This window comes from Pipra filicauda, unplaced genomic scaffold, assembly GCF_003945595.2.
Source record: "Pipra filicauda isolate LSUMZ 115617 unplaced genomic scaffold, ASM394559v2 scaffold219_size1829416_pilon, whole genome shotgun sequence".
Taxonomy (NCBI): domain Eukaryota; kingdom Metazoa; phylum Chordata; class Aves; order Passeriformes; family Pipridae; genus Pipra; species Pipra filicauda.
The window spans coordinates 1,168,524-1,231,212 of NW_024104331.1; the positions used below are offsets into that span (position 1 = coordinate 1,168,524).

Below are 62,689 nucleotides of genomic sequence, written 5' to 3' on the forward strand. Positions count from 1 at the left end.
ACTGACACAGTGCCTGGAAAGGCTTATCCCCTACCCCGTTAACAGCAGGGCAGTTAACACTCAGTTAACACCGAGGATTTGGTTTTCAGCTCAAAGGGAGGAAAATATCTCATGGGTGTAGCTGATACTGAGGCTCCTTTTCCAAGGCATTCTGAGCGAGCAAAGCGAACGCCCCAGCGGAGCCAAGTCATCCCTGGAGGGCAACAGCAGCTCCGGAGCCTCCTGCCTGACTGAGGTTTCCACTAACAGCTGCTGATCTGAATTCCTAGACACAGCATCTGCCTCCTCAAAGCCTCGGGTTTGTCTGGGTGTCAGTGCCAAATTCCAGAGCTCTCCGGCGTCCCGGCGGATCCGCTTTGCCCTCCACAGACACGGCCCAGCATGTGACGGGAAGGGGCAAGGCCCCCCCAGAAGGGCAGTTGGAGCTGGTGGTGCCAGCGGGACTCCAGAGCGAGGAAATCAAAAGGAGCGTTGGTCAGAGCCTGGGGGAGAGAGAGCCAAGTCAGTGACACGGGCAGGGCTGAGCGAGTGGTTTGCAGGTCTGAGGCCTCTGGCCAGATGTGACAGGAGCTGCTCTGTGTCCTGAACCCACCCCACTGCTCTCCCTCGGGCCCAGCCTGTGTACCAGCACTGGCAGGTTCCCCCACAGCTGCCCAGCCAAAGTTGTTCCACCAAGATGTAACAACCCCCTTCGAAGGGCTTCGGAGCAGCTGCATCCACGGCACAACATCCAGTGCTCCAAGGGGCAGGTTTTCTCTCTCCCAGTGCCACTGCAGGTGGGAAGTGCGGGAACAAGCAGTGGGAAAACAGAGCCTCTGACGTGGAGCCCCAAGACCTTCTCTGAGTGCTGTGCCACGATGCCACCAGCCCTCTCACGTGGGTCACTGGACTTCTCGCCCTGCTCTCCTTCCTGCTCTGCTGCTACAAGGGGAGACTCGCTGGACTAGTGCTGTGGAGACATGAGGAAAAGTGTCCCATGAAAAGCCTGGCAGCCAATTTGATGCACTGTCTGCAGAGCCAAGTGTTTATTCCCAAGTGAACTCTGCACAGAATCACTCCCAGGCTGGGCAGGGATCAGCACCACAGCAAGGGTGTAAATAAAATTAGGAGTCCAACATTGATTCCAGTTTGCCCACTAACAGCGTTCCCATTCACTCAAGGAAACATTCCCAGGAATTGCTCCTATTTGCTGTCTGGCAATCCAGGCTGTGTTTTTCCCCTCTGTTGAACCAACACTCCTGATAAAGCCGGGAGCCTTCTGGCTACTCCCTCAGCGTCAGGATACAAAGAGCCCTCGCCTTTCATCGCCTGTTCCAACCACACAGCGTGGCCAACCCTGGAGAATCAGGACTCCCGGATTCCTTCCTGGCCCTTCTGCCCAGGGGGGCCCTGACATGTGTCCCCTCTGCACTGGGGTGGGTGCCTTTGTGAGCTCAGCTCGGGTGATAAGATCAGCCCTTGGGAGCAGCACAACTGAGCAGGGCGGTGTCACCCACACACAGCACCCAAAATACAGCTTCACCCCTTGGGCCGGGTCAGGGCCGGGGATCTCTGCCCCAGACACGCACTGGGTGACTCACAGGAGGGCACCCAGAGGCAGCTCCTGCTCTGGGTAACCCGGAGGGACCCCCAACGAAGCTGTGGAGCTCAGCTATTCCTGGGAACCAGTCACGGCTTGCCTGGGTTTCAAGGCCTTCTCTTATCTTGTGCAGCAGCTCGGGCTCATTGTGCAATCTCCCCACTGGAGACGTTACCAGCCAGGATTTATGGCTTCTGTAGTTTCCCTTTCATCGGCCCAGCTGGGGAGGCGCTGGCGGAGGATGAAAGCTGCTGCTCGGGGAGGGATGTCAGGAGAGCACTTCAAAGGCTCCCGGTGCTCTGAGTCGCGTTAGGATACCCGGGATCCTTCTCTTACAGCCATCCAGCACTTCCAGGAGCCTCTCCCTCCTTAAGCACAGGCTTAATCATTTGGACCCGGAGTGAAGCACCTGCAGCTCAGCTCTCCAGGGGCAGGATCTGCCCTCAGGAGCCCCCAGCAAGTTCCTCCTCACCCACAGCACGTTGCACAGCAGCACCTTCCTCCTGCCCCCAGCCCTCTCCAAATACTTCACTCCCAAAGAAAATGGAAGTGCCAGCTGGCTCAGACCAGCGCAGTGGCCACCACAAATCCAGTCTGGAGCAGGAAGTTTCATGGGAAAGCTGAGCAAGCTCTGCTGTAAGGAGTAACTGGCCATAAGGGAAGTCTGGGCTGGAGGGAAAGGCCAGAGGGAGCCTGAGAAGGGATTTGGAGACAGATCTTTGTGTCACGTTGCCCTGTGGGCAAAGTCACACTGTGAGAAAGTTTGCTCATGAGCATCTTTCACTGCCCACTGGGACAAAAGGATCTCAGACCAACTGAGCTGGTCTGTCACACTCCGGTGCCTGGAGGGACCCAGAGACAATCCCCACCCTGTGAGCTGCCTGCTGGTGTGCAAAATTTCCTTCCTCGAGGAATCTAACAGAGAACAATTCACCCAAAGGTCAGAGCAGCGTTATTTCACGCTCCTTGTGTGCTCATTCTGGTTCCAAGCCCACAAAAAGCTCAGAAATTAAAGCCCCTTGAAGAAATCCCACACTGAACCTTCAAACCCCCCCGGCCTGCAGTAAATGCTCCTGTGCTGTTGTGGACCTGAGTGCTGGGTGAGTGGGTGCAGCGAGATGAAGAGCCAACCACTGCCTTAAAACCCAGCAAAACACAGACTTGCAGGAACTCCCAGTCCCTATAAGAAACACTGCCTGGGGAAATTAAAACTCAGAAGTAGCTGAAGCAGCACATGCCTTGCCCACACACACGAGCAGGAGCTGCAAAAACTGCCAGCATTTCCCTCCCCTCTGTCCTTGCCTGGTGTCACAGGGGATGGCACCTGGAGGGCAAAGAGCAGTTTGAGTTGTCCAAGTGCCCCGAAGGACAGAAAGAACAGCACAAGCTCCATCGTTCGGTTGCGTTTCAAACCCAGCCCCGAGCAGGAGCCCACGGGGACGGATCAACCCACCCAGGGATGGATCAACCCACCCAGGGCAAACGAAAAAACTCAGCTACGAAGCCACAGGACGGGGCTGAGCCCTCGCAGGGCTTTGTGACGCTCCTGGAACGTCACTCCCAGTTGCCAACAAAGCTGATAAACCGGAGTCCCCGGGACCAGCAGAGCCAATAAAAGCCGATTTCCTCAGGGCACCTGCCCTTGTCCTCAAGCAAACCCCCTCCGGGGCAGCAGCCTCAGCTCCCCCCTTCACCCTGGGAGCTCCTGAGGTGCAGCAGGGCTGGGGCTTGTCTGGAGCTACACGTGTGTGTTTAGGCCCCAGTTCTGCTGCCACAGCAGGTTCATTGGCCAAGCTCTGCCCCCAAAAAGGGTCTTCGCTTAGATCTCAAAGGATTGCCCCTGATACTTCTAAGTCTCCTTGTTGGTATCTATGGATGGAAAGTACTACCAAAAATCTTCCAAAGGAAATCATTCCTTTGAATTTTTGAAATTATTTACATGGGAAAAAGAAAAGGGGGGAAATCATATGCCCTACATTTTAATTTACTCTACGTTTTCGCTACAAATGGAAACTGCCTGACACAGACAAGAAATGAATTGGAGGCCTCCAGAGTCAACTCCAGGGAACTGTTGCCCAGATCATCTTTTTTCCTCATTAGACTCTTCCCAACGAGAATTGCATCCCCAAAAACAACCTCCAACAACTGTGCAGCTCCAGAGCAGTAGCACAACGTGGCTGTTCACAGGGCCCAGCTTTGTGTCTAAAAGCAGCAAAGTCTCTAATGAGGCTCAAGCCTCAGGCAGTAAATTGTTCAGGAAGACAACCAGGGTCTCTGTCTTTTTCCCACCATCCCACAACAACTGCAGGAGCATCCAGGAGCTGGAGTTCTCCCGGGAGAGCTGTGTGCACACAGCAGGACCTCCCAGAGCAGCTGGGAAAAGGCGGCTCAGCGCTACCGGGCACTGACTGCAGGAGGCTGGAGCTGCTCTGCAGGAAAACAGGACCAGCTGCAGCTGTGCTCCACATCTGGATAAAGGCATCACACAGCAAAGGCTGCAGCAGGGGGGTGTGGAACCGAGGGAGAAACAGCAGGAGAAGCTGTCAAGGATGGGGGATCCAGCTGGGAATGCAGAGTCAAGACTGACCAGCCTGAGCGCTGGGCAGGAGTCACAGAGTCACAGAAGGGACCCACAGGAGTCATCCAGTCCAACTCTTAACCCTGCCCAGGACATCCCCGAGGGTCACACCCTGTGCCTGACAGTGTTGGCCAAACTCTTCCTGAGCCCTGGCAGGTTTGGGGCTGTGACCACTGCCCTGGGCAGTCTGACCAACGAGCTTCCTGTTCCCAGCTCACGTCCCCCTGCAGACCTGATAGCTGGTATTTTTAGGTGTTTTCTGGGTTCTGCTCCCCCTCCAAGCAATCCCACTTCCGAGACCCACAGTCCCTTCTTCCCAGTGGGAAGGCCTGGAACAGGAGGCTTGAAAGGCACACCAGATCAAAGGAACCCCTGCGCTGCCGCGCTCGGCCGGGCAGGCGCCGCTTGCCCTTGACTAAGCTCCCTGCTTGGCACGCTCCCAAACCTGCTGCCTTTGAGTGTTTGACTGCTCACAGAAGCTTCTCACAATCAGCTTTTCTGATCACACATCGTTTAAAACGTTGCCACGTTGTGCCCCCAGAGCTCAGCACCGTCAGTGATCTCTCCCCGGCCGCCGCGTGGACAGGGGAGGGTGTTTTAACCAGAGACTCATTAAGAGCAGCAGTATCACTTCAATCAGGCTCCTTGAAATAAGAATTCCGTGTGCAAACTGACAAAGTCATTCTCCTGGGTCCTGCCAAGCCCTTTGCCGTAGGCAAAGCAGTTGAGACGTCCCTTAGCATCAACTCTGTTTGTTTATTTATAAAGTTCACATGTTTGATCTTCGTTTAGCAACTGTTTTCATCTCTCTGGCCGGTGGTAAGAACACAGCAGTTCTTCTCTTGAGTCAAAGAATCATGAGTTCTCTTCTCCCAGCTCTGGAAACCGTCCAGCATCAGCTTTGAGAGCTCATCCCAAATTTAGCCAGGCCAAGTGCAGGAGGCTCTGCAGGGCTGCTCAGCTCCACACTGCTCATCTCTCACAGGTACCAGCCAGGCTCTGGCTGTCACCTTAAGCTAAGACTTTCCAGGAGTTACCTCACAACACTTGACTAATTTCCCTCATTTTGGACACAGCCATCACAGCCCCAAGTTGCTCAGCCACCACAACCTTTGGGAGTCTTGGAAAAAAAGCCGGACTAAAACACTTTGTTACTGCCTGAGCTGCTGTGTTTTGTTTCACTGGAGATTAAACTGTTTTCAGTCCCACCACTCTGCCTACAGACTTCAGGAGACCCCCCCCAAACCCAAGCACTTGGGAGGGAACCAGTCACCAGATCCAGGGAATCTTGCTTTGCAGTGAATTCAGTGAAGCAAAGGCCTCGAGCAGCAGCTCCTAAATGTTTGTGATTAAAACCTCAGTTGCTCCTCATGGGCCACTGACCCTGTTAACACCATCCCCTGATCTGTAAGTCCAGCAAAGGCTCTCCTTGGCCTCCTGTGATCCACTGAGAAGAGTTTGGGAACCACTGCAGTTAAACACGTTCTTGATCAATGAGTCACTGCATCCACCTTTTCTCCTGGAGACTTTCAGAGGCAGGAAAACCATTCAGACACTCAGCCTGTACTCAGCCTTCACTGTAACCAGTGTCCAAGAGCCCTCGGGCAACCACCTTGAATGAGTTCCCTTTCCATCCCACTGAAAACAAAGGTTTGTCCAGGTTTCTTCCTCCTTTCATAAAAATCTCCACTACCCTCTGACAAATCGGTTCCTTCCTATGCCAGGAAGTGCCACCCTCGGAGTCACTTCCAGGGTCTCCTCAGCCCTTCAGCTGCTGCATTTTGCTGCTGTTTATAAGAAAAAAAGAAAAAAAGAGTTGGGAAGACAATTAGAAAATTGTTTCTGGAATTTTCACAGCACTTAACACAACTGAAGCTTTCAGCAAACACTGTGCCTCTGCAATAAGAAAACTGGAGCTCCACAGAGTGTGCTAACTGCTGAAGGAATGAAGGTAAATCAGGGCATTGCCCACATCTTGGAATGATCCCTGTAAAACATGGAATTATGTACAAAGTCCTGGTTTATTTCTAGGAACTTCTCAGTGAAACATCACAAAATTAAGTTGATGAGTATCTGAAATAACAGCTCCAAACACGGTGCCATAGGAAAGATCTCGGGGTGAACCAGTTGCTCAACACCCCCAGGTCTGCCCTGGTTTAGCACCAGGGACTGACAGCACCTTCCAGACTGGCTTAGACTCAGAGACAGGACAGACAGGAGGCAAATGGATCACAAATACACCTGTGGTCTAACTGAAGCCTTCTCCTTTGGGAGGAGGGAGGTGGCCCAACATTTCAGTCACTGCAGGTCTCACACCAAGGTGAACCAACAACTACCACTAATCCCGGCTCAGGTGGTCCAGAGCCTGAACCACTGGAGTCCATGGCAAATCTCCAGACTAGTTTTCCCTGGGAATGTGGCAACATGTTTGGGAGAGGTAAGCCAGAGCTCTGAAACCTGGAATCAAGCCAAGCTGAGGATTATTTGGATCAGAGCTGTCCCTGGGCACAGGTCAGAAATGTTCAGGCTCAGCAGCTCCCCTCGACCTCTGAAAGTCTTTCCATTGCTCACATCAGCAGCTACACACCACTGTCTGCCACTGGGCTCCACAGCTTTCTCCAGAGCCAAAATCCAGCTGGTCTCTTGCTGGGATGTCCAGGAGGAACCTTAATCACCTGGGGGGGTCGTAAAAACAAAATCTAGCAAAAAATGCAAAGGTTACTAACGAGTCACAAGCAGCTCTTGCAGCAAATCATGATTATACACAACACATATCAGATATCCCAAGACTACTGACAAGCATCCTCTTCCCAGCTCAACACTATTCCCTGTCCACCTCTCAGGGATGTGTGACCAAACTCAGACCAGGTGACTGCAAACCTCACTGCAAACCACCTCTGGCCTCAGCCCCGAGTCAGTAAAAACCTGGAATGGACCTTCAGGATCATCCAGTCCCAGGGACACACACAGGGATCCAAGTACATAATCCTACCCAGGGTTTAATTGCTGGATTTGCAGCTCCCACCAACACCTTCCTGTGCCAGCTCAAAGTCAGGTGATGGCATCCCAGATTACAGGCCCCGGGAATGTCTCCTGGATTCCACAAATTTCCTTTCAAAAACAAGAATCAGAGCCCAGCTACGCCTCAAACACTCACCAGACAAGAGATTGATGTGATAATGCTTGGGAAGTTTGGAAGAAAACTTCCACTAGTGGCTGGTGGTCTCTGCTCTGCAGACCCAGGGCCTGATTGACACCCCCAATTAAACCAAGGCTTAAAAACCCCCGGGGTTTGCCAGGGCTGGTTGAGACATATTTGAAAGGAAAAGACAGTAAAGAAACACGTCTGAAACTCAGAATAAATCCACAGATTCTGTAGGTGGGATCAATCCAGTCTCAACTCATGGAATGGCCATTTAATGGGTTACCTGGGTGGAAACAAGTTGAACCAAACATGAGAATTTTGGTGTTTTTTTAATCAAGTTTCACAGGTTAACTCTGAAACCTGTATTCTGTAGGTAAGCAGGCTACCAGAATTTGTTCTGAAGAGCTACCACTCAAAATCTGAACAAAATCACACTTTTCATAATTTCCTTAGGAGTCATTATTTCTCATTCTTAGTTTTAAGAAAGTTCTGGCTTTAAGGGGCACAACAGCAAGTTATGTTAGAAATAACATGTATTCTGCCTGAAATCACACCACCACCGAAAAAACAACAACCCTGAAGGCCAAAAATGGAGATTATAATTACCACAAGGCTGTGTTGTACAGTTCAGTACCACGCTGCAGACGTAGATGACACACGTAAGTCTTCAGAAACGAGAGAAAGATCTGCTTGGTAGTGAAAATATAATTTTATTTAACAATAGCTGCCAGCAGTATACTGGTATATCTGTAAAAGATGTTCCAGAGAGTGAAAGACACAAGCAAACTACAATAAATTGTATCAACTCTTCAAGTATTTCTGCAAACAACGCTCCCATCCTTGACGTCCCGTCTCGGGATCCCAATTCTTCTCCCACCTCCTGCAGAAGTGTCAGGAGTTGGTGGCACAGGTTCTGAGGCAGATGAAATATTTTTTTTGTTGTTGTTGTTTTTTTTTTACCACTTGGGATAAAGCCTCCTCCTGGAAAATATTAATTGGACGTGTTCAGATAGTTCTGAGTGGCAAAGAGCACAACAAAGCTGACTGTGCTTCGCCACTTTTTGTTCTGCTCCCAGATAGGCATCAGTGGGTTTGGCTCCAGCATCTTCCACTTATTCATGTCTGTGCTCCTTTGATACCAAATGCTAATTTGCTGCTTTAGCATAAAAATTTGATTACATCTCTCTTCTTATCATGGAGCTGCACGCAGCTCTCAATCGGTCCAGACATGCCCACTGTGGAAAAAAACAGCAATTTTATGGGAAAATGCAAATGTGGGGGGGGGAAATGCTACAAGGGAGGGACTGTGAGTGTGGGACATCCACAGGGAGCAGCAGGGAAGAGCTGGACAGGGAAGCTTTGGAGAGCATGGAGTTGCTCCAGAAGTTCACGTGCCTCTTGTTCAACAGGCAGCTCTTCCACAGAAGGGATCTCTTGGAGAAGGAAAGCTTTGTGAAGGGGAAAAAAAACAACACCCTACTCATGCATATATAGGATAATCTGTTCTCCCACACAAAAACAGGGTGCAGATGATGGATTTTCCCTTTGTGTTCAGGAAATACACAAGTCACCTGTTTTAATGCGAATTTAAGCATATTTCAGCTTGAGAATAAAGTAAGTTATTCAGCATGCTAATACATGCAACCAACTTGCAAACTGGAATGCCAACTTGAAAGGGTAACTGCTGTTTTTAAATTGTAGAAGGGGCTTGAAGCAGCATTTTAAATTTAAACAGGGGGCAGATTAATTGCTGTTTGATGAAATTAAAAATGCATTTAAAGATCAGATTGTAAACAAGTTGACAGAAGTCAAGAATTTACATAGTTATGAAAGGGCTTTTTTAATTAATGTGGAGCTGGTGATTGGGGCCAGATGAAAGTGCTCTGCCCACACCAGACGCTGAGCCTTCCCCCAGTGCTCTGCAGGGATCACCTACGGAGGTGAGAGCAGCTCCTCTCCAGGACATTCCTGGGCTCTCCCGAAGCCAGGAGGGGCTGGGCAGCTCCTGCCACAACAAAACTGTGCAGCAGGAAGCCTTAGGGACAGCCAGTGCTCTCACACAGGACAGTTACCAGCCGTCACAACCCGGGCCTCGCTGGGATTCCACCTCCCAGGGAAAGGCCGAGATAAGAAATGCATTAGTTACAGCCAGAGCTCTGCCTTTGTTTACAAGCTCTCAGACAACAATCGTTAAAATACCGAGGAGAACGAGCTACAATGGTTTGGAGATTGCCTAAAAAGCAGAGAGGATTTAGTGTCAAGTGGTGTTTAAGGAGCTGGGGATTTGTTTGCAGCAGCTGCACCCCAGAAACTGCATCCAAGAGTTTGGTGCTCACACCCCCTGTGCACCACAGCGGGCACAGCAGGGCTGACCTGCTTGGAAAAGGGCTCCTAAACCTCCATTCCTGCAGCTGCCAAGGGCCACCTCATCTGCTTTTTTTAAAGGGGAGTTCAGAACTTTAAAGGACATGCCCACAGTCACGTTGCTTCCTACAGTTTTGTTTTTAAAGGTGAGCTATGATAGCAAAGAGCACCAAACCAATGAGGGCTGGGGAGGTTTTTTTTTTTACCCTCTATAGTCACTAAAAATGTTGTTATCTAAATAAAAAAGATTTTTTCCTAGATGTCACGTTGTAGCAAAGACTGAGCCCCTACAGAGGATTATTATGGCTGAGAAACTTTATTCAGGAGGAGAACGTGACATTAGAATACAGTGATTATTAAAAGGCTACAGTTTAGGTTTTCCTGACCAGGTCACTCTGCAGCATTTCCTTTCTGTGCCTAAACACCTCTGCAATAAATCAGAACAGGGACTAAGTGTATCTAACACAGTTGCCTTTGAAAGACAAGTAACAGGATTTACTAACTGCCTTTATATTGGAATTCTAGCTCTAGGAAGGCAAGACAAGGCACCACAAGCCATGTATACAAATATGGATCTGGTTCTCTACCTCTTCTATGTCAAACTAACTCCATGGGTATATAAAGTAGCAAAAGCAGGACGCCTGTAAAAGTCAGGCTGGTTTTCAGAAAGCCAGTGCTTACCAAAAAAATTAGTGTATAAAAGTGTTTATGTGAGCATTTTCCACGTTATTGCAGAATGTTAAATATTCCAAGAACAACCTAGCAGGAATAGCACTTTCCAGCTTCTAAAATCAGTTAAATATAAAAGTATCTTTACAAAAAAATAGGCATATAAGTCTAGCATTCTTTGGAGTTGTTTATGATGGTCTTTTAAAAATAACCTAACAGTTCACTTCATGCGTCAAACTCATTAATTTTAAACAAGAAAACTACTCCCTGGTTTAGAAATATTTGAAAATTGCTTTTAAAAAAATTGTAGTGCTATTCCTCAGCGTTGCTGTAAAAAGGTTATGTATAGTAGTGCAATGATTATGATCATGCAAAACTGCAGTCTGGGTGCACACACAGGCAAATTGGGATAAATTCAATGGAAAGGACTGGATTCCACACACCCCCTTCTTCACTAAAGTCATCAACAGATTTCCTTTCAGGAAAAAAAAAAAGAACAAACCAACCTGCATACTAAAATTTAAGGCAAATGTTCTCTTTCAAGGTCACTTTAGCTTTCTTCAGGAAAGAAAGAGCATATAAAAGTTCCCCCGAGGTTCCCATTTCATGGCTCTCAGGTCATTTTGCATCACTAATCATTGCACTGCTATTCACACGTTACCAACTAGGACACTACAGGTTACATGGACTTGGTTTATGACAGAACAGGGTTTGTTTTTTTTAAGTAAATATCACCAAAAAGACCTATACAAAACAAAGGCTCTTAACTACCAAAAAGAAACCACTTGCAGTTTTTCAGGTGAACAGATGGCAGCTTCCAATTCTGCTGTTTCCTGATGGCCAAGGGCATCCTGACAAGTATTTGTCTGCTGCAACTCAGAATTCGGGACAGAAGTAGGTGTTTGGATCTCATCAAGCTCCTGAAGACACAACTAAAAACCAACTCTAAGCTTTGAACTTCCTGCTACAGCACTCAAGCCTAAATTCAAACTTCCCTGATGCTGAGGTCCTTCAAATCCAAGTTCCACATTGAGTCCATTCTCAACCACTACTGTGACTTCAAATCCAAGAGATTTCTTTTTTTCTAATTAAAAAAAAAAAACAAACATTTCCAAATATTCTGCAAATGGCTCTTTTGGATAATAAGTTCCCTTCTCTATGTAAATAGGATAGACAAGCAGGTACAGTTCAACGTGTCACAGGTATGACAACTGTGTACAGATCTTCTGGAAAAGCAATAAATTCCAAAATACATAAATATTCCTTGTACCATACAGCGAGACAGTGTCCTAAACCAATTCATGGACAGGGACCAAATGTTTACAGAGGAAAGCAACAGGGGCAAGACAATCCTTCACACTGAAGAATCCAGAGTTCCCCCAGTGCAACACGACTGCACTAATGATATTCAAAGAAGGTAAGGAAAAACAAGCCTATAATTAACCCTGCAAACTTTAGGTAATTACTGTACCTGGTCTATCCACCGTAACTTTGAATAACTGCGAGTTCATGCAAAAAAAAATTGCTATATCTTATGTGGAAGGAGCAGTCTGTTAGAAGCATTGTTATGGAATATGCAGGAAGTCATCCTTCAGCAAGTGCTGATTACTTGGTGAGTCTCTTGGCTACATCACTGTAAGCTATTTCGATTTCTTTGTCTCCAGGACAGGTGTTGGTGAACTCATCCCTGCTGTAAGCATTCGTCAGGTATCTCCAGATCCCTGTCATTTCCTTGGGAATCTCAAAGTTGCGGTACTTTTTGGCCACCACCTAAAGCGAAAGAATGGGGTTATGAATTTGCATCCTTACACTTTAAAGCACTTTTCCACTGCTGGTCACTCTCTTGTGAGGTTGTCCTTCCAAGCAGGACACTCAGAGTCGTTCCTAAAGCCAGCAGAAGCTGTTCCTCAGGGATACACCCGGCCCTGGCAGCTCCCTTTGGGTTTGTCCTCAGCCAAGGAAACACTCCTGCACCCAGGCAGAAGCTGGATCTGTGGCTCCATCTGCAGTACACAACTGACACAGATCCCTGGAGACAGGGAGAGAAACCAAACCACGGTCCTACAGACACACCTGCACTCCTCTGGTTATCCCAGGCCACCTCTTCCCAGACTTCCAACTTTTTTTTTTAATACAGTCCTTTTATTTCATGTTGTGTCATTTCCTTGGTTGCACACAGGGCAGTTTTCCCTACAGGAGTGAGCAGACATCCACCTCAGCCATCAGCTGCTCACCTGATGTCCACCTTCCCTCTTCCACCTCACTGATCTGAGCACTAAAACTGACTGTGCCCATGGGGGTCAGGGCAGTCAGAGGGGTTTGGGTTCAGGTACTGCTTCAGGTACTGTTAATGCTGTAGTTAAACTTACATGGGAGTCTACAAAGAGTTGGAATTAGTTGGGCTCTAGAATGTCACACAGAGTCAGAATTGGCTCAGCTCTAGAATGTCCCACAATTGGAGTTAGTTGGGCTCTAGAATGTCACACTCTGTTGGAATTAGGTGGGCTTTAGAATGTCATACAGCTGGAATTAGCTGGGCTCTGGAATGTCACACCCTGTTTGAATTAGCTGGGCTCTGGAATGTCCCACAATTGGGATTGGTTGGGCTCTAGAATGTTCCACACAGCTGGAATTAGCTGGGCTCTGGAATGTCCCACAATTGGGATTGGTTGGGCTCTGGAATGTTCCACACAGCTGGAATTAGCTGGGCTCTGGAATGTCCCACAACTGGGATTAGCTGGGCTCTGGAATGTCCCACAACTGGAATTAGCTGGGCTCTAGAATGTCCCACCCAGCTGGAATTAGCTGGGCTCTGGAATGTCCCACAGTTGGGATTAGCTGGGCTCTGGAATGTCCCAGGCCATCAGCCTTTTGTCCTTCACTCTCCCAGCCCACCAGGGCCCTACCTTGACGATGTGCAGCTTGGGCAGCAGGTTGCAGTCTGCCAACGTCATCTCGTTGCCGTCCAGGAACTTGCGCGTGGACACGGGCACGTCCTCCATGCTGTTCTCGTCGATCTCGTCGGGCAGGGGGGAGTTCAGGTACTCGTCCAGTTTCTGGAGGGTTTTCAAGAGGCCACGTTCTAAGGCTGCAGAGGGAGTTTTAAGTTTGTTTTTTTTTTTAAGAACAAAGCAAATCCTCATTTACAATAGTGATACCAGCCACAGATCTGATAAACCCCTCACCACTGTGCTCCCCAGGACAGCCCCTACTCTGAAGGATTTGTAACCCCTGAGCAATTTTTGTGGCAGCAGCGCTGCTGGATCTGGCTTGATGGTCACCAGTAACACTGGAACAGAACCAGAACCCCTTTAAATATCCCACACACGCAGGTTATTTAAAAGCTGGTTAATACACGAGTTTACACTAATTTAGAACACACTAAGACTGTCCACAAGGGTTTATTTTTGGTTTAAAAAGTGGCTTATGTCAGTTTGTTAAGACCGTGCCTAACTGGCTTAGAATTAAGAATTAGAATTGGAATTAAGCTATGCTGGGGTTTGTATACATTTAAACATAATCTGTTTAACATCACATGCTCAGCAAAGAGCCACGACCAAACTCAGAGTACCCGGGAGGTTTCTGGAATACAGCAGGTTTTGGGAATGCATCAGCAGAGGGCAGCACACCCCACAAAATCCCCAATTGTTTCTCAGCTGTTTACAAACATTTTGCATCTCCCTGTTTGAAATGCAGCACAAAGGCCTCCTTTGGTTTTCCCTCAAAGCACACTGAGGATGAAAGATTTGTACTAAACTATTTGAAGGTCCAGCTGTGAACTCTTTATCACTTATTGATCTCTGTGTTGCATCGACTGTTTTCCCTCCACACACAAAGGTCTTAATGCTTTAAAGAAAGCAACAGGGACTAAGCTTAGCTCAGAACTCTGAATGAGACCCTTCAGTCCTACAGAGGGCAAATAATCAAGTGCAACAGATGCACAGAAACTCAAGCAGTGGGGTGTGACACAAACACTGCATGAAATTTGGTTCTGGATATTAAACTGTTTATAGTTCATTCCAGAGTTTGGACTGGCTGTAAATATCCAATACCAGGGGTATTGACAAACCCTGCACACCCTGCTGAAATTCTGAGTGAACACTAACTGAAGTTCTCTCTCAAAGTGTTGAAATCTTTGTCTCTGACATTAAACCACAGACTGAATTCCTGAGACTCTCCCAAGGGTCCATCAACACGCAGCTGAATTTGTCAGTGAGACACTTCACAGCAAAGCTGCTCTGAAAAGCACAAGCCAGGGAAACCACGTGTGCCCAGGCACTGCCCCCCAGGTGACCCACCTTCATTAGCTTCTGGTCTAGAGTTTTTGATAAATGCAGAAAATTTGGCAAATATATCCATCCCAGCAGTGTTTGATTCTGGATGCTTTGGTGAAAGTTTTAGGTATCTGGAAAGCAGAAAGGAACAGATCTACAGCACATTTAGCATAATGATGATCATCATATATATTAACTAGTACAAAATGACCCTTTTTAAAAATATCTACATAATGTAGATTTACCAGTTTATCCATTTTCAGAGTTGCTTTTGAAATGTAATATCACACACTTCCATTTAAGTTAAGATTTTAGAACCCACTTTTAAATCACTTTTCAGAAGATCACCAAAATGTATCCCTGCTTTCTGAATCAGGCATTTGTTTCAAGCAGATAACAAACAGTTCATAGTCAGGGATCAAGCAGGTAAATAATAAAATACACTTGTCTATTCCCTGTACACACCCAAAAAAAAAAAAAGTCTTTTTCCATTTAAATTAATATCAGCTGTTCCAGCATATTGTGGATTCCAAATCTTTTAACAAAAAAGTGAAGTCTAGTCACACTAAAAAGACAAAACAGTCTGTTAAAGGCAGTGTCTGGATTTTGCCTTTGCCTGCCAGCTGAGGAGAAGAAAGCCAACAGTTTAGGGAAAGCCTGAACACATCACAGCAGCTCCCCACTGCAGTTTGTTACAAGTCAGGACTAAGTTTTGCAGAGCAGACTCATCTTCACCTGCATGGTTTGGACACCCCACCAGAACAGCCTGTGCCTGGCACCAAAAGGGAGTCACTGAGTTTGGAACTGCAGGAAGGATGACAGGACTCCACAGAGGACAATTTAAAAATAATCTTTAAGAGAAAAACAGTTCTTAATATAAAGATGAGGGAGCTGGACAGGAGAAGGTCTGACAAGCAAGAACTCCAAATTATTTTCCATGTCTTCTCTTCAGTTTATTGATGCTGAAGAACATCATGGTTGGTGCAGGAAACCCCTGTGAGAACAGCTTTTATCTAAGGGGACAAATCACCATTTTAACACTTACTTGGGTGGAGCCAAAACATCTTCCAGGAACTCTTCAATCTTATTCACATCTGTTCTCACTTCCCCATTGTATGTGATGAAGGGGGGGTGAGTGCCTGGAGCCAAATTTTGAAGGTCTGCTGGTTTTCTAGGGTGAAATACAAACCAGTACCAGAGTGAGCAGGGGACATCCATTCCACTGCCACAACCACAAAAGCCAGAGCTTTTCACATCCTTACGGCTTTAAAAAAAGATATCACCAGTTCTCTTTTTAAAAAGTGAGTTTACAACCTGATTAGCATTTTGAATATACTTCATAGCAATTTAAAACACTTAAAGCCAACTGCTTCCTCCTACCTCTGGCTGTGTTTATTCTCAAATCAATACAGTGTTGACTAGCAGGGGGATATATATACACACACACAAACACACTCTCTCTTTCCCAAGCTCTGCAGACCAGTTTATATATAGCATAATCTGTGCTCAGTGATAATCCTCCCCCCTTCACACAGACCTGCTCTGGAAATGAGCAACTCTGATACAGAGCAGTGTGTACAAACCATTTATCACATGCCCAGGGAATCTAGTTTAGACAAACTGACAGATGCTTAAACATCACGTTTAAAATTATGCTGAAGGTTTCATCCAGTAAAAGAACTATTTACAAATAAGAGCAGCACACCTGGGACAGGAATCCTGGACATTAGTGTGAGTAGACACAAGAGAAACAGCAGCAAGATAAAATGCACATTTCTAACTTCTACGTCAGTTTTGGCAGCACATGTCACTGCTCACTCCAGCTCCTTGCTCAGTAATCCCTATCCAGCTAAGCCACTCTATTTTATAAGCAATTGGCTTCTCTCTCCTCTGGCTGTGCCTTGATGCTGCAGTGACAAGGCCCAGCTCCACGGGCGTTCCTTTAAAGGCTGTGTGCCAGCTGGGCACACCCCCAGCTCCCTGTCACCCCAAAACACCCAACTTACCCTTCATGCCAAGCTCTCCCCTCTGCCCTGTCAGCAGAGTCAGATTTAAAGCCGAAATCAATAATGAGATGTGGATCCATCACAAGCTATAAAATCCAAAGCACCATCTAAGGAGCTGCAGCTGATTTCCCCAGTAAATCACCTGGGCATTAGTTGGTCCCACACCAGTGGCAGCAGAAACAGAATTAAGAACTGCCTGGCACTTGTGCAGCAGCACCACTCGAACCTCCCCTGGTGAAGGCACTGACTGCAGCCCCAGGACAACTGCTCAGAGGACACAGTCTGACTTCCCCATGTCCACGTTTCAGAGGACAGGCTGCAGTTCCCAGTCCCTGCCCCACCCCTGTGGCTGACACCCAACCTGACGCTCCCAGGTTGAGCCACCACTGCAGTGACATTTGCCAGGCTGGGCAGAGCAGCCCGACCACCCCCTCCTGCTGCCCCAGCACCAACCACCACCAGTGCCCCAGCAGAGAGGGTGCCAAGGTAAAGCTGCCCCTTGGTTACTGTTTGAACTAATGCAAACTGGACCATAACCCTTGGACTGGGTCTGTGCCTTGCCCCAGGCACTGGGTTTACAGGAACTGGCTCTGCAGTTCAGGAAACCCTCCTGGCTGTGCTGGGCAGGGAAAGCACATCAGGAACATCCACACACAGCCATGGAGGGCAGCACCAGAAAGCTTTCAGGGGCACTCTGTAAACTAAGCCCCGTTTACAAGTCCATCCTGTATATAACCATGGTTTTCCATTTCTCACAAAAGGAAGATCCCCTGCCAGAATTTCATGTCCTGCCCACTGCTGATCCTTTCACAGTGCCAAAGTGTACTTACCTGGCACTACATGTGGGACTGAATGAGAAAACTGATTTTCATACTTTAGAATATTATAGACACTGCATTAAGCCAGGTGACAGAAGTCTTATTAATACAGGAATTCAACTATTTTCAATTTTTAACCTTCAGAGAAGTTATTTCTCACTAATAGTTGCCATCACTCTCTCACTTTTAGGATTTAAAGTCTGTCATTGGTTAATGCTTTAAGTAGCTTAACACTTCATTTAAATACAGCTTTGTAACTCCCAACAATTACAGGAAGTCCTCGTGGCTCACTTCCAATTTTGCATGTTAGAGAGATAAAATTCCTCAAAAGGAATGTTATTTTAAAAACAAACACAGGCAAGACCACCGGATTTGCAACAATACTATCAAAGGCAAGGCTTTAGTTCAGAAGCAGACTGGTCTGAGGAACTAACCAAAAAAGTGTTCCAAAGAACCAGAGTGCACCTCAGGGACCCCAGAGCAATTTATTAATCCAGTCAGACCACCTCTATCTTGGAAGAAAAAGAAAGCAGAGATTAACATCCCCCAGCCAAGGCCCAAACATCACACAGGGTTTAACTTCCAGTTTGCTTCTCTTGCCAGGAGATCCCAAACAAACCCTGGTTTACCACAGAGGAGCCACAGCCTTTAGAGCAGCAGTACACAGGAATATCCTTAAAAGGCTGACAGTACAAATTCCCTTAACAGCCAAACAAGAAGGCAATTAAAAATACTACAGTGAAGTTTTACTTCAGAGATAAAACTGGAGAGCTTAAAAAGAAAAAAGCCAAACTAAAATTAAAAAAAAAAATCCACCTTGAATAACCACTCCAAACAATTCCATGATGGTTTGTACCTGCCCCAAACTTTACCAGGGTTTTTGGAGGCAGGGCCACATAATTAAGGATCTGGCTGTCACTGCCTAATTAAGTGGGCAGGTTCTTTAATACCAGGTATAAACATTTCCTGGCTTTGCCACAAACCAGAATGGCAATTAGCATGCAGATCATTTCTTGGAGATCAGACAAAATCCAGCCCCCAAATGTAGTGTGTGCTGCAGTGATTTATAAATGACACATGTACTGCAAGGAGTGTGGGGGGGAAAAATCAGCAATAACTCCCCCTGTGCCCAGTTCCACAGCAGTTTTCACACAGCTTGAGGTGGATTCACCTTTTAATATTTACTAATGTTGTTATTTAAACTTTGTCTGTCAACATAACTGTGAAACCACCCAAGTGAGATGTTTAAAACGGGATTTCAGATCTCTGCTGAAGGCAACTGGCCTGGGGTGTTGGTCCAAGCCCCACAGATGGTTTCTGTGCTGCAGCTCTGCTCTGGCCACCAGAACAAGTCAGAGCTCTGAAATGCTGCTGCTGCTGGGAAGGGGAAGAATAAAGCCTCTGTCTGCCCAAACAGGAGCAAGAGATGCCCAGTTCCTTGGGAAGGGTGGGATGTGCCACTTTGTTTGCCCATGTGCATATTTTTGTGTGTGTCAAGAGCAGAACTAAGAACTGCAAAAGGTTCTTTTGTTGGCACAGTGTGATGGGCAGTGCAACTGCTGGAGGGGAAAAATACCCACCACAGGGTCAGCCAAGCCAGGCTCAGTTTTTCCAGTGTCCCAAGTTCCCCACTGGTGAACTTTTGTACCCAACCATGACCTTTTAAGCCTCACAAACAGACAGAGCTGGCCTTGCTGCTGTGCACAAACGATGTTAGGAGGCAGAGACATGGTTTGCAAGTAGAGCCTTTTTTTTTTGCTAAGAAAATAAATTCAGATGCTTAAAACAATTACTACTGTGCTCTTCAACAAGAGTTTTTAGCAGGAATGAAAAGCAGAGAAGATAACTGAATTGATAATGTGCTTGAAAAGCAGTTTCTTTTGACAATATTAGAAGTATTAAGGCAACATCTAACATCTGTTATCACTCTGGTAATGACAAGGGAAAGCAATCCCATCTAGTACCAAACATTTCCTATTGAGCAGGTAGCTGGATCTGACATGCTGCTATTCTTCAACTGGATATTGGTCAATCCAGAATGCTGAAGTTGTATTTACTGAAGTCTAAAAGGAATTAAGTTTGTATCAACATCTATTAAAAAATGTGAATTAGCTTCAGTGGTCCTTTGTTTCCTTTACCAGAAGATGCCCCCAGTGCACAACAAAGGGGTAGTTTATTTGACCTATTCCTCTGCACTTCCTTAATTTTGCACTTATTTTGCGTTTTCTCCTCCCCAGTATTTAAAAAACCCCAAACCCAAACCTGAAAGAAAGCTCTCCTTGTGTAAGGAAGGTCAACTTTAAACATCTGCAACCAATTTCTACGCTACAAGTTACTCTTAGACCCCGTTCCCCCATCCAATTAACTCGAAGTTGCCAAAGGGACACAAGTAAAGCCAATTTATCAGGCATATTTGGCATTTTAATGATATCTCTGACTGGTTCAGCAGTAAAAATGCTTCCAAGCCTAAAACATATCTTTCCACCTTCCTCTCATCCCCCCAGCCCAATAAGTGCAGTAAGTTAAATAACCCCATCATTACAAGTAAAGGAAGCCCAAAGCTACAGACAGTTCAGGAGCACAAGTTCTGCTCCTGAGGTTCCCCAAACCACAGCTGGGAGATGTGCTCCAGTTGCTCTGTGGTCCTGGCAGCAACAAGATTTGCAGAGGCCAGAAAAGGTCTTTGAGCAGCTACAGATGCTCACACAGCCCACAAAAGCTGCTTTCTCCTCCTGCCTCAGCCCCACCACACATGGAAGTCTTTAACACCCCTTGCCAGCCCTGAAGCAGCAACTCCAGTGATTTTTTTTTTTTAAAATCCAAACAAACCACCTCCTTCAAAAAAAAATATAAAAATTAAGAGGTTAAGTCCAGCAGGGTGATTTCTGCCTTATATGTTGGGTTCAGAGGAGACCAGGGTGTTATTTTCATTGGCTTTATTCCTGACAATCAGGGTTGGAAGCACTGGCAGCCTCCCCCCTCTGTCTGTAGCTCAGTGACCAACATTGTATTACATTAGTGCTGGGAAAACATTACTTCACACCAAAAGCAAACACAAAAGCCTCTGCTGAATTTAGCACTGCCACTTTTTAAAAAAAAAAAAAAAAAAGAACACCCAACTTTAGGAAATTAAGACTCCTGGATTCACTTCCCACCTTTCTTACCCACTAAAGGATTCGTTTTTTAAGTGGAGAAGCTGCTTTTGAAGTGACACACAGCACTGCACAGAGGCAGAATATTCCACATTTTATTCCTACCCATTTCACACGTATTTACCACCAGGGCAGATATTTTCCCGTTGTTTTCATTATTATTATTATTATTGCAAAATAAGCAAAATTATCTTAAAGTCTTGAAGAAAAGGAGGAGGGTGCACATCATTTGTGACAGTTATCCAATAAGCACTGGAGATCTGACCAAAACAGCAGTTTTCACTTGGTGTGAAGTTACTAAAGTAAGATTCAATATTCAGCTATAAAATTTGTATATAAGTTATAATATTCATGTTAAGTTTTCCAGGAGCATCATTGAACAAATTCAAGAGGAATTACCAGACCCCTTCTTTTTGGCTACAGACACTCATCAATAACCACCAATGAATTCACCATTTAAATCAGTATTTGAGGACAGATTTTTCTTTTTAATTGCAGGGAATCAGCCCCTCAAAGCTTTGTTACACCAAGTGCACTGCATTGCCCCATAAATCCAGTATTTCTTACCTCTTCAGGTCGACTGTTGTGACACTGAACACCACTCCCTTCAGCCAAAGGATCATGAACAGCCTCTGGGAAAAAGGGCAGTTTCCTATGCTTTCCCCATCACTGCCAGCCTGCAGGAGAGAACACACCTGGGTCAGGGGGTAGAACACACAGGGGTCAGGGGTAGAACACACAGGGGTCAGGGGTAGAACACACAGGGGTCAGGGGTAGAACACACAGGGGTCAGGGGTAGAACACACAGGGGTCAGGGGGTAGAACACACAGGGGTCAGGGGGTAGAACACACAGGGGGTCAGGGGGTAGAACACACAGGGTCAGGGGGTAGAACACACGGGGATCAGGGGGTAGAACACACGGGGATCAGGGGGTAGAACACACGGGGATCAGGGGGTAGAACACACCTGGGTCCGGGGTAGGGTAGAACACCACATGGATCGGGGGTTAGAACACACGGGATCAGGGTAGCACACACCTGGGTCAGGTGGTCGAACACCCCTTGGTCCGGGGGTAGCCCACCCAGGGGTCAGGGGGGGGAGAAAACAGGGACATGGGGTAGTGTAGAACCACACATGGTCCAGGGGGTGACACACCCACGGGGCTCCGGGGTAGACCAACCGGGCTCCGGGGTTCGAAAACAGGGGGTCAGGGGGTAGAACACACAGGGATCAGGGGGTAGAACACACCTGGGTCAGGGGGTAGAACACACAGGGATCAGGGGGTAGAACACACAGGGTCAGGGGGTAGAACACACAGGGGTCAGGGGGTAGAACACACAGGGATCAGGGGGTAGAACACACAGGGATCAGGGGGTAGAACACACAGGGATCAGGGGGTAGAACGGGGCCATCTCCACGTGCTCACAGTTACTGAAGGGTTTTAGTTCAAGGCAAACCAAACAGCAACTGAAATCTGCACTTTTATGAAGCCAAGTAACCCATTTACTTGCCATGTCCTCATGAAATGTGCCCAAACCATATTTCAGTCAACACAAGCTCTCTCTCACTGAAGATGATCCAACTGCCCCGGCAGCTGAACATCTTCCTCTGAGCAGCCACACCTTTTGATGGCAGTTTCCCAACACCAATATTGTTCTTTGCTCTTTATTATCCTTTTTTTCCTTCTTCTCCAAGGCACTGCTAATTCACTGGAGTCCTCTTCCAGTTCCCTGCTCCTGTCAGCCCCTGTGCAGTGCTCCAGGGAGCCAACTGCACCCAGGAACTGAGAACCTTTATTGTACTGCAGGTGTTGGGAGGAAAGACATAACTGTGAGTACATAGAGACTTCACTGACAATTAAGTAATATTCCAAACCCATTTTTTTATAGACAATTCATCAGTAAGTCTTTGTCCTGCCCCAACAAAGGGCCATTAGACAGCAGCAGTAGCCCCCCAGGGCAGGCAGTGATGGCATGGATCTCATGATTGCTCTGACAACCAGGGATGTATTGCTGAGCTGGAGAATCTGAGTGTGCAGTGGGCAGGGATCAGGCACTGGAAACCTTGAATCTTGTTATAAAATTCAATCTTCTGAAGAGAAAACTGGCTCAGCAGTTAAAGCAGCCACATATGTCAGATCTTAACATGTACTTTATATCAGATGACTTTCAATGGATTTTGCTTATTGTTATTAGAGTCCTTCCAAGAGTAATTTTAATGAGCACAACTCTCAAAACCTGGCCAATTCTTTCATCATCACAGTGGGGAGAATGAAGAAAGACTTTGTAAATTAAGAGCAACAGCAGGATTTTCAAAGACCAGGAAAACATTAAGTTTTTCAATGAAACTTCTTAAATTCAGAAAGCTTTTATTTTTATTTTTTTTTGAAAACTCATGCTGCCTTTGCAGATGAGGCTGAGTCTACTTTAATAGTTGTCAATAAATACCAAGACATGAGGATTCAAACTCATTTATGTTCCTGCAGCTTATGGACTCATTTCTACAAGTGTCCCTCCTGTCAGCTCTGACTCTCCTTCCCTACACTTTGTTGTGGACAACAAACAGAGCTGTTTTCCTTCAAACCTTCATCAGTGTCATTAATGAAGACTTGAAAGAAAAAGGAGGTTGTCTTTCTGCCATAAATTACTAATTGCCTCCTTTATCTTTGGAAAGTAAAGCATAAAACTTGTAGCAGATTAATGATTGTCTTAAAAGCTGCCATGAGACTTCTCATGCTCAGGAGAACAAATTCCAAAAGCATCTCAGAAAGGATAAAACAGAGTCCCTTTGGTTACTCTGCTCTACAGCAGCTCAGCCCACACCTCACAACAGGCAGGTTGTAAAGGTTCCAGCTCCATGGATTTGTGTGTTCCCCCCTCAGCAGACACTTCCACGAGGGATGACTTCACTCTGCACTCCATGTCCAGCAGCTGTGTTTTATGGATGTTAATAATTAACCACGCTGCTGTCCTGCAGATAGCAGGGTGCATTTCAGCAATTCCCACCACAGCCACATTGCTGTGTTTACACTGAACAGACATTTCCTACAGGGAAATTATAGATTTATACTCATCTACCTTTTTTTTTTGCCACGTGTAAGATCTTATCTACCTTTGAAAAAAAGACAACACTTCATCCCATCTAAGGAAAATATACATTTTGTACTGCCCAGGCTAATTCAGATTTTGAAGCAGAAACAATTCTTTGATTGAGAAATTATCTCAATCTTCAAGTTTTATAGCAACTTCAACCAAGGTACTCAGAGCAAAGTCCCCGAGGTTACACCCCAGTAACAGCCCAGGCTGGATGCCCCCATCCCATTGAGCTTTACTGGAACCCAAAGCAAAGCTACTTTAAAATCACTGAACTGAACGGAAAAGTGTTTAAAAATTCAGGCACAGCACTGGGTTGTGGCTTTCATTCAGGTCCATCCTCCTCAGCCAAAGTCAAAGTGGCCAGTGAGGACCAAAAAAGGTCAAATGCATTTATGGTGCAGAGCCAACTTGTCCCGAAACTTTCCTTCTCTCCCAATGCAAGTTTAACATTCAAAATTAACAAACAACAAAGAGCATCTGCTTTTGTTTAGGCAAGACAGGCTTTTTGGATGATTTGACTCAGAAATAAAGGATTACAGCCCAATATCATCCAGTGCCACCAACAAAACCTGCTGCACTTTCAAAGCTGCAGCTGAGCAGCAGAACCGAGCACAGCCTCTGTCTCCAGTCAAACGTTTGTCCCACTTCTGCTCCAAAAAGTCCCAAGTTATTCTGAGCACACACTGGAAAAGGAATGCACTCAGAATGCCAAGAAACTTTTGGCTCCAGTGCTCTTGAGCCAAGGAATTCTGCTATGTAACTGCTTGCAGAGAGGCCCGTTTTCTCCCGTGTTTGCTGCAGCCCCTCAGCCCGAGCAGCTCCGTGCTGGGACACAGCACTCGGATCCTCAGGATCCCTCAGGATCCCTCAGGACCTTCTCCACAGGCTCACCAGGCTGGGGGTGTTTCTGCAAGACTCATTTTCTCCACTGGAACAGAGCTGTGCTGGCAGTGAGCTCTAAACCTTTCAGTATTGCAGGAATATCCTGGAATTCTACACAGCTTGTGGTGCAGGGGGTTAATCACGTAACAGTTGTGCCTGAGCCCACTACTAGAAGGCAGAAAGTTGTCATGGCCTTGTCTTTTAATCCAGGCCATAATATTCCAGGATATCTTCAGTGTCTAATCCTCATCACCATCACAGTAAATATTAAACACTGACTTCTTCACACTAATGTCAGCCTAGAGTATTGTTAATTCAACAAGGTTATGCTCATTCTATACTGAGAAGCTTTGAGTTTTTATTTCAAATTCCTTCTAAAACCAGTCTAAAAATCTCGATCACTAAATCATGCCAACCTGCCCACAATTAGGCTAATTTTTCAGTTCTGCCACTGCCCACTGAAGGATATACACTCAAGAACTTCATCATGTCTCTGTGTTTCTCTGCCAGGTTTTCACCAGTAGGGATTAGGATCAGACAGAAGAAAGTGCCACACATCCCACAGGAAGCAAACAGGGCGTTTTACCTCCTGTGTTACCCTCTACAAGCTGCCTGGAATTAAAAAACTTCCAAAAAGGGTGCAAACCTGACCTCCTTAATTGTAAAATGTGGCACAGAAGGAGCTGAGCAAAAACACAGCAGGGCACTCACCCCCCAGTGTCACATGATAAACAAACAAAGCTGCTTTTTAAGGAAACTTAAATAAGAAAGTAAGTTCCAATAAGAAGGAGAGAGTTACAAGGCAGTAAAACAAACCAGTCTGCTCACTGAGACGTCACCCTGGTTTATCACAGCCACAGTAAAACTACTGGCAACTCCCAATGCCAGGCAGCTCAGCCCAGGGAAGAGTGCCAGAGACTGGGAAAGGGAAAAAAACAGAAAAAAATCTACTTATCCCACTGTCTGCAAGTCTGAGCTGAGCTGATCCAGCCCAGGAAGTCACCTCCTCCCTTTCTCTTCCCCTGGAGCAGTGATTTCATTCAAAAGAGATTGTTTTTCCAAAAAAAAAAACCCAAAAAACAAACCCCCAGAGAGTACAAGTAAAAATACATCCGTTTAAGTGGCTAAACAAGCTAAGTGAAGGAAAAAAAAAAATCCCTTTATATTGTGAAATGTTTGTCTTTGCAGCTGCATAAAAATGAACCTGACTCCTAACACAAGAACCTGCCTGGATTTACTTTACCAAGGTGGTGCTGGAGTTTATGGAAGACTAACAAGAAAAACAGACAAGCAAAGAACCACAAAGGGACACCAAGCCCTCACTGTGCTGTACAGAGCTGAGAGCCTCGAGAGCAAACCAGAATTCAGACATCTTCGGTCTCAAGGGCCTGCAAAACTGTTCCAAAGAGCAACAAGGGAAAAGGCACCCTCTAAAAGTTTCCCAAACTGGATCAAGTGACTGCAGAAACAATAGTAAAGTCAAAGTGCATCTGTGAGCAATGTAATACAGAGCAATGTAAGGAAAATAAAACAAAAGGGCAGAGCACTTCAAGACCATTTCCTCATTTATCCAAAACTATCAAGGGAATCTCTCCCAGAACTGTCACACAAGAAGTGGTAAAAAATAAAGTCTGGATGAAAAGGGGAAAAAAAACCAAACATTTTAGATGTATCTCATAGAATGCTTTTCACCAGAGACAACTACTGGAGCCATTTGATTACCCCACCAAGGAAGTCCCCACTCCCCCAGCTAAGAAATCTGCCCTCTGCAAAGTCTAGAAGAATAATGTTCCACTAATAAACAGACTGGGGAACAGACAACTAAATGAGAGGGGATATTCATATTTAGAACTCAAAAATCTTGAAATATGCCTCAGTTTTAACAATAATAAAAAAAAAATCTGCTGAGAAAACTGCATGAGCAAACCAGAGTGATGCAAACCCATGGCCTCAAACCAGCAGATAACAATCAGCCTTGCATGTTTAATGAGCAGTAAGCTCATTCAAAAACTGAGTAATTAATAATAATCCTATAAGGATTACTGTTTTGAGAGGAAATGGTTTAAGGTAACAAAGTGATTCAAGTGCAAAACCTGCAGCAATTCAAAACTCCTGAGATAAAGGACTAGAGAATACAGAAAGGAGTGGTTTGATGTTCCACACATGAAATACTGCAAAGGGGCTGGTACTGTCTGTCCAAATCCTTGCAGGCTCTGCCAAGCTGAATAAACAGGATTCTGTGCTGCTCATTGAGGGGTTTTCAGATAAGATGTAAAGAGTGACACCCATGGAAGGATGTGCCAGTGTTTGATGGCACAGCAATCAAACACCTCCCTAGGGAGCTGCTGTTCCAGCTGGGGATGGATGAGCTCTGGGATGTTCTGTGCAAACATTCCCCCTGCAAACCAAACCATCTCTGAGAGGGTTCCAGTGTCCCAAACACTGATGAAGCATCAGTCAAAGAATAAAACAGGTGACAAGGCAGCGAGGGGAGAGACCAGGAGCACAGGAGGGTCTGCAGCACACGGTGTTCAATCCCTGCTCACCCTCTCAGGTCTGTGGTTTGAGGAAGGAGCTGGTTTGTGTTTTCACAGCAGGAACAGGTCAGGGAGCAAGGGAGACTCAGGCCCTGAACGGTGATGCCACTAAATCCGGTCCAACCAGCTTTATCCCGAGGGATGACAAGCCCACACTTCTGCCTGTCACTCACCTTCCCTCTCAGCTCACCCTCTGCCCCTCCAGGACGGGGCACAGCTGGTGCCACAACTCCCATGGGAAAGCCTTTCCCCCTGAGAGGTTCCTTGTGCCACCAGGCACATCGAGCAGGGAAGGGACACTTCCACACCCAGGAGTGGCACAGTACAGCAAACGGGCCTGACACTGCTGACAGCTTCAAGGAGTTTCCTGGCCTGATAAACAGAACCAGGAAAGGTCAGAACCCCAAACCCACATCCTGCAAAAGATTCAGAGTATCAGAAGGACTTTTGTGGCATGTGTAACACAGATCAAACTTTTCATTACTGGTACTGGAAACCTACAAGCAGTAGCAGCAGCACAGACAGGAACTTAAAACACTCATTTTTGTTGTCCTTATAGCACTGATGGTGAGCAAGGAACACTGACTCCAACCTCAACCTGCAAAGATTCTGTGCAGAAACCTGAGCCGTGGGATTTTCCTTTTTAACTCAGTTGTCCTGGTAAGTGTAAAACAGAGCACTGAAAAACTACATTAAAATAGACAATTTAAAGGTATCATAAGCATAAATTAATGGAAGTAAACATAATCTCAGGCTCTGTGCTATCCAAACACCTCAACAGGACAGCCCTGCCAGCACAAACCCAAGAGCAACCTTGGACAACTCCCGCCAGCATGTTTGTTCTTCTGCCACCAGACACACCAAGGAGTGTTCCAGCAATAAACATTCCATAAACGTGGTGAAAACATCCTCTTGCTTTAATAATTAGCCAGTGGGAGCTGCTGTCAGCACATGCACGTGAAAGGTGAATGAAAAAGGCCTGGAAACCACCCACTACACAGCCCTTGCCAAACAGGATGGTGTCCCAGAGCTGTGGGGTGGCTCCCAGCTGAAGAGTGTGGACCACCTTGTAAAGGTAAAGGGAAAATGTCCACACATGAAGAGCTCAGAATAACGAAGATTTTCAATATTTCCCCTGGAGTTTGTTTTTCTTGACCTCATCTTTCCACTAGAATTCCCACCTGGCAGAGCTGTTCAATATCTAACATACTCCATCAGTTCCAAGTGCTCATTAACAGCTGACATTTGTCATGTTTAGGAACCAACTCTCCTCTAAAAATTGTTCTTAATAGAGAAAAACCCGTGGCACATTGAAAGCTCCATGTCAACCTCTTCAAAAGAGACAGGAGCAAAGGCAAGTCTCCAGACAGCTTCAGGCTGTTTTCCCCTCAATGTTCCAGCTGATACCACAGCACAGCTTTTCTTAAGCACTTTGGGACCTATTCTACACATTTACTGCTAAAGTAAGTTAAAAAGTCACTAAAGATTCAGTCTGAGAGCAAAATAAGATTTAAGCACCCATTAAGAAGATTATTCACACTATTAAGGTCTCTGACAAGCAAGCTAACTCCTGTAATTCTTTCACAACCTTAAGAAGATTTTCAATAAAACATCCAACACCTTTCCCCTCCCCTCAAAGGGCAGCAGTTTGGCCCCTCATATCAGTTACTTCAAAATCACCTTTGCTCCTGGTGTGTTGTCAGTGGGTGAGCCCCTGGCACCACTCCTGTGTCTTTTCTGTGTGATCTTGTTCTCTTACTGCCATTGTAACTGAACTCCAATGTGTTTCCCCAATATTGTTATGAAAAAAGGCAACTTTTCTCATTAAAAAAAAAAAGTGACAAAATGAGCAAATCCCTCATTATGTGCCATCTAAAACCATGAAAATGTCTTTCAGGAAGAGGGGGAACATCCCCTTCCAAACTGCACAGCTGCCCTCAGAGAGCTCCAAATTAAGCTTCCAGCACCTGTATCTCTCAGTCTTATCTTCACATGAACTCCACTGAGCAGTGTAACCCCTTTATTTGACTTTTAAAAGGGAATACTGTATCAAGTTAGACTTAAATTCTCAAATCACAGCCTCCACACACACACCCCCCCAAATTTAAAGAGTTACAATCTTGAACAGCTTAGGCCATCCCTGCTACCTCCAAGAGCCAGGCCTTTAAGCAAAACAGGAAAAATAGAGAAAAAAAGCAGAAGATCAGTGCTTATACCTGGAATTCCCTAAAACACAAAATGCCCAGGATAATTAGTCTGTATTTCCCATGAGCTGATTGACATCAACACCACTCTGGGGAAAACCAACCTGAGTTGCCCCTGTCCCCTCAGGAGCTCCATCACCTTTGTGCACCAAGTTCCACATCAGCTGAAATTCCTTTAAACTCAACAAGCTTAAAAAGAAAAATTAACTGAAGTCCCTGCATGTACTTGAGATGTGGCAATTACACCAGGGAAAGGAATGTTTATCAGCCCATTCAAGCAGCCTCTTAAGTTCTTACCTTTCTGATAAGCCCCCACTGTGTCAGACATTTGACTGGAACAGCAACTGCCCATTTTGGGATGATGGTATTTTTAGCCCTGTGATGCTGCTCCTGACAAAATAATTAGCAGACTTGTCTCACTTCCCTACAACTCTCGTTCATTGCTACCCAATTCTCACTGAAAAGCTTTTGGGAAAAGCTCTGGGATCTCCATGATGTATTAAAGTAAGTTCACAACTCAGCAGAAATTAATTAATTAAGCACTTCTAGTCCTTTGGAGAACAGAAATTATCCCGTGTTCATCCTTTGGGAGAATCAGATGAAGAAAGAGTCAGAACCAAAACCTGCATTAAATACTAACCCCCATTTCCTTCAGTGGAGAAATGAGCTTAATGATATGAATACAAAACCCTGGGATTATTGAGGACAGACACACACAGGACACTTCCTGACCTGGCCCAGGAAAATTAAATTATTCCCCAGTGGCAGAAGCCTGGCAACTCTGCTGCCCCTTTAACAGAGAGATCATGTTGTAACAAATCTCTGAATGATCAACAGGGCTACACTGACTAAAATTTGCTGTGTAACAGCTTGACACATTCTTGCCATATTCTAGCAGGGAACTGGAGACAGACAATTAACTATACAGCACTAAGGGTTTCTTTTATAATGCCTGAAACTTGTTTTTGGGTATCCAGCATATAACCCTGGAATGGGCATTTTATATGACCATGATTCTCTCTCTCTCCCCAGACTTCTTAAATTTGTTAATGAAGCACAGTGTGTGCTTTGGCTACAGCCCAAGAGACTTACTTCAAAATCTACCCCCCACCAAATAACAAAGCACCAAAATTATAGCAAAGAACTGCAAACATTGTCACTGGGGCTCAGAAGACAATTAAAATTTGTATCTTTGGCATTTAAGAGTTTTTCAAATAAACCTTTGAATCTGCATCACTTCTGCAGGTCAGAAAAACAAAGACCTGTGTTTGTGGTATTTTATAACCTAATTTACAGAGCAAAGGTGAGCAGAGAGGAGCAGGAGAGCCCAGAGGAGCTTCAAGTCCAAATGTCAGCCCAAAAGCCACCACCTGGGAGCTTCAATGTGCTGGTAAAAATCAGGAATACAGAAACCACAACTGCCTCCAAACCCCACTGCAAACAGCAACGTCCACAGAGGAGTGCACCAAGGAACAAAGAACCTGCCCAAAGTCCCCAAAGCGCCTCAAAAATCAGTGCAGTTTTGAGCCTGTTCCCTGCTAACAGCACGGTCTGAAGCTCTGGAAGGAAAAACGTTATCAAAGACCAAAACTGGGGCTGGAATTTTTGCTTTAGAGCAGCTGCAGGGCGAAGGGTCCTCTACAGCACAAGCACCGTGAAACTCAGAGACTGAAAGGCACCTCCCTGCCCGAATTCCACATCCCCTGGGAGATGGGATCCCAGTCTGCTGTTCCTCCTCTGGGACATTTTGCCTTATCTCCTGAAGCTCCAGGACAGCCTGGCTCACCAGGGTGGCTAATACATCCCTCTGAAAGGCTACAGAAATGTACTGATGCTTTGCTTTGATTTTATTTTTAGATAAAACCACGTAAAGAACTATTTCCTTTATTTCAGCAAAGCAGCTCCCCAAAGTACAGGGCGGCAAACTCCAGCCAAAATAGTAACGTTTCAACAGAGCCAAAAGAGCCTGAAGCTGCTCCAGTAGCTCTGACTGATCCCATTAGCTCTTCCCATGAAAATATACAGATATGACTTCACTCCTGGATTACACTCCTATATTTAGTTTATACCTAATATGGACATTCAGTGTTCAGAACGAAGTCATTTCCTTTCCTCGTGTAAGTTCCTTGCCCTTTGTCTGCCCAACAATACAAGGAATAAGTTTGAACCCTCAGAGAACTCGCACACAAAGACATTTGTAATTAATAGAGTTTAGCTTGTTTTTCACTGCAGCATAAACAAACACAGCATTCAGAGCCCTAAAAATCAGATTGTGCCACAAATGTGTTTGACTTGAATTAAAACCTCCAACTACTCAAAACAAGTTTAAAAAAATTAAGTGTTATCTTTTTCTAGGGGAAAAGTATTCTAAATAAACCTCTGTTTAAACTCCCATGAAGACAATCATTCTGGGTTTGGGTGTTCTAACTATTAAAATATGCACAAACACTTAATACCACAAATGAGCACCTAGCACCTCTTTTTAAAAGAATGAAACTGTATTATTCCACACTGAAGAATATGGAGGAAAAAAACCCAAACCTGATTAGGACAATAAGCTGTTTGTTATGGGTTATTTACAAAGAACTTTGAAGATAAAAATCAAATTAGATGGATGACAAATACAGATGTAAATTATTTTTCCATGGACCGTCAATTTGCAACCAACCACCACCTTAATTAAATTTCGTTGTCTTAGACAAACTCAGTGTCTGCACTGGCAAACAAAAACCACCTTGTTTTCTCCCACGCTGTCCAGTTAAGGCTTTAGAGAATTCCACTGCTCAGTTACAGGGAAAAAGAGAACAACTCCCAAGAAAAGGCAACAAATCCAATTACTGACAAGTACAGTTATCCAGTCTTAAAAGCAGTTCTTGTGGATTTTTAAGTGGTATGTCCAGCCCAGCCAGAACTTGGAATTGGTGTAGGCACTGCTATAAAAGCATGCAGGCCTTGTGTTTGTCACATCACAATAAATGCCTCATTTAAAGAGAATCTGAACACACACTGGTGAGAAAATAACAGTCCAGGGCTTTTCTTGTCCCTTTTAGCTAATGAACACCTTTAAAAATCAACCCTCAGAGTTCAAAAGTCACTTCCCAGAGTACATAGCTTACTGTTTAGCTAGAAGTTCAAGGAATTCCCAAATTAGATTCTTCCAAACACAGATTTCTGTAAGGGACAACTCAGCCTTCAAAAATCCCCAAGTCCAGCTCCAGAACCAATCACTTCTCTGCTCACTCTATTCCAGCTGAAGACAGTCTTACTGCTCACATCAGGAACTGCCTTTCCTCCCACAAGCTGAGGTCAGGATAACCAGGGAAGGAGTAGACAGGGACACTGAGTCACTTCAGGCTGGGAGGGTGATGATTACTAACTTCTTAGGATGCTAATACTGTCCCAGACCTCCCACCCACTTCCTACCAGTGAAACTCAGTTTATGTAAGTGTTCCTCATATCCCCCTGTTACTGCTCAACAATCATCTATCTCTACCTACAGACAAGGCTCTCTTTAGGAGGATTCTCACTCTCTTCCTACATTCTCCCAAGAATGCTGGTGTTCAGTGAGGTCTCCCCTGCTTTGTGGATTCCTCCCTGCTCACCCCCCCAGTCAGTGACTGACACACAAAAGCATCAGGACAGGGCTCGGATCCCCCACAGCACCCAGGCCCTGAAGTCTGTCCCACACCAAGTGCTCTGACACACAGGCTGTTCCTTCCCCTTCAAGCCTTCCATACACACCCTGAGAAATCCCAGCTGGGAAAACTGAGGACAGATTTGTCTTTTACAGCAGTATCTGTGCTCCAAGAATGCATCTGTGGCACAGAGTACTTGTCTAATGCACGGAGTGAGTGACTCACAAGCACCACTGCCCATGACTGCACAGCCCAGGATGATCCACGGCCTGCCAAGGGCCAGGAGCTGGAATTTGGCAACTCAGACAGCTTTCAGACTCCTTTGAGGGGAAAAGGAGGAAAAGTGCACTAAGTGTTTAAGACTGATTTCAGCTGCAAAGTAAAACACAAGTTCTCTTGACAATCAGGGCTGTGTAGATGTTAATCATTGGAAAGGGGAGGATGGATCCCAGGGAATACAACCATTACTGCTGCAGTGTGCTCAGAAGCAATTCCTGACTGAAGGAAAGCTAACTCATCTGTGTAATCCCTTTGGAAATGATTGCTATCAGGCTTTAAGCTTCCATACCAATGTTTTGCAAAAAAATTAACATTTACACTTGAGACCAACTCTGTACTTTTAACAATGCTGTACCAAGTGCACCAGTTTCTGTCTGAGCAATCAGATTCCAATCAGAAAGCCAAGGATGTTTGTGGCTGTGAGAACTTCCCCAAGCAGAGTTTAAAGGAATACAGTTTGCTGGCCACTGAGCACAGGATACAAGATGGTTACCCCTCAGTTTATAAAGGGCTCCTTTCCAACACCCCAGTGTTTGCTCACAAGAAATAAGACTTTGCTGTCTATACCAGACACTTATCAAAGGCAGGCTGAGGAGGTTCTCAGGTGCTGAGGTTATTACATCAAACCCTCCAAAGGATGATCTGCTACGTAAGGAGGAGACTTATCTAATAAGATTATCAAGCAACAGCCCTGCCAAGGCTATCTCTGAGAAGCAATGTTGCATGTCTCCAGTCCTGTTATTTCCTTGTATCAACGTGCCTTTAAACTGTACAGTTACATTGTAGGTGAAAAAAGGGAAAGAAACCTGCTGACAAACAAGCTCATGGGATGGTTTGTTATAAACCACCATACAGCAGCTATAGGGCTCCAGACTGACACATCAGAGCTTACGTAAGGGAATGAGCAGAGTGAGACAAAGGCAGACCTGAATCCAGGCAAAGCCCAGCCCTGAGCTCCCATCCAGCTGCTGCTGGAGATGCAGGATCCACACATCCCCTTCCTGAGCTGAACAAAACAGACCCAGGTCCCGGAAGACAAACAGTTCACCTGCCAAATCTCTGTTTAATTCAGATATACAAAAATGCAGACAAGCTTCTCTTACAGTCACCGGGAGCGTTTCAGAGTGGGGTATTTATGAAATGTGAAATAGCAGGGTTTTTTTCTCCTGAGAGTACAGTTCACAGGTAAACAAATAGTAGACACTATCTGATTTTCAAAGCAGGTGCCCAGTTTCGCAATGATCTTTGAAAGCTGCCAGAAATCCGAGGTCTAATTAATTTGCAAGTATACACAGGTCACCCGGGGGAGAGGAGAGCACCTTCCTCAACAGTTACCTACATCTACTCTGACCCATCTCGTGCCAGTAGACTGTGAAATCCTTGTTTGTTGAGTCTTGTTTTTTGCCTTTAACACTGAACTCGCTGACCCTGCGTGTCCTCACCTCGCTGTTACAGGAGGATGCAGTCCCTGACTGCCCTCCAGAACACCAGGGCTGGGCTTTCAGCAGCTCCATCCCCGTGTCCTCTGCACACTCCCATGAAGGAGCTGCACAAGGAGTTTTGTAACTCTGTCCTGTGACTTCCCTGTTCTATTTGACCAGGTCAGTCCACCACGCTTTTTATTTACAATAAAATTCCACACATGGTCAACTAAACTGCAGCTATTATTCCAAGTGACCTACACAAGCTGTGTTCAGATCACAGCGCTCAAGTTTCTGGGAGCACACTCACCACAATGCAGCCTTCACTACCCCGAAATGCCACTAGGGCAGAGAAAAATATTCCTGTTAGACAATGGAAGTGGGCCTCCCTCATGAATAAAACATGGAGACATACAAGGAAACTAAATGAAATCAGATACATCACTGGTCTCTCCTAATCAGCTCTCAGGAGAAAAGACTTGAAAAATATTTACAGCTGGTCTAAAAGAGACCACAGGCAGCCCACCGGCTCTGTAATGAAAAACTGCTGAAACTACTCATTGTGAGGCCAAGGAACAGATCAATCACCTCGCTTTCAGCGCTGTAACATATTTTCCTACCTAAGCACCCTAATTCTGAGGGTAGTTACCATCACAGGCTACGAAAATACAAGTAACAGCAGATTGATACAGTGTCTTTGGAGGAAAAAAAAAAAAAATCGCTTTGCTGGTGACAAACAGCCCCACGTAGTTCTTCATAACTGAACCCCAGCCATGTGTGTGCTCCTCCCCATGCTGTGCCCGTCCTATTTTGTTACTGATCACAATTTAATGAGGTTCAAACCCAACGTCTTGGGCTCGGAGCCAAACCCGTTCTCTCCTGCTTCACAGGTTTGTTTCTCAAGCTTTAATCCGTACCTTTGTTTCATCTCAGTCTGGGCTGCTACAATCCTTTGTGCTCAGGTCATACAGTTACCGCCCTTGGGCCGCGGGCGTTTGGCAGAGAGCTCGATTTTGGTCCAGGAGCCTTTCCACTACCTCTGCCTGAAGAGCCTCGCTGCCCAACAGCGCACAGGGAGAGCCGAGAGCCCAGACACTGCCTGAAAAGTGATCGGCCACGTCGAGAAACACTCGGTAAATTCAGATTTGTTTTTTTTTTCTACATTGCAGCCACAACCAGGTGAAAAACTGCAGCAGACACCGAGCTCCTCATTTACAGGGGAAAAAATGACTAAATCAAAATCTAGTGCTCCCCTCTATAGACATTCCATTCAAGAACCATATTCTGCTTGCATTTGCTGAGGTGACCATCTAAATGAGTCAGAAAACAAGACTTTTATAGGCTTTACAAAAACACTACCCTGATAATGCTTAACAGCTTCAATAAGGTGTGGGACAGGCAACAACACCCAGGTGAAACAACTATTTTGGTCTGTCTGCTGGGGCGGGGGGGGTTGTTCTTCCTCTGAAGGATTTTACAGGGAAATAATCTTTACCTGAACATCATGAGGGCAGACAAGAATAACTTCTTTTTTTAACCTGAACTTCATCCTAAAGGCAGACAGTGTGCAGCAGTCACTGGGAAAAGGTTTCCTTGAGGGAGAAACAACTCGCTGACAATCCCAAATTTAGCCTTCTTAAACCCATGCCAATAAAGAAGTGAGAGGGACAGAAAAATGTCACTGATTATCCCCTTTCATACAGTCTCAACCTTTATTGGTCCAGATTAAATCAGAATGAACACATCTTTCTCACAACTATTTTTACAACTTCTTCCATGCCACTCCTCATGCATGAAATATTCTCTTTAAACACACCCACAAAGGTTATTTCCCCTGCCCCCAAATCCTTCTGCCATCAATCACTGCTCTAAGTAAGTAAGAAAAAAATCAGCCAGCAAACTTTAGGACAGATAAGTTGACATGTTATATTAAAGCAGCACTGCTATAAATAATGCAAAGTAATCTGTAACTTAATTGATGGAGTTGTAAGTTCTAACCTCTACACTAAGAGCCTAAATATTCTGACTAAAATCAGGTCTAGAATCCTTCACTGCTTTCCCTTGGTCCCATTACTGCCTCTTGACACTATTCAAAACTATGAAAGGGGGAAAAATTCGACGCTTTTAGAGCATAAATAAAATCTATATTGAATAATTTATTTTCAAAGCTCTACCTAATCTGCTGGAAATTTCCATGTTTGTCATCGTGGCTTTCATACAAAGCAATTCCCAAGATCTCAGATGAAGAGATCTCCGATTTTCTCACTGCAACAGAAAGAAACTTCACCCGAAGAATTTAAATACTTTTCTACAGAGGCTTTTCATTAAAGGGCGTTTAAGCACAGAAAAGAGAAGATTAACACCAATTACTCTGTGCACTTTTGATACGAAGTCAAAAGTAAGATGCTGCATCACCAGAGCCCCGGAGGATGCAAAATATTGCATCATACAGCAACAAATGAATGCAAAACATGTGGAGATACCATATGGTATCTCTGCCAGATAAGGGCAGTACAACACATGCTCATTCTTCTGGTTCGGATAAAAAACTGGCGGTCGGTTTCCGACACAGAAGCAGACTTTCTTAGGCGGGGAGCGAGCAGTAACTCGCTGGTTTTGCCCCCTTTCCGCCGCGTTCCGGGCACACAATGCCGGGCGACGACCCCGCGGGGGGCGATGCTTTTGTGGCGAGCTGAGGTTGTCGCTCCCCCTCCGCCGCTGCCCGCGGTCCTGCCACGCGCGGGCCGGGCAAAGAATCTTCCAGCAAAACGCACAACACTTTTTTTCCCGGAGTGACTTTTCCCCCCCCACCCCCCTCCGCCGGGTCCGCGCTATCGCCCGCTCCATCTGCGCGCACTGACTCAGCCGCGGCTCCCGCACCCCGCTCCCGGCGCCGGGCACACGCCCTCCTTCCCTCCTTCCCTCTCTCTCTCCCTCGCTCGCTCCCCGCTTTTGTGCGCGGCCGCCCCGCACCTCAGGGGAGCCCCGCGCCCTCGGGGGGTGCTCAGAGGGGGGCGCCGGGCGGAGGGTCCCTAGAAAGCCGTGAGGGGACTGGGAGCGCCCCGGGCGGGAGAGCGGCGGGGTGAGGGGAGGGGGGGCGGCGGAGCCCAACGGTCGGAGCGCGCGCGCGCCCGGCGCCCACACGGGACCCCCCCCCCCCCAATCCTCCCCTCCGCTCCTTCCCTTCCCTTGGCCGTACCTTGACGAAGAGCTCGATGACGGGCTCCTTGTCGCTCTCCTTCAGCCCGTTGACCGGCACGGAGAGCGCCATCTCCTCCGCCGCTGCCGCTCCTGCAGCCGCCGCCCCGCCTTAGCCTCGCCCGCCGCCGCCGCCGCTGCTGCTGCCACAGCCGGGACAGCGACGCCGCTCCGCTCCCCTCGCCCGCCCTGCGCGCGACTGAGGGCGGCCCCGCCCCGCGCCCGGAGCCCGCCGGGGCCGCGCGAGGGTGGGCGGGGCCTCCCCGAGGGGGCGGGGCCTCCCTAAGGGAGCGCAGTTGGGCCGGCTGGGCTGAAGGGGCGTGACCTCCCTGAAAGGGGCGTGACCTCCTCGTGAGGGGCGTGGTTGTACGAAAGGGGCGTGGCCCCGCCGAGGGGGCAGCGCTGAGGGGGCGCCGCCGGCCATGGCGGGCGCAGAGTCCCCTCAGGGCCGGGGGTTCCCCTTTGGGACGTGGGGTCCCCACTGTTCCCCCTCATAGCGGCGGGGACACCTCCCTGTCAGCTCGGGACGCCCCCGGCGGTGCCCGATGACCTCACGTCTGGGAGCGGCCCTGGCGGTGCCGCTGCCCGCGCCGGGGAGGTGGTCGGGGTCTGTGTGTGTGTGTGTGTGTGTCCCCACCGTCGCCTCAGCCCACCTCCCCCTCAGGGAAAACTGTAAAATGTAGAGACTCCCCCACTCATGGACCCGCCACGCCAGAGCAGCACAAACAGCTGCTTTCCTGGCTGCGGGGAAAATCCATTCCAAGAGGCAGCAGAGTTTCCAGCCTGGTTTTTCCCTCGCTATTAAGGTCAGGGGCTGAGGAGCCGGATAGAAAATCAGTGCGGGAGAACTGGGCGAAACATCGGGATGAAACGAAACCGAGCTTTTTTTTTCCCCCCCCCCCAGTCTTTTCACCAAAATAGCACGGCCTGGGATCACATTTTCCCCATGCGGCTTCGCGCCTCGCGGAGCCCGGGCCGCGGGAACAGAGCGGCTTTTATTCCCCGGCACCTCCACCCTCGCTCCCAGTCCTTCCTTTTTTTTTTTTTTTTTTCCGGGAGCCCAGACTCTGTTTTTAATAGTCTGAGCTCAGCTGCACCTGAACGTCTGGGCAGAGCCGTTCCCAGGGCAGGACGGGGCTGTGGGATCCCCCGCGGTGACTTGGAGACGCAGCGCTGGGATGAACCATCCCTGTAATTTGTACCCAAATCCATCCCTGCAGCCAGGAACGGCTCCGGATGGAATGGTTACCAACGGAGGATTCGCTGGTAATAACAAAACCTCCTACTCTCCAGGGCGTTTTTCTGCCCTCGGTTCTGCATAACCGGATGTCTTTACGCAAATATCAGCTTTGAATGCCCTTGAATTCATCTGGAGCAGGAAAAACTGCTGTCGGCCCCTCTCCGCAGCTGATAGGACTGGGCCACCGATGTGACAAAGTCCTTTTCATTCCCGTTCCTGCAGCTCCTGTACAGCCTCGGCTCCCCAGGAGCCAGTGGAATATTCGTTTCTGTTTGTTTTCCAGAGTCCAAGGAATCTCAGCTGATTCACGGGGTGGGACAGCCTAAGCTGGAAATCGGCGTGTCACTGTAACCAAAGTGATGTGGGAGCACGGCAGGACCGTGCCAGGAACCTCCCTCCATAATTGCCCATTAATTAATTGCAGCCTGTACCACAAAGGGCACCCCCACCTTCCTTGGAACGTGGGTGGGATGGAAGGGAGGGAAAAAAATTTCCCTTAAATGGGATTGTCCAGAAACATTCAATCCATTCATCCATCAATCTTGGGCTTTCCATTCACGTTGCTGCATGGCAGGCTAAGAAATTTGCACCAGCTGGGCCAAATGCCCCCAGTAGCCTCAGGAACTGGTTTAATGAGGGGCTTTTATTGCGAGGCTATTGCAGCACGTGGCAGGGAAAGCTGTACCCTCTGTCTGGTGGGAAGGGCAGGAGCTGAGTCCTTTTTCCAGGATAAGGAACACTGAGCCAGGTACTCCTCACCACAGCCTTCCTCTCTGCTTCGCCCTCCTCCTCCACCAGAAGTTTTAAAATCACAGGCTTTTGTAAAAGTTTAAACCCTTTCACAGCCTCCCCGAAGCACAGACCCACCTCCCCGTGAAAAGGCAGTGGTTCAGCACAAAGAAACAGCTCTCCCACGGCGCCCATAAAGGTGGGTGTAGAGCAACAAATTTGAGGTCTGTGAGGTGCTCGGGGCCTTTTTGTGTTTCACCAGCCCTACAAAGGAGCTGCCAGGGCTGTTTTTCCCTCACCACCGCTGCATTTCTCCTCTAACAAAAGCGCTCCCATGCTGTTCTCTTGCAGAGCAGCTAATAGCTTATTTCGTTTATACCCCGCTGCACCAGCCTTGGCTCTTGTTTAATATCTTTTCAATTATTTCACTTTTAGATGACATTTGCCTGGTTTCTAGCTGCCACCTATCAAACCCCTCACAGTCCCCATTCAAAGGAACCCCCTAACGATGCCCAGAACAGTTCTGAACACTGAAAGCTCTCGATTCTTTCCCAGGTCAGTAATCACTGCTTATACTATTCTGGAAGGTTTATTTTTTTTTTCTTTTGATAATACTTAGACTTAATTTGTCCAAGCTTTACATAACAAACCACCAGTCCTCCTAACAACCCAGAGGGGAATGAGTATCACCCACCTTAACAGTGGTGAGGAATGAGTCAGGAAAGTTAAGTGACTTACTCAAAGCTAAATTTGCACCAAGCCAGGGAGTCGGAACAAAGCAATTCTGGCCCCCTACCTGTGCTCAGTGGGTCACTCCCTCGATATTATTTCATGCTGCATTGAGGAGGTTCATTTCCATTTGGCAGAGCAGCAAAACAACATTATTATTGTTTCACTTCTCCAGCACTTTTGGCCTTTCTGCAGCGATTTTCCATCTCAGACTTTCCAAGTGCTTTTGAAAGTGGAGGCATCAGATGTTAAAGATATCAAAGCAGGCGTTCTCCTGCCCTGGCCCTCGCTGTTCCAGGGGTGGAATTCGCTGCCACATTGACCCCGGGGGCTCAAAAATGGGATTTCATTTCTAGAGGGAATTTTTCAGGCACTGGAGGAGCTCAGCACACAGGTCAGTGGGAACACAGTATGAACATCCTGGCTTTTAAGCATAATGAAAGAGCTTTGAGAAGAAAGGTGCTGAGGAAGTTTGGAAAGGCACAGACCATCCCGTGCCAGCTGGAAGTGAGAGCCTGTCCTGACTCTGGGGTTCATCAGAGCTCCTTAAAGCAGCGCTGGATGAGGCTCTGAGAAGAACCTGCCCACGGACACCTATTAAGAGGAAGGCAGGAATGACACACCCGGGTTTAAAAATACCAGCACTCTCATTCCAATGCTAATTCGGGATCCTGGGCTGGGATGCTGCAAAGTCCTTCCCTGGAGACTTCCAGCGGAAGGGCAGCGACCGCAGGCCCGGGGACGGCGTGTCCCAATGTCCCAGTGTCCCAATGTCCCAGTGGCTCTGCTGAGGGGGTGCCCCCTTAGCAGAGCAACTCCACGAGCTCCCATTTCCTTCCCCCATCCAGGCACCGAGCGGGATTTCGGCTCCATCCATCCCCTGCCACCTTGGCCACTCTGTCATTGCTCCTTCCTGTTTTCTTACCCTGCTCTGAGCAGAGTTTGGGTTTGGAGCTGCTGGGGAGGTGTGAGCCCGCCAGATTTACAGGCAGCGTGGGGGAAATCAAACTTCTGCTGGTGTCAGACTGTTTGCAGTTTGCTGTAATTCCCAAGCAGCTGTCCCTGGGTAGCTCATTTCCATCCGGGGCAGATGCCAAACTCCAGCATTAGCTGCAGGCTCAGGAGCTGGAGTGAGCAGCTGAGGACACACCGTGTTCCATCGGACCTGACATCTGCCACGGGTGAAAAAACCCCGTGGAAAACAGCTCTCTGCTGTGGGTTGAGGCAGAATTACAGGAGCAGAGGACACATCCCATGCCGTTATGTGGGAAGTTGCCTTCATCCCACAATTTCTGGGTCGCTCCTCTTTTGCACGGTCCAAGTTAACGCCGCTCCAAGCACAGGGGCTGGAGAACTGAATGTTTCTAGGAACTGTTCATCAAGAACTTTTAGTGGCAGTAATTGCAGTCCGAGTCATTTAACAATCAATGTGCTTTCCATGCCTTTTTTTTTTTCCCCCTTTCCCTGGTTACTGGCATATGGGCCTTACCCCGGGGAGCTGGACGGTAATTAATGCATTTTGTGGTTAAATGTTTGGACTCAGCATCTCACGGCGCCCGAGGAGAAGGGAGGTGGACAAAGCAGGCATTGTCTGTAGGTTTGGGTCTGCTGCCTTGGGTCCTCTCCACGGAGGCACCGTAGGGGCAGGTTTGTGGGAATGCTGACAGAGGCAGAGCTTTCACCTCGCTCCCTTCAGTGCCGCTGGAACCCTGGGGAAGTTTCGCTGCCCGTCACCTCCCTGTGTTTGGAGGTGGCATCCAAGGAAGGGCAAAGGGAACTTGGCTCTCAGGGCCACCCAGACAACAGGAGGGACTGAATGCCCCACTCTGCCCTTTCAGCAGGAGGCTGTTGCCAGGCTCTGCTCGCCTCGCCGGGGATTCTCACTGCCCTACTTTCCAAATCCAGACACCGGCCTGTTCTCCGCTGTGAGCACCAGCAAACAAAGGTTTTGGCTTCTCCCTTTCATAAAAAGCGACCTGGAAAGGACCAAGAGGCAGAATTGGAGCCTCAGCTGCTGTGAAGGGAGCTGGGAGCCGAGTCTGGGTGCTGGGAAACCTCCCTGGGACACATCCCCAAAACAGGAAAACATTCTCCCCTGTGAGGGTGGGGAGGCCCTGCCACAGGTTGCCCAGAGAAACTGTGGCTGCCCCATCCCTGGAAGTGTCCAAGGATGGGGCTCTGAGCGACCTGGTCAGGTGGAAGGTGTCCCTGCATCACTGTGCAGATGCACATGAACAAGAAGTTCCTTCAAGAAAAACCCAAAATTCAGTGTAGTTCTGGTTTGAAAAGTTATTTGGGGGAAAAAAAAAAAAGAAAAAAAAGTTTCCCGTGCCTGATTAAAATCTCTATTTCCCCACCTCTATGTATAGAAGTTGCCTGAAAGTAAATAAATTAAGGCATTGGTTGTTTTCTTTTAAGGTTTGTCTCCAGGTGATTCAAACACCTGGACTGATAAGGTGATTTTGCTTAGAAAAAAAAACCCCTACACAATCTGCTTCTCCCAAAATGACAATGCCAGGCTTGCCTGGCTCTGGTTCATTAAGTGGTTAAATCAGCCACGCCACCCTGAAGTGCAGCAATCAAATGCCACCAGCGAGGTTTCCTGCTGAATTTCCACCATCTGAAAAGCCTGGAAGTTGCTGGGAGCCCTAATGAACTCAGTCCATTAGATCCCAGCTGGGTTTCAACACCATGGACTGGCTTCTGTCACGAAGCTTCAGTGGAGGAGACGCTGTTTGATGTGGGGGTTTGATGGTCTGCAGGTTCTGTCCGATCCCAGGGTGCAAAGGCAGCACAGCCTCTGTGTCCTGGGGTTCCTTTGTGTGTGCACAGGCAGGGGAAGCACCAGCTCCTTCCCAGCTTTCATCCCCCATAAATGGATCTGCAGGGGATCACTCCAATTACAGGAATGACACTGAGATGGTGTATCAGCTCTGCAGGGTGCAGGGCAACATCAGAGACAAAAAAAACCAACACAAAACCCCAAATCCAACACCCAAATCTCTTTATCCCCAGACTGGCTCTATCCAAACCCACGGATATTAAGAAAAAATTCTTCCCTGTGAGGGTGGGGAGGCCCTGCCACAGGTTGCCCAGAGAAACTGTGGCTGCCCCATCCCTGGAAGTGTCCAAGGATGGGACTCTGAGCGACCTGGTCAGGTGGAAGGTGTCCCTGCCCATGGCAGGGGGTCAGAACGAGATGGGCTTTAAGGTCCCTTCCATCCCAAACTGTTCCATGATTCTCGGATTCTATCAGTGTAGGCACCTGATAACCCATCCCAATTTATGGCAAGACTCTCACCTTCAGAAATACCAACCACGTTTTCTTCTCACTGCTCACGTTCTTGGCTCCACAGCAAAGCTTCAAGCGTGGCAGAAGCCTTTGAGGAGAGGAGGGGGCTGTTTTCTGCTCCTGAGGGGCTCCCAAACACGGGCAGCTGATGAGGGTGTGTGGTGCTACCTCACACCAGCAAGAGGAGGGAGAGAACAAAGCCAACAGCTCAGGTGAAGATGAGTCCCTGTCACTTGAGTCCTGCCCCAGGTAAGGAAAACCTCCCTGCCCTCCTCCTCCCCCTGCTCTGAGCCTCAGACCTGAGTGTGAGGCTGAACACCGGGTGAACACCCTCCTGCCCTGGGCACAGGAGCCCTTTGTGGTGTGATGCTGTTCCAGCAGCCGCCTCTCCCGTCTTTTCCCCGGGCTCTGGCTGCTCCCAGCACTGAGCCTGCAACATCAGACAAGCTCCCACTAAATCCCTCTGCAGATTAGGCAGCTCTGAGAACCACTGAAGGCCCCAAATTACCTCCCTGGGTGCCTTTGCCCCTCGAGGCCTGGCAGGCAGCAAGACACTGATGGGGCTTTTTAACTGTCTTTTTATCGCATCAGGACAGCAGGATTATTGGAGCCCTGCAAGGGAAGCTTTAAATCCCAGGCAAAGCCCATGGATGAGGGCTCAGGGAGCACCAGGTGTGATCCTGGAGTGGGAATGTGGAATTACTCCTGCAGAAACACGAGTCCCTCCCAGGCTGCTGCTCCCCCAGCTCAGCCCCACGCCTCCACCGAGGGGCCTCGTGCCCAAGCTGTGCACCACCAAGGAGGCATCCCAGCTCCCTGGAGCTTTCCAGGTGGTTCTTTGGGCAAAGTCCACGTCTAAGATGAATTATGTTCATCACAGGGAACAAAGTGAACACCCCTCCCTGAGCCAACCTGCTCCGGACTGGTGGCGTAAGCGCTGATCTGACTCGAGCAGGGCCATGATGAATGAGGGGTTTATCTCCTCCTATCTGACTCACAGGGGAAGGAGCCAGATTTTTTTTTTTTTTTTTCAAAGGACCCGAGAAAGAAAAGGAAACATGATCAGGACAAGAAGCCAAGATTTCTCAGTTCCACCAGGATTTAGAAGTAATCTCTCCGATAAAATTGTTTGCATTGCAGCAGCACGTCCAGCGCTCCAGCCCTCCAAACATGGGCACAGAAACTCCTCCACCTTCTCCAAACCTCACAGCCTGAGGCAGCACGGCAGTGACAAGGGAATGACGTCCCAAAGCCCTGGTGTGGCCACAGCAGGACGGAGAACTGAGCCCAAACCTCCTGAGTCACCCATTAAAAAAGCAGCTGCAGCCCTCAGTGAAGCCACTTGTGCCCTGGAGACGGGGAGAACAACAATCCTGCGGGGCAGGACCAAAGATTTCCCAAATCTTCCCACCTTCCTGGTTATCTGCAGCACAAGCTCTACCTGCTCAGGCTGAAATTCTGGTATTTCAGATCACTGGGTATTTGATTTTGCAATTTTAATTATCACCTCTTTACCCCAGTGGCGTTTCTGTGCAATGATCACTCCGAGACACTCTCCAGGCTCCTGCCAGGTAACGATAAGAGCCATTTAGAGCCAAAAGTTTAGGCACAACACCAAACAGATAACAGAGGACTGGAGCCATCCCTCTGCCCCACAGCCCAGCCCAGGACAAGGGCTGTGCAAACCCACCCAGGCTCTGCACAGCAACTCTCTGAGCACCAACACTGCCGAGATTTTCCCCTTTTAAATCCTTCACTTCTGTCCCAGCCACAAATCCCAGAATTTCTAGGTGATCTGCATCATTTCCCCAGCTAATCCCTGCAGCAAGATGGGCAACAGGATGGAAATGGAGCCATGAATGGAGTAAGGAGGCATTGCCATGGAAGGGGTTAACACACTTTCCTAGACCCATCCTAATGAGCTGCACAAGAGCTTTCTGTGATTCAGGTTTCCTTTACTGATTTACCACTTACCCTGGATAAGCAAATGAGCAATTAGCAGAGCTGCATCTGTGATGTCATTTAAATTCAAATGATACCCTGGCTGCTCATTAATAGCAGGATGTGCAGCTCCAGAGGATAAACCCAAATCCTCTCTTAGCAGAAGGTAGAAATCCCCTTCTCCCAGGAGGATGGGGGGATCTGCCCAGGAACATCGGGCTGGTTTCAGGGGACTCATCCCAGGGGCTCCCAGAGCATCCTGGCAAACCCCCCTGCTTTGTTCAGGAAGGTCCCTGCAGCCCTGTGCCCACCATCTGCCTTGGCATCGTGCTGCTCACCCACCTGGCACCTCGGAATCCACCAGGCTCTGCATCCATGGGCACGATCCAGGGGGAGATTCAACCTGCACAACTTCAGCCCAGCAGGACAAGTCCCTGTTTCTGGCACAGCAAACCTGTGTGAGGTTTGGCTCCATCCAGGGGTTACAACAGGGGGAAGTGGAGCTTTTATAACCTGGAGAGCAGATGTTCACCTTCAGGGCAGGTGGGAGTGTGGGGCTCAGAGGATGCAGGACTGGGCATCGTTGCCTGATCATGAGAATTTCAACCTGCAGCATCATTTTGGCTTACCCAAAAATCCAGGGAGCTGGGGGCCCTTCCCTGTCAGAGCTGGGCACCTGCAGGGCTCACAACAGTGGCATTCAGGGACCTGGGGAAGGTCCCAGCAGAGCTGGTGCCAAAGCCAGGCCGAGTGGGGCAAAGGGAGCTGCAAAGGACCTGGGCATGGCCTGTCCCACACTTTTTTTGGGGGTGAATGGCCTGGCCAGGAGGGCATTTCTTCTGCCACTTGCTCTTACCCCTCCAGCTGCAAAGATTCATTTCTCTCCTCTGTTTCCCTCCCCAAGTCAGAACTTCATCCAGTTTTGGGATCTGCCCATGGGGGACCCAGCATTGGGTGCCTCGAGGAACATTAGGAAAAGCTTTACAGGAGGAAACTCATCCCAGAGCCCTGGGGTATCCCTGGCACAGCCCAGTGGTACTGGCAGGTTCCTGCTCCTCAGCCTCTCTGCAGCAAAACTCTCCTCCTAAACTGCCAAAAGAACACAATGTGAATCACATGAGTTTCATCAAGCATTTTATCAACAGGAATCTTCATGACATCACCGGGGAATGCTGGGGACACTGAGGCAGGAGGGGGCTGGTCCCATGAGCTGCCTGGCTTTACACAGCAGTGTCAGCAGACCCAGCTCATCCCCCTCCTCCCCCAGCAAAGATCACCCAGAAAGGACACCGAGCAGGAAATTAGATTAACGTTTGCTGCAGTGTCTCCACGCTGCTGTGCTGGGCTGAGGGCAGGGAGGAAGGAAGCAGCAGCTGGAGAAGGGCCAAATCCCCACTGGCAATGCCGCCGACCTTGGGACGAGGTGCTCTGCACATGCTGCCCTTCGGGTGAGGATGTAGCAAAGCCTTGTCACTGGAGAGCAGCTCCCTCAGCTGATCCAGTGCAGGATGGAGACCCTGGCGTGACTTAACTGCTGGGATGCAGGGCTGAAACAGTCTCAGCCCCTGGGGAGGGTGGAAGGCTTTTTTTCAGCAGAGAGATTTACCCTGCGGTAACCCAGGGAACCCACAGACCACTGACACGAGCCCTGTCCCTGTGGAGATCCTCCCCTCCTGGTAATGTCCTGTTCTCCCACAAAACATGAATTACTCCATTTTCACACAACTACCTTCACTTGTTTCTGCCCTGGGTAACAGGGAGGTGTTCACTTTCCTCGTCTGGAAAGAAGAGTTGAACTGAAAGCAGAGTCTGCCTCCTCCTGCAGCCACAGGGACGGCTCCCTTTATCCTCCCCCATAAATAATAGAAGGATTCATTCACAGGCTTGTAACAGATTAAAAATAAATAAATAAAAAAGTGCTTGATTTTGTTTTGCCAATCATGCACTCAATGTAATTTTCCCTTCTCATCCCCTTGTGCCAGTGCCTGTGGACTCACAGAGATTTTAATAAGCTGGAAAGGTGCCAAACCATTTCTGTCTCATTAAAAAAATATCAGCACGGTGACAAAGGTAGTTTTTTCACATCAGTAGTCAAATCCACTTGCTGAATTAAAATCCAGCTGACAGGGAGACTATCAATTTTTAATGGGAGCTTCCTCCCTCCTGGAAAGGGGAAGCATGTGGGGGTTATTCATAAAAGGGATCAGCATTTCTCACCAACGTTCCGCTGGCTTCGGTTTCATGTGAAGTTTGTAGGCAATTCTTTATAAACCTGAGTGAGGGATTACAACCATCCCCTTCCTGGGCAAATACCCTTCCATGAGCTTCCCAGGCAGCACCCGGAGCCCAGGCCCAGGTTGTCTCATCATGGACATTCCCTTCTCCCACCACACGTGCTGGGTCAGGGCAGGGGCACCACAGAGGCAGCCGAGGTTTGTGAGCTTGGGGACAACCTGGAGCAGGGCACAGGTCAAGGGTGGGGAGAAATCCCAAAAGGAAGCTCTGGCTGAGCAGATAAGTGATGCACGTGCTTGGAGAGTCCGGCCCCACGGGCTGACCCTTCTCTCCAGGGGCCATCCCCGAGCTGAGTCGGCAGCAGAGCTCCGCTCCTTTCAGCACAGCCACAACAATTTACACAAGCTGCAGCTCTGCCCCTGCACCGAACACAAAGCCTTTGTGTGGAGGAACCAGCAATTCCCTTCCCCCCAGAGCTGCTTTCCCAAGACAGCCGTTTTCCGTGTTTTCTTTAAGTGAGACAGAAGGATCCCGAGCTTCCCACGCCGAGCACTCAGAGCTCACCCACCCTGCAGGGACCAGCCCCGCTCCTCTCCCGCAGCTGGAAAGAGCAACCTGAGCTCTCCAGTATCTGGTGGACAACGTCCTTCTCCATTTCTCCATGAGCACCTGCTGCTCCCTGGAGTTATTACCTTACTGCAGCAGCAGAGCTGGCTCCGGGGGGCTGTGTCAGGCGCCGGTATCGCTGTCGGAGCAGCCCCTGCTCCCGTCTCCTGTCCCTTCTCCAGCCGTGGCCGTTGCTCAGGACATGCAGCTCCAGCTCCATCCCAAGGCCACACTGACGCTGTGAGCGCTGGGGATCCTGCCTTTGTGGGGGGGATGGAGGCTCCGGACCCCACATCCCTCCTGTGCTCGGCTCATCCCACCACACACAGCCCGGCCTGGCTGGGGAAAGATGGGGGAGTTAAAAAGGATTCCTGACCCCCTGTCCTGGGCTGGGCGGCCTCCCCTAGTCCTGGCTCGTGGCCCGAAGGTCAAGCCCTGCACCACTGGCTCTGGCAGGTGTTCACTACACAATTCCCAAGGGATTGATCCCAAATGAGCAAACCCACTGTTCTTACAGAATCTGCCACAATAGGAACTCTACAGGTAGTTATTTGATGATGAAAACACCTTGCACTGAAGGCTCAGTCATCTCCCCCCCCTCTGGCAACCCTGACCTGAGGGAGCTGTGCTTCCAGCACTGGTTTGGGAGCCAGCATCCTGCAGTGCTGATTTTTGGGATTAGCCAAACCTGTGGCCAAATGCTGCGGCACAAACGGGCACGGATGGCACAGCGTGGCTGCCATCCCCGTGAGTCACCTGCCCTCTAATCCAGCTTCACCCAGACTGGGGTGTCAAACGCTGACTCACCTGCCCCGGGAGTTGGCCAGGTCCCATTGCAAAATCCGACACTCCCAGCTAAGGAAGAATTCCAGAGGATCTTCCCTCCCTGGCAGACAGGCAGGATCCACACAACACCCGTTCAAAAGTCAAACTGTTGATTAAAGTCTGGACATACACACTGTTCTGTTCCATTGTGCTCAGCTTTAATAATCTTTTTATTGTCCTCGAAGAAATACCCAGGTAATTCATTGGAATGAGTAAGGCCTGATCCAGAGAAACAGAATTCCACTGGAACTGTCAGGGTAGTGACTGCTTTGCTGGATTCGTTGGTGGCACCAACAATGGACTTTAGGCAGACAGTTCCAGGGTTTATGGGATGATCCTGTGCTAAATCATAAGTTACCACACACAGCAGCTGAAATGAAACTCAATCAAAATACAGCTCCATGCCCTGCTGAAAGCTGCTCCTCCAAGAGCTGCTTTTTATACCAAAACTCACCTATTTGGAGGTTTGGTGCTTGAGGAATGAAGTCAGAGTGCAAAACTGCACGGGGATGTTTGAGCTGCTCCTCCCAGCCCAGGGCCCTCCCTCCAGCCCTCCCTGGCAGCTGGGGAGCCTCATTTGTGTCAGACACGGCAGAGCTGAGCACGAGGGAGCTCTGATGAGCCAGGTTTAGTGATGGCTCTGAGCACAGAACTCTGCCTCATTTATCTCTGGGATCACAGCAGGGAGCACGAGGCCCTGTCCAGAGCAGCAGCAGAACAGTTCTGTCCCCTGAGGCAATTCACTGCTTAGTTTCAGTGTAAACCCAATGGTGACTCCCAGGCAAACTGCCAAAGTCACACAAGTGGAAAAATTTAATAATCCAGCACTGAGTTTCTATAAACTTTGAACCCTTGCACACACACACACACACACCCCTGCCATTGTCCCACCTGTTGACACAACAAATACATCTTTCTTTTGTGTGAGCTACAGAGACTGGCCTGTCCATGACTCACTCCAGCCTCACTCCAGCAGACTCATTTTCAGTTAAATTATTTAAGCCAACTAAACTTGAGTGGGGCCATTTTGTGCAGTTAGATATAATTACTGCAGCAAGTCCCTTCTCTAAACCCTGTACCTGTCACTTGAGGAAGATGGCCTGGGTCAAAACCCCAACGTTCAGCACTAGCAGATCCACCACAAAAAGAGCAAGTGAGATCCACGCAGCTTCCACCCCGTCGCACCAGGCACCTGCACAGTCACTTTCTGAACTACAGCAGCTACAAATAAAAGGATGGAAAACAGAGAGAAGAGGTTAACCAAGAAGCTGGAGCAGTGAAGGGATCAGACAAGTTTGGGTTTGGATGATGGGATCTCAATCAGGGGATCAGGAGTGAATTCGGTGATGTCAGTCAACAGCTTCCCAGGACAAAGCTTTGCTGTACAGACACAAATGGAAATCAGCCCAGAAGAGATTCTGTGCTAAAAAACATCTAAGCAACAGCCCTGAGAGCAGCAAGAACAGTGAGAGCTCAGGAGAGGACAGGAGAAGGCTGGTTTATCCCTTGACTGGTATTTAAATATAACGTTAGTACTTGAATGGCTTAAGTAGGAAGGAATTAAAATATTCAGCTAAACACAACTTAGAAGTTACACTCCTCTTAAAGAGCACATTTAATTGCTCTTTTTAAACCTAAACCATTCTTTATGGATAGATGAAATAAGAGGAGGGAGCACCAACAATAGAAGCTCCAAAGGAGAGAGGTGGGGGAACATCCAAAACCAGCAGTGAGGCCCTTTATCAGAGTCCTGGAGGCAGGAGATGGAAATAGGTGTGAGGGAAGATAAGCAGTGACTCAGGTACTGAACATATTTAAAGAACTTCTATTAGTGCTAAGATTAAAAGGCACTGGGAGGTCACCAAACCCATGTGGAAGCAAGATTGGGATGATAAAGGAGGAGGCATTAACCCTTGGGAGCTGCACAGCCCAGGGCTCTGCAGCCTCCCAGTCATTTGTGCTGCCCAGGAACAGCCCAGGGAAAATCCAACTGAAGGAGCCCGGGATCAGCATGTCCCAGATCTGGGGTCTGTGGCTTCATAAGCACCAAATCCACTCAAATGTACTTTTAAAAATGTCTTTGTCCAGAAGCTTCTTGGAATTTATTATACACATTTTAATAACAGATGATACTCAACATTCAAGCTGCTGAAGTAGGTTTACAAGCACTTGAGCATACAATGATACTTATGCTAAGAAACAAAGATGCAGCACATAAGGAAGTGCAGGAGCTACTTTCAAATATCCCCTTCCACCCAAGGTCTACAGCAGCCCTGCTTTAGTTCAAAACCCTACACGATGGCAAGTAAAAAGACTCATCAAATATCTACACTTCATTGTACACATCACATCTACTTCAGATGCAGGACAAAAAAAATTCAAAATATGTTCCATTCCTCCTCCCAGAGGAACCCCAGACTTCAGAACTGGTTTGATTTCAGAAGCACAGCTTGAGTTTTTAAAAGAATTCAACAGCAGTAATCCAGCAAGTTTCCAGTATGATGATATGGGGGTTGGAACTGGGTAACTTTTAAGGTCCCTTCCAACCCAAACCACGCTGTGATTCCATGATTATGGAAAGGCAGTGAGCCCCCAGGATTCCTCAGATTCCTCACACAACGACAACTCCTTCACTAAGTTAATTAAACCTGCTGTTCATTTTTTGCAGGACCTTGAAACATTTTACTTGCTCTGACAAGCCATTTCCACAGCACATGTTGTGGTTGCTTTAAGCTTCTCCATCCTATCAGAGCTGACCAGATAAGGCTGTTTGACTCTTGCTTTGCAAGAACACAACAGGAGCATCACTAATTAAAGGGCTCTTCCTGCTCCCTCAGGACAGTTAAAAGCCCCAATTTTTCCAGAGCCAGCATACTGGATCAAATACTTTTTCATCTCTGAGTATTCATGAACCTCATACAAAAGAAAGCTGATTAGCAAATGTAAATGCCCATATAAAAATAGCCAACATCTGTTTAAATTTAGAAATTTATTTTGTTTAATCCACAAGCTTTATATAGCTTTAGTTAAAAAAACAAAAACAAAGAACAGTGAAAACATGACAATATCCAAAGTTCAGGTTCCTCAAACTTTCAAAGACCACATCTCTGAAAGTTGCTCTGACCATTCCGAAGAACCGTAACGAGACAAGATTTATGAATTGGGGCAACGACAGCTCACAAATAAAATTTATGGAACTGAAGGAATTATTTTTTTTTGTTTGTTTTTCTGGGACTGCTGATCATGGAAACTGCCCTTTAAAAAAAGAACATAAAAATACAAATGAAATTCCAGTGTTCCAAATCAACATGTTAACATCAATATAAACCCACAGTGTCCTGGTAAACAACATGCTTTCATTTATGTACCATTCTAAATTGCTATTCTTGATTGGCTTTAATGGAGACTATACAGGCAACAGTAGAAAGCATTAAAATATAGATGTACTTCCTTGGAATTCTGCAGTGGTTTTACTCCTGGGCAAGCTTACAAACCACAAAGGTTAGTAGCATCATGTAAGTGGATACAAAAGAAGTCAAATGAGACCCTCACAAATTATGCTCAAGGCTTTGTTGGAGTTCAAAGAAACAAGGGAATTGACGGTCATGTTTCAAACCTTCAAAACAAAATTCCTACTGCTTCTAAGAAGTCTCACTCTAAATGAAATTATGCTGTCAATGAAAGAATGTCACTAGTACACTGTGGACACCTTTTGTAATGTAAATCCATGCCCTTTTGTACATGGTGAACCTCAACCTAGCAATTATTACAACAAATGTTATATTCTAAAGCTCAAACACATTTAGCAATTTGAAATTGAATTCTGAGTACAAACCAAATAAAATGTACATTATATCAAAGGGCCGGGCCTAGGATGGTGGGGATACTTGCGCCTTCCTCATGGACCTCAGGGCCTTCTCTCGCAGGTGCTTCTCTAGGTCATCCAGGTTGTCTTCAGGTTCACTTTCTGTCTCCTTCAAGCAAAGACAAAGCCCTGATTCAAACACCCAAACCGAGCCAGGCCGAGCCCTCCCAACAGCACAAATCCCGAAGGGACACCCACAACACACCAAGGCTCCTCCCGGAATCACGGCCGTCAGTCCCAGCAGTGCAGTGCACGTCCACCCCCACCTGCCTCCTTACACTGGACCCTTACAAAGTACAGCTCAGGTACCAAATTCCTACCTTTTTGGGTTCTGTCTCTGCTTCCTGGTCTTCCTGTGTTGAGGTGGTGTCTGCTGCAGCCACAGCAGCAGCTGCTGCGGCCGCGGCCGCCTTCTCCTTCTTGTGTTTTTTGTGCTTCTTGTGCTTTTTATCCTTTTTATGCTTCTTATCCTTCTTTTTCTTCTTCTTCTTGCCGCCCCCTTCTTGATCTGAATTCTGTAACGAACAATGCAACGTATTACAACTCATCCCTAAGGCTTCCAAATTCTCTGGCAAAGAGTGGAAGTGTCCCTGGGAAACACCTCAGGTAAGGATGCCAAACAATCTGTTCTCTTCCTGCTAGGAACAGCCTAAAGTTTGCATGCAAGATTACTAAGCACAAATAAGCCCACACCACTTGACATCACAAAACTCATGTAGACTCATAAAATGGGACTTTTCTTCCAGAATTTCTATATAAATAGCACTTGTATTCACACCCTGAGATGTTAAATTTGAAAAATTTATGTTTTTAACTACGAAAAACACCCCAAGGATTTTTCTTCCCCCCTTGTGTGAAGAACCTCAGAGCTGCTTCAGGAACACAACCTGCCCTATAACCCAGCATGGTTTTATGAGCAAACAAATACCCTGGCAGGTGAGGGGCTCTGAGTTGGGCTTTTGGCCTTTTTTGCAGGTGACCAGTTGGCAGAGGGAGAACGAGAGCGAGCAGGAGAGGCAGGTCCTTGGTGCTTTTTGGGTGCTGGCTCGGGTGACCCCGAGGCCGAGCGAGACGAGGACACGCGCCGGGGGCTGGGGGTGGAAGCCCTGAAAAACAGAAGAGTCACAGTCAGAGACAGACACAAGTAAAAACTAACCAAAGAGCCAAATTAGATGTGTGCTTATAACTTGGTCAAGCTGCCACTTAGAAGATTATTAATTGCTTTGCTGGCACGTTACAAAAGGCCAAACAATCCAATAGCACTGTGGGTCTGTGATGCAGGAGGATAATGCAGCCTGAGAGCCTGTTAAACAATCCTGCTGCTGCTCAGGAGTGATTGCTCCCTTCCTAATATCACTAATTCATTAAAAGTCAAGAGAACAGCAATGCTATTGGATCACCAATGAAGAGTGCAAGGCTTTCCACTCAGCTACATCTTCCCAAAACAATAAGCCAGCACCGTATTTTTGACTATGTACTCATAAGAACAGCATCACACTAAGGAAAAAAGATTTCAAATTTAGTAGTTTCTCTCAGATGACCACCTGCAAAATTATTTATGAGCTAATGAGAAGTGTTGGTTCCCTTCCACAGCTAGGTTTAAAGATAAAGTTCATTGTTCTTTAAAACCAGCAATTAGAAGAGAAGGCTCAGAGAGAACCCATGGCAGCATTCCAGTGCCTCAAGGGGGCTTAAAAGAAAAAGGGAGAGGGACTTTTTATGCAGGCAAGCAGTGACAGGATGGGGGGAATGGTTTTAAACTGACAGAGGGCAGGCTTAGATTGGATACTGAGAAGAAATTCTTTACTCAGAGGGGGGTGGGGCCCTGGCACAGGTTGCCCAGGGAAGCTGTGGCTGCCCCATCCCTGGAAGTGTCCAAGGCCAGGTTGGACAGGGCTTGGAGCAACCTGGGCTAGTGGACCATGCATGGGGGTAGAGCTGAATGATCTTTAAGGTCCCCTCCAGGCCAAACCAACACGAGATTCCGTGACCCCCTGGCTATTCCCGCTGCGTTACAACAAAACAAAAACCCCTCGTGAAACCCAAAGCAGCAAAGATGGATTGTTTTACTTTGTCTTCTTGGGTTCGGGCGTTCTGGACACCCTGCGGATGGGTCTGGAGCTGGGAGATGGGGACTGTCTCCTCTGGGGCGACGCCGACGCTCCCCTCCGCGGCGGCGGCGGGCTGGCAGAGGGGTGGGAAGCTCGAGGCCGTGGCGAGGGTGAATGCCTTTTGTTTTGAGGTGGGGAACGTGTTTCCCGGTTGGACCTGCTGGGAGGAGATCCCTTCCTGTGCTTGGAGGACACGGAAGGGGAACGCCGCTTGGCCGTCGGGGAGCTCCTCTGTTTCGGCGGCGGCGAGTGGGAGACTCTGCGCTTCGACTGCGGGGAAGGGGAGGCCCTTCGTTTGGGAGGGGGAGGAGGGGAAGCTGTTCTTCTCTTGGGAGGTGGTGATGGAGAATATCGCCTCTGGATAGGGGGGGAGTATCTCCGGGGAGAGGGAGAGCGCCTGCGAGGGGGCGGGGATGGAGACCTGTGGAGAGAACCAACAGTCAGGGGCCAGCCAGGCCTGGGAATCAGTCCTGTGGTTCACCCAGGGAGGGGGAACGGAATTCTTCTAAAATCCTTTAAAACTTCTACTACAGTCCTTTAAAAGTTCGAAAAATTTAAAAGGAAACTCTTTTAAGGCTTCTAAAAATTCAAACTAAAACCCTTTAAAACTCCTAAAAATTTAAAAGGAAACTCCTTCAAGTCTTCTAAAAATTTTAACTAAAACCCTTTAAGACTTCTAAAAATTTAAAAGGAAACTCTTCTAAGGCTTCTAAAAATTTAAACTAACATCCTTTAAAAGGTCTAGAAATTTAAAAGGAAACTCTTCTAAGGCTTCTAAAAATTTAAACTAACATCCTTTAAAAGGTCTAGAAATTTAAAAGGAAACCCTTTTAAGGCTTCTAAAAATTCAAACTAAAATCCTTTAAAACTCATTGCCCAGAGAAGCTGTGGCTGCCCCATCCCTGGAAGTGTTCAAGGCCAGGTTTGACAGGGCTTGGAGCAACCTGGGCTAGTGGAAGGTGTCCCTGCTCATGGCAGGGGATGGAACTGAATGAGCTTTAAGGTCGTTCAGTTCAAGCCAAGCCACTCCACGACCCGCAATTCCGCGATTCAGGATTTGCTCCAGGCATCCAGTGCCATCCAGGCCATGCACCCACCACCCACACTCTCCCCAGCAAGCTGGGAGCCAAGGAACAGGTGAGAGGGCATTTCTTTTCCCATGTCCCAGCGGGAAGGGAGCAAACCCTCCCTGAGAAGGGCCCTACCTTCGCCGGGGCAGGGACGGGGAGCGCCGGCGCCGGGGAGGGGGGGCCGGGGAGGGCGAGCGTCGCCGCCGCGCCGGGGGCGGAGAGGGACTCCTCCTCCTCCTGCTGCAGAGAGAAAGGCACTGCTCAGCAAACCTCCAGAAAACCTCCAAAAGATTCTTCTCTGCCCTGCTTTCGCTACACAAAATCACCTCGTTCGCACGGTTTGAAATGAAACCAGAACCACGGGGGAGCAGCAGACTGAAGTCTGTGCAAGGAGTGTGAGACAACACGGGTTTTACTGTAACTCTGAGCCCACCAGGGACAATTCCACACTCTGCACCACCTGATGCATCACCATCTTGTGGCCAAAGATGTGGCCAAAGATATTCCAAATGTTTGGAATAACTGATGGATAACGTGCCGAGTTAATTTTCTCCACAGTGTGAAACTGCACCCCCAAAACCAGCTTTTAGCTATGGATCTGAACTCCAAAATCATTTTTTCTTGAAATGCAGAGAGGGGGGAAAAAAAAATCACAGTTGTTGCTAAACTGCAGCTATCTGGATTAAAATTATTCATGAAATGAGCCATTTTCTGCTGTGCCAGGTTTACAACAGACTTCTGGGAGGGGAAATTTTAATGCAACACATACTTGCCTAGAATTTTAAAGGAGGGGAATATTGGTAAAATGTTCTTTTTAAAAAAAGCAATTAAGATAAAATGACTGGATAAGGGAAAAATGAAAGCAATTATAAAGCAAAGCAGCTCATCTACATAAACTGAGATTCAAAATACAATGTTCTTTTATGATTCCAAAAAAACCCAGCCTTCAAAGGTGCTAATTGTCCTAATTAAACATACATTTATGCAATAGGCAGTTGGAGAATTCAGCATGTTGCAAAACAGATCAAACCCTTTGAATTGCAACCTGTTTTACACAGAACTGTTTGACAAGATCCATCATTAGAATGGTAGTTGTCCTACTTATCTCTTACATCATGATGTATGTTGTGAGTATCTTCTAGCTGGGGCTTAATTACAGCTTGCTCAAGGGTCATTACAACAGATTAATAAACCCATCAAACACCCAGCTTCCTGCACCTTCCTGTATTCCCAGATCAACACAGAGAAAACAATATCACAAATAAAGTGTTGACAATGCTGCCTACACAAAAGAAAATAAAGGAGGTGTTCACTACTAGTCTACTAATTGTCTGCTAGTAGTGGTTTCAAATATCTAATGAACTGAGGAATGAGACTTTTGAAAACTCCAATTATCTGGGACCCTGAACATCAAGATCTCATTTGCTCGTTGCAATGGGCCTGGAGGGTTTTAGTCAGTGGCAGCAGGAATCCAGTCCTGCTCAGCCATCCTTCAAACCAGGTATTTGGGGTGAGGAACCCCAAAGAACACAAGTGTTCAGGTGTTTGCAGGTATCAGTAAGATGTCAGAAACACTAATGTTGTTAATGTCACAGGCTGATGGGAATTAACAATAGTGAGCAGGGAAGGAGACAGAGCAGGTGTTGCTCCTCTTTTTTTTTTCTCCCCAGTGAAATGGTCCCAGATCCAACACATCAAGGAACCCATCAGTCTGAATTTTCCTCACCTTACCACCTTGAGTGTGCAAACCCAAAGGACAACAAGTACTTATCCATGACAGTATAAATGACAGCCAGTCTAAATGATTTTCTAGATGTAAATCCTATTTAACAGATGAATTTCTAACCAACCTTTTCATCACTGGCGATTGCCACCTCTTTTCCATCTGCATCCTGAGAGCAGTGGAGGAAAAAAACAGAACAAAACAAATCTATCTGCCAGGTATCTGAGGCAAAAAAAACCAACACACTCAAAGAAAGGTCAGAGTCATTTTCGCCAAATGAGGAATGAAATCTTGAAACGAGACTGGGCGAGCTGGACATGACTTAATTGTGATGTATTCTCTGACAGATGCAGAGGAGATAAACAACAACAAATAGAAGAAAAAGATGCCAGTTATGCTCAAGTTGAGAAGGAATTACCGAGGGGAGGACTCCTTCTGTCGTTTCCGTGGAGACGGTGAGGGGCTGCGGGAGTGCGAGTGGCGCCGGCGTCGGCCGACCTCCCCGTTCTTCACGTTGGACCTCTTGGGTCTTTCCTCTTCAGAGGAAGATGAAGAACCAGAATCTATAAACGTAGAAGAATCACTCTCTGGGAAGTGATCCTCGTTACACTCATCACAGCCACTGACATTCCAGCCCCCGACCTCCTCTCCCGCAAAACAAGGAGCTGCTGTCTAAAAGCGGTTCAACGAAAAATGTGGGCTGAAGTCAAGTGATAAATAAACCCATCAGAGCTGGGTAAAAATACTTGCAGCAACCCAACTGTCCCCATAAAATTTGATTAACCAGGTAATTTAGAAGGTGAACTGCAGTCACTTATAGAAACATTGCATGGACAAAAACCTACGCCAGGCCCAGGTGAATTTAATGATCTCAAAAATAAAAGAGTCCCAAATATTAGAAATATTAGGAAGTAACCTACAACAAGAACAGATAAAATAACCCACAGCACACAGTATTTGTGTGATGTTAAGAGTTTAAAAGCGCAACTCTTAAAGATGCAAACCTGTTAACAAAAGATACCTTTAAACTTTAATTCTTCCTGAGAAACAATTAAAGGGACCTCACCATGAGTGGCAAATCTATAATTACGTTTACAGTAGCACTGCAGATAATTTTTATCGGCATTTGAACTTAACCTTAACCACTTCCTGCAAAAGCAAACTACAGTCCAGTTTTAGGAAATTTCTGTCCTCCATACCAGATGACGACTGTTGATTTTGCCTCCTGTACTGGCGCCTCTGTTGGACAGAATCTGCTGCAGCCATTTTACCTCCTTTGTCTTCTTCTGAAAGGACACACATGGACAGAACATTTAAACCAAAAGGTACAAATGTGCCTCATTCAGGCAGAAGCAAAGTCACGTACAGCAGATCATCAAGCACGGGGGTTTTCCCCCCCCCAAATCTTAAGATAGAATTAAGGCTGGAATACGCTTTGGCTGAGCTTTTTTCCAAGAAATCTTATCTAGAATGAGGCAGTGTGAGTGATTATCTTTAGCCTTCTGAAAACTCTCGCTTTCAGTGCCAGACTATTGGGTTCAGCACCTCACTGCCCTTTATTATTGTGCATTTTTGACTAAAACCCCCACCCAAAAGCAGCGCTGAAAAGCGAGAGCCGTTACCTGATTCCGACAGCTCTGCCTTCCTTGGCTTTGGTGCTGGCGAGGGAGACTCTCTTTTTTCAGTACTCTTATGTTTGGGTGCTACAAGACAAGAATCAAATCGCTCAGCTGCGACTCATTACACCCTTCCACGCTTTTCTGCCCTTGCAAACCGCACAAAGGCAGAACGTGGCCGAGCCAGGAGAACACAGAAATCGTCCCCTCACCTGAAGCTCTGCTCGGTGAGATGGAGCCGCGGCTCTTCCTGGCGCGGTTCGACTGCTGCGGCGTCGGGGACCGGCGGGGTTTGGGCGGGGGGCTGGGGGGCGGCGATGGCCGGTGCCTCCGCCGAGGAGGGCTGGCGGAAGGGGAGAGCCGGCGGGTTTTCCGAGGAGGGCTGGACACGGTTCTTTTGGGAGGCTTCTTTGGCGGAGACCGGGAGCGCGAGGAGGAGGAGGAAGAGCTGCTGCCGGATAAGGAGGCCGATGAGCGTCTTCTCCTGCAAATCCAACGCCACGTTAGAGCCCGGGGCAGGCAGACTGTGGGCATTGCAGCACGAACACAGAACTGCAGTTGTTTGCAAGCACAGACATTGAGCCACAGACAACAGCACTTCCAAAACACGGTGGGCAGCCTTCAACATTTGGTTGGTAGAAGAGGAGAATAACAACCAATCTTTCACAGTTATTCTTAAACTACATAGTGAGCTAAAAATTGTTAGTGTCACCTTCGCTGGCTTTCTGTCCATCTACAGGCTACCACTAAGCTTTTCCCCTGGGAACAATTAGTTTTGTTTGGGCTCTCTAACTTTTGGATGGTTAAGAGAATTCTCTGTGTTAGCACGTGTGATTTAACGATCTTCAGGACAGATCTGTATAAGAGTTTAGTGTGGAAGTACACTGAAATGGCTTAATACCAGGAGGTAAAAATTTCAGACAACTTAAGGACTTAACAATTCAGAATCAATCTATCCATCCTGATGTTTTAGTCTTTCATCTTTACTTTGCAAATTTTAAAAGGTAGGGCCTCAGAATTCTGCGGCAAAATTTGTGGCAAGTTCTGTTGCAATTGTGTACCTGCAGAATCCACCTTTGGCTGCAGAATTCCTGAGAACCTGGAAAAAAGAAACCCTACCTTGAGTGAGATAAACATTTGCTGAAAGGGAGCTCTTGTACATCTTGCAACATACATGTTTGATACTGTTCACAGTTTTCCCAGTAACTGTGTGAAATGAACATATTGACAAACTCAGGAAATAAGTCACACCTTGTCACAAAAAGGAAGAAGTGTTCCTTCCTCAAAAAGAACAACTGCTGTACACAGGAAGCATCGCTTTAATTCTCTTCCTATGAGGAGGATAAGAATCTGTTCTCTCCCCATGAAGACAAATGTCTATTTTGCCATTGCCACAACCACATAATTTACTCTGCAAGGCAACTGAGAGCTTTGCTACTAGAACCACTGCTTATGCTGTCAAAACTGTAACTTCCAACACCAGAGAGCAGACCTTGAAGGTTTTTTAAGTAAAATAATATGAAGAAGAAAAACATTTCAAGTCCAAATTTGATTTTGGTTTCAATTTTATGTGATGGAAATTTAAGTCGCAATTAAAAAACTTCTAAAACTAAAATCCAGCTACTTGTTCTCATTTTTTTCCCCAGGCAGGGGGAAAAAGGTATAAGACTCAAGCAAAAAAAGTCTTAAGAGACGTCATGTCAATCTATGCTGGGAGCTACCCAGAGCCATTTGAAGAAGTAACAGTTCTGAACTTGCCACTTTTCAAAAAGAACAGTGATGAGAACTCCACCTCAGTCAGAAGAAATCATTTCACAGCTCCAGTTGTGTTCCCCCACCACACACTCAGGAAATGTGACCCTGCAGCGTTTCCGTCCCTCTCATCCTACACCTGACAGCATGAAGGTGAGACGAGCCAGGCCACTCTGTTAACACTTCCTCCTCACAACTAGTGTTCCCTTCAAGCTTTCCAAGTTTAACACTTTTCAGCTGTCTCAAAAAGCAGGAATCTTACCTCCTCACGGGGGACCTGCTTCTTCTGTGCCTGGGTGGGGGAGGCATTCGCCTGGGTGGGCTCCTCCTCCGCGGGGACGGCCGTCGGCGGGGGCTCGGTCGCCTTCTAGGGGAGTAAGACCTGTCATGATCAGAAATTCCAATGAAAAGCAACTACCTAATTCACAGACTGGAGGAAATTTATCCTCAGGGCACCGAGTGTTGAGTTGCTTTTCTCCAAGTGCATCATTTTAAGGCAGCATTTAGGTTAAGAGGCAAAGTGTACATTCACACACAAGTATTTTACAACATCTTCAGCAGCAAACCCGTCTCCTAAAGAAAGGCTACACAATTCCCATTATCTATCAAATGCCATATTCAGTATTAAGTAGCCCAATTCCTTCTCCAGCCAGTGTTGGTCACTGTGAGCAGCTTCTCATGAACTGATAGAAAGAAAACACTCCCAAACACGTTTATGCATCAAATGCATCTTTCTCATTTGGCCTAAAACATCCACAGCTCAACATCTCTACAAACATCACTAACCAAGAACATTAAGTGGCCCCTTCAGCAGAAAATATTCATTCTCAACCTTCACAGTCACTTGAAGTCCTACCTTGACCGTGATCTATGACGCCTTCTGGGTCGAGAATGAGACGGAGAACGGGATCGAGATCTTGACCTTGACTTGGACCGAGTTGGGGATCTCTGACGAGTCTTCTCTTTCTCCTTCTCTCTCTCCTTCTTTGAATTACGTTCTGGTGAAGTTTCCTTAGTCTCTGGTACAGGAGGTTCAGGTTTAGGAGCTTTTGGGATATCACTGTTAAAAATAAATATTTTATTTATAAGCACATACAAACCATAGCCCAGAGAGTATC

General features: G+C 47.3%; 2 protein-coding genes and 1 long non-coding RNA gene across 14 annotated transcripts in view; 1 reads left to right on the forward strand and 2 right to left on the reverse strand.

Annotated features, from left to right (window-relative positions):
• Positions 1–7,992: 7,992 nt before the first annotated feature.
• Positions 7,993–38,025, reverse strand: CLIC4 (chloride intracellular channel 4). Its single transcript, XM_027740154.2, has 6 exons — positions 37,839–38,025; positions 21,153–21,262; positions 15,655–15,780; positions 14,634–14,740; positions 13,242–13,423; positions 7,993–12,105 (listed from the first exon to the last, which is right to left on the reverse strand). The coding sequence occupies exons 1-6, from the start codon at positions 37,908–37,910 to the stop codon at positions 11,941–11,943; spliced, it is 762 nt and encodes a 253-aa protein (XP_027595955.1). The 5' UTR covers positions 37,911–38,025; the 3' UTR covers positions 7,993–11,940.
• Positions 38,026–39,879: 1,854 nt separating this feature from the next.
• LOC120323242 lies at positions 39,880–45,992 on the forward strand. Its single transcript, XR_005563540.1, has 4 exons — positions 39,880–40,005; positions 40,242–40,361; positions 43,892–44,076; positions 44,864–45,992. It is a non-coding gene; the product is annotated as an uncharacterized LOC120323242 (long non-coding RNA).
• Positions 45,993–52,404: 6,412 nt separating this feature from the next.
• The window catches only part of SRRM1 (serine and arginine repetitive matrix 1), an 18,169-nt gene continuing 7,884 nt past the window's right edge, over positions 52,405–62,689 (reverse strand). For 3 of the 12 annotated variants that reach the window (XM_039381244.1, XM_027740134.2, XM_027740147.2), the window contains exons 7-18: positions 62,428–62,631; positions 61,834–61,953; positions 60,032–60,303; positions 59,826–59,906; positions 59,403–59,489; positions 58,622–58,766; positions 58,331–58,372; positions 56,616–56,720; positions 55,370–55,831; positions 54,228–54,405; positions 53,620–53,814; positions 52,405–53,408 (exon numbers count right to left, since the gene is read on the reverse strand). In XM_039381244.1, coding sequence (XP_039237178.1) covers positions 53,304–53,408; positions 53,620–53,814; positions 54,228–54,405; positions 55,370–55,831; positions 56,616–56,720; positions 58,331–58,372; positions 58,622–58,766; positions 59,403–59,489; positions 59,826–59,906; positions 60,032–60,303; positions 61,834–61,953; positions 62,428–62,631 — 1,996 coding nt within the window. In that variant the 3' untranslated portion in view covers positions 52,405–53,303. The remainder of the gene's footprint in view (positions 53,409–53,619; positions 53,815–54,227; positions 54,406–55,369; positions 55,832–56,615; positions 56,721–58,330; positions 58,373–58,621; positions 58,767–59,402; positions 59,490–59,825; positions 59,907–60,031; positions 60,304–61,833; positions 61,954–62,427; positions 62,632–62,689) is intronic. The other 9 variants (XM_027740140.2, XM_027740139.2, XM_027740138.2 and 6 more) reach the window with 9 other exon arrangements.

Bases quoted from the DNA above. Each gene is read 5' to 3' on its own strand.
- CLIC4 (XM_027740154.2), bottom strand. From the start codon at position 37,910: ATGGCGCTCTCCGTGCCGGTCAACGGGCTGAAGGAGAGCGACAAGGAG. The intron at 15,781-21,152 runs GTAAGAAATACT...ATTTCACCCTAG, and splicing joins ACAACAGTCGACCTGAAGAG to AAAACCAGCAGACCTTCAAA. The intron at 13,424-14,633 runs GTGGGTCACCTG...CTCCCTCTGCAG, and splicing joins TAGACCAGAAGCTAATGAAG to CCTTAGAACGTGGCCTCTTG.